At 35.9% G+C, this 69,860-nt stretch overlaps 8 protein-coding genes across 16 annotated transcripts in view; 6 read left to right on the forward strand and 2 right to left on the reverse strand.

Moving 5' to 3' along the window:
- LOC142619451 (nuclear transcription factor Y subunit A-3-like) overlaps positions 1-5,463 on the forward strand; it is a 6,386-nt gene extending 923 nt beyond the window's left edge. For 2 of the 4 annotated variants that reach the window (XM_075792550.1, XM_075792562.1), the window contains exons 2-6: positions 2,505-2,888; positions 3,504-3,616; positions 3,692-3,763; positions 4,138-4,293; positions 4,767-5,463. In XM_075792550.1, the coding sequence (XP_075648665.1) occupies positions 2,639-2,888; positions 3,504-3,616; positions 3,692-3,763; positions 4,138-4,293; positions 4,767-5,129 (954 nt within the window). In that variant the 5' untranslated portion in view covers positions 2,505-2,638 and the 3' untranslated portion in view covers positions 5,130-5,463. Of the gene's footprint in view, positions 2,889-3,503; positions 3,617-3,691; positions 3,764-4,137; positions 4,294-4,766 lie in introns of all 4 variants that reach the window. The other 2 variants (XM_075792566.1, XM_075792557.1) reach the window with 2 other exon arrangements.
- Positions 5,464-12,625: 7,162 nt separating this feature from the next.
- Positions 12,626-18,269, forward strand: LOC142624001 (alpha/beta hydrolase domain-containing protein WAV2). 2 transcript variants are annotated; one of them, XM_075797504.1, is made up of 8 exons: positions 12,626-13,056; positions 14,914-14,949; positions 15,107-15,185; positions 15,283-15,337; positions 15,457-15,573; positions 16,182-16,343; positions 16,863-17,106; positions 17,834-18,269. In XM_075797504.1, exons 1-8 carry the CDS (start codon positions 12,819-12,821, stop codon positions 17,848-17,850), a joined length of 948 nt encoding a protein of 315 aa, XP_075653619.1. In that variant the 5' UTR covers positions 12,626-12,818; the 3' UTR covers positions 17,851-18,269. The 2 variants fall into 2 exon arrangements, with proteins under 2 accessions (XP_075653619.1, XP_075653611.1); XM_075797496.1 differs by having other exon boundaries at positions 12,628-13,056; positions 17,931-18,269.
- Positions 18,270-20,401: 2,132 nt separating this feature from the next.
- On the forward strand, positions 20,402-26,284 carry LOC142624015 (PHD finger protein ALFIN-LIKE 4-like). 2 transcript variants are annotated; one of them, XM_075797524.1, is made up of 5 exons: positions 20,402-20,941; positions 21,050-21,082; positions 22,502-22,730; positions 23,459-23,594; positions 25,724-26,284. In XM_075797524.1, exons 1-5 carry the CDS (start codon positions 20,845-20,847, stop codon positions 25,979-25,981), a joined length of 753 nt encoding a protein of 250 aa, XP_075653639.1. In that variant the 5' UTR covers positions 20,402-20,844; the 3' UTR covers positions 25,982-26,284. The 2 variants fall into 2 exon arrangements, with proteins under 2 accessions (XP_075653639.1, XP_075653630.1); XM_075797515.1 differs by having other exon boundaries at positions 20,487-20,941; positions 25,721-26,284.
- Positions 26,285-27,885: 1,601 nt separating this feature from the next.
- LOC142618976 (phenylalanine ammonia-lyase 2-like) lies at positions 27,886-30,397 on the forward strand. The gene has a single exon (XM_075792051.1). It carries the CDS (start codon positions 27,977-27,979, stop codon positions 30,257-30,259), a length of 2,283 nt encoding a protein of 760 aa, XP_075648166.1. The 5' UTR covers positions 27,886-27,976; the 3' UTR covers positions 30,260-30,397.
- A 3,643-nt stretch (positions 30,398-34,040) lies between these two features.
- On the forward strand, positions 34,041-36,638 carry LOC142642885 (ankyrin repeat-containing protein BDA1-like). The gene is made up of 2 exons (XM_075817327.1): positions 34,041-34,823; positions 35,543-36,638. Exons 1-2 carry the CDS (start codon positions 34,254-34,256, stop codon positions 36,389-36,391), a joined length of 1,419 nt encoding a protein of 472 aa, XP_075673442.1. The 5' UTR covers positions 34,041-34,253; the 3' UTR covers positions 36,392-36,638.
- Positions 36,639-42,931: 6,293 nt separating this feature from the next.
- On the forward strand, positions 42,932-45,739 carry LOC142642263 (ankyrin repeat-containing protein BDA1-like). The gene is made up of 2 exons (XM_075816601.1): positions 42,932-43,709; positions 44,431-45,739. The coding sequence occupies exons 1-2, from the start codon at positions 43,140-43,142 to the stop codon at positions 45,277-45,279; spliced, it is 1,419 nt and encodes a 472-aa protein (XP_075672716.1). The 5' UTR covers positions 42,932-43,139; the 3' UTR covers positions 45,280-45,739.
- A 2,957-nt stretch (positions 45,740-48,696) lies between these two features.
- LOC142613780 (protein PLASTID MOVEMENT IMPAIRED 1-RELATED 1) lies at positions 48,697-53,493 on the reverse strand. Of its 4 annotated transcripts, none has more exons than XM_075786302.1 (4): positions 53,375-53,493; positions 53,173-53,285; positions 50,478-52,747; positions 48,697-50,392 (listed from the first exon to the last, which is right to left on the reverse strand). In XM_075786302.1, exons 3-4 carry the CDS (start codon positions 52,745-52,747, stop codon positions 49,234-49,236), a joined length of 3,429 nt encoding a protein of 1,142 aa, XP_075642417.1. In that variant the 5' UTR covers positions 53,173-53,285; positions 53,375-53,493; the 3' UTR covers positions 48,697-49,233. The 4 variants fall into 4 exon arrangements, with proteins under 4 accessions (XP_075642417.1, XP_075642402.1, XP_075642394.1 ...); XM_075786287.1 differs by having other exon boundaries at positions 53,173-53,271; positions 53,375-53,474; XM_075786279.1 differs by lacking the exon at positions 53,173-53,285 and having other exon boundaries at positions 53,375-53,485.
- A 9,240-nt stretch (positions 53,494-62,733) lies between these two features.
- Positions 62,734-63,469, reverse strand: LOC142630010 (uncharacterized). Its single transcript, XM_075804069.1, has 3 exons — positions 63,318-63,469; positions 63,036-63,228; positions 62,734-62,916 (listed from the first exon to the last, which is right to left on the reverse strand). Exons 1-3 carry the CDS (start codon positions 63,467-63,469, stop codon positions 62,734-62,736), a joined length of 528 nt encoding a protein of 175 aa, XP_075660184.1.
- Between the last annotated feature and the right edge of the window lie 6,391 nt (positions 63,470-69,860).

Genomic DNA, 69,860 nt, shown 5'->3' on the forward strand with positions numbered 1-69,860 from the left:
TCTTTTAATTGTTTTCCCATTTTTAGTAATGGGTTTTTGTGTATGTCCCTTTTGATGTTTGATCTATTAAGGTTAGGCAAGCCATGAATCTGTCTCTCTCTCTCTCTTGTTTCTTGAATGACTGAGCTCCAAGGACTCTGAAGGAGTTATATATTGATCTAGGTGTCTCATGTATTACTGTGATTCATGTGATGAATTTGTGTGATTGAACTTGCTTTTGCGTTTTGTTGTGTGTCTGATTGTTTGGTTTCTACTTTATAGAAATTAAAACCTCTCCAGTCTTCAGGGATCTATGCCTCAAAGGTTTTTATTTTAATTATTTTGCATACTTGCATGTAGACCTCGTTAGTCGTTTCTAGTATTTGACTGAATGTAACTCTTGACGGCATTTCTCTCAAGGTCTTCCAAAGCTAGGGTTTTTTTTGTTCTTGAAACATAAAACAACCAAGGTAACTTTGTCACCATGACCTTTTTATGGCATTTCATGGATTTTGAGTTACAGTATGGAATTTTGTAGTGTTAATTTGTAGCCTGTGACCAAGTTCTTACTTGAATATTAAATGATGCATGTATGGGATCATCGGTGATCTTTGACTAATTAACTTGGTGAGCACATCCAATTGTAATTACATGTTGTCTGATAGATGTTTTCAATGACTGTTATGATTACGGCTTGACATTCTCTTTCCACTGTAGAGAACTTCTATTAAGTAACAAAAGTGGCTTGGTTCTTTCTAATTGCATTAGATATTAAGAAGAGATGTTAATGAGCTTCAGCTCAAATGGCACTTCCACCTCCCTTAATAATGGGATGGAGGGTAAGGTTGTTGGTTCAAGAGGCATAGTGTGTGTCAGTAACTTACCAATCAAATAATGATATTAAGAATAGACGTTGATGTATATTGGAAAAACGTAGATTTGTAAAAGGCAAATATTCTCTTTTTTCTCATGATGTGGTAGTGAATGCTGAGGTTTGTGTTCTCTTCTCCGTTGGGACTTTGTCAGATTATGTGCTTGCTTGCATTTCTACAACTGTTGGTATAATGCTAGGGTCAGCATAGTAATAAATCCCCTATCAAATTTATTTATTTTTTATAGATAAGAATATGAATTAACCAATGATTTAGTGTAAATTTTGACATTGAATTGTGGTTGCATTAAAGGAGAAGAGGTGGTTGAAATTGAATGAATTTATGATGCTTTAAATAAGATAGCTGATGTGGTGTTTCTTCTTGAAGTGTGTGTGTGCTGGTCCTTCTGGAATTGTGGGTAAAGCAATAGTTTCTCTATGTGATAATTTAGACATGACTTAATACAGAAAAAGCCAAAGAGGGTGTCACACAGTTCCAATTTTCACAGAATGTGGCATATGGAATTCATGACTTAATACAGAAACTTGTAATTGTTGTTATATCTGATTTAGGTGAAATAGTAGGTGCTTTGAAGATAAGGAGAGATCAATATCAGACTTGAAGCTGTTTTTCTTTAGAACTTTAATGGATTGGTTGGCTGCATTGCGGAACCAATCATTTTTATCTTTTTTTGATTTCCTAGATTCTTGTAATTTTTGTTCTTGATTGTTTGACCCCTTGTACACTCCCTGTGTACTAGGGTGCTTCCCCTTTTTTGATATCAATAAACTTATTACTTATAAAAAAAAAAAAAAAAGGGAGAGATAAGAGTGAATAGCATTTGGGCTGTAATGGGTTTTTTCCTTATAGGATTTCTGTGTGGTCATCATCATTTTTCAGAGAGCTCAAATGGGTTAGTTAAATACCCACCAAAATTCTTATGTTCAATTCTGTTCCTACAAATTAGGATATGAACGTTAAACATTCCCATTCAATCCACAAAATGTTATTCATTCATGATACGTTGGGGTTAATTGATAAAAGTGGTACAATTGGAAAGAAAAAGATCATATATGGATAATGGGAAAAATGGGTTAGTTAAAGACCCACCAAAATTCTAACGTTCAATTCTGTTCCTACAAATTAGGATATGAACGTTAAACATTCCCATTCAATCCACAAAATGTTATTCATTCATGATACGTTGGGGTTAATTGATAAAAGTAGTACAATTGGAAAGAAAAAGATCATATATGGATAATGAGAAAAATGGCTAACAGTGGCGAACCTTGATAACAAATTCTTTGTTATTAAATGAGGATCTTACTGCTTTGGGAGTTTGGAGATTCTAATTTATAGGATTGTTTTCCTTACCAAGGAATCATTTTATGTGTAGTCAAACATTAGGTATGGCTTAGGTTACTGTAGTAGAATACAAGTGGTGCTCACTTTCAAAATTATGGGTACTAAATCCGTAAAGAAGAAATAAATTAATGCATCCAATCCTCTTCTTGAGTGCTTGGAGGCTTTATGTTGATGTGTTCTTGAGTCCATCTTTTCTATTTTTGAATGATTGCAAACATGTCATTAAATGCATGTATTTACATGATTTTATGAAAATTACTCATTGACTTTTGTGTTTTTCATGATTAGCTAATCTCAAATTGAGCCAAAGTGACCTGCTCACAGTTAAGAATCTTTTGGCTTTGGCATCAAATTCAGAAAAAAAAATTGACAGACATCTAAACTTTCCCAAGAAAAATTCTTGACAAAAACCTGTTCATGCAATGCCTCATCTCACTGTTAAATGCTCATCGTGGTGGAATTCAAATGAACAGAAAATTCCATCATCTTCATCCAAGACTGCAAGCTTGAAAATGGATTCTCCACGACAACAAAGTCATGAAGCAAAACATTTAGGTCTTCAACTACCAGACCAGGAATCATCCACAATTCAATTTACTGGTCAGTCTCACCATGAAGTGGGTGCTGTGGGAGGGACCAATTCTCAAGGTCAATGCATTTCATCAGAATCAGGTATTTATTCAGTTGATTCTGTGATTCTGTTCCACATTTTTTGTATAACCCTTGTGAGGTGCAGACTTTTACAGTGATCTTAAGGTGAGGCAGAAAATAAGAATTCAATTATATTTGCTAGGTGCAATTTTTCAACAAGTTAGGTATTCTGGAGACTAAGAACTACATATACAAAAGATGTCTTTAAACTTGCTTTAATGTGTGTATTGTATATTATTTCTTTTATTTTTTTCCCTGTACTTTCTGTTCATTGTGAAAGTTGGCTAGCAAGCGTCTTCTGAAGATTTGGTTAGGAATGTTTATTTGAAGCAAATTAAATAAAATATAGATCTCTGTTACTAGAGATTTAAGCCATGATAGGTTTACACATGGTTCCATAGAAAATTTGGCTTGGAAAGTTCAATTGAAGTAAATTAAATGAAATAGGGATCTACAGCAGAACAAGTGTTGAAGGCAGTACCTCCTTTTATCCTAATCTATATGGTCATTCCTTGCATATGTCATGTTAATGTTCTATGTTTTTATTTAGATCTGGGGTCATAAGGGTTTCCTTTTTGCACTAGTCTTTTGCTAGGTTAGCCTAACATGTGATGAATTGTTTATATATGTATCCAGATCAAGATGAAGGTTGTGGCAAAGATGCCAAAGGTCAAATGAAGGCAGGTTTTTTGCTGAATAATTCAGATTTTATGTTCAATCCCTCACAAGTTGCTCATAGCTATTCAATGGTAGGTTGAGTTGTAGATCATGGAACCTTGTTTGTAGGCTATGCTGTAAAACTCATGCTTCTTCTCCCATTTCAGGCTCGTGTTCCATATCCTTATGCTGAGCCATGCTTTGGTGGGTTGTTGACTTCTTATGGACCACAAGCAATTGTAAGTTCCACTAAGTTCAATGTTTGAGGATGCCTTTGATCTATGCATACCAATCTTCTGCCTTGTTAATTTTATCTTGTGGAGAATACATAAATTGGGAATCTGTATACTCTAATTTGTTAGATAGTGTTGGAATACATGAATTAGCACAAAGCTATTATTATTTTGCCATTTTCAATGTTGAGGCCAACTCTGACTATATTTTTTTTTTGGACCAGTACAATTGCAACTTTGACTAGGGACAATGGAGCTTTATCTACTTTATTATTAATCTGGCCTTTGTCTTCAACTGTTTTTTCCTTTCACGTATTTGTTGCAATTTATACTTCTTGATATGATACGTATGATTGAAAATTAACCGGTTTTGGCCGCAGATGATGGGGATGGCACCTGCACGAGTCCCACTTCCACTTGATTTTACGGATTATGGACCCATTTATGTCAATCCAAAACAGTACCACGGAATCCTCAGAAGGAGACAGTCACGTGCAAAGCTTGAGGCTCAAAACAAACTTGTCAAAGCTCGAAAGGTATGTATGTCCTTTTGCTGCATTTGGTTCCTTGTGGAAGTGTATGTTCTAGTTTTGGGAAAATCTGTATGATCTTTGCTTCAAATCTTTAATGAATTGATAATTTGCTTGGGGAAAAAAGAACAGATAAAGATTACACCTACTTCCCTTGAGGTTTCACAAAATGAAACTGTGCAAAATGACATCTTTCTTAGGGTTTGTATAAATACAACAAAAAAGTATGCCCTCCCACAGTGGCTTCCTGAGGGATATTCAAATTTTTTTTAATAATAAATATTCCTACTTATTTACAAACGTCAAGGGGAAATGGGGAATGTCATTTCATCTATAACCTCAACGGGTGGGGGGTGTCATCTCCTATATAGTTTGGTGTCATGCATTGATTCATCTGTTGTATTTATACAAACCTGAAGGGTGGGGGAGAGTATCGTTTTGTCTATATACTGATCTGCATCCCTTTCAATTAAATGCAGCCATATCTTCATGAGTCTCGGCATCGTCATGCATTAAATAGGACTAGGGGAACTGGTGGACGCTTTCTCAGCACAAAAAAGGGGCAAAATCCTGATCCAACCGCCACTAGTAGCAACCATTATGTCTCAGACACTGAAAATATGTCAGACTTCGATAGTAGTCAATTTGGAACCGGTCAACATGTTGGTTCCATTACAGCCTGCTCTGACATCACTAGTGTCTCCAATAGAAATGGTAACAATACCTATCAGCAGCCGGGTCACAGGTTCTCAGGCCTGTCTCCCAACTTGGGCGGAGCCATGCAATGCAATGGGAGCCTTGTGTCTGGTGGCACCCAACACTGTGCTTCAGTCGTCCGGTGAGGATATTGGGAAGTATACGATATCCATTTCACTGGTCTGGCAATTCATCCTTGGCTTTGTCACTTAACTTTCTATATGCTTTTATAATATGCATGATTTCAAATTGCGTAAGAGATGCCACCGTGTACTAGGTTTATCTATCTGCTTCCTGCTTCTTGCATTGCATGTATTGCGAGAATAATCACATGGCTGTAAGGAGAGGCTGTGCTTGTAATCCTACTTTGCTAATACGTCACTTTGGTGGTTACGATGTAACTCTTTGCATAAATGGGAGATCATCAAACACAATATATATATGATGCTTCCAGCTATAGTCTCCTAGAAATTTGGTCTATTTTTTGCGTTGTCATACTATGTATGTTTTAGGGTGTCCATAGTATATTATCCTCTTTATGTATGCTACAAATGAATTATGTGAGACGTACATGGGACGAAGTCAGGACTTAAAGTTAGGGGCGGCTTTGACTGTTGGCTTTGCTGCTACTTATTTACTAAGTTTTTTTTTTTTTTTTTTTTTGGATGTGTTTCTTTTTTGCTAGGTAAAGACAAAATTATTTAGTTTAAAACTTTTTAAAGGGCTGGTTGTTTGTTTTGAGTAAAATTTGTTAATTAGGCTTAATTATTTTTAACTTCACTATTTATTTTGTTATTACGCTAATTTTTTTAGGCTTGTATATTTTGTTTTAGATTTTAGATCTATAAATTTTTTTAATGGCCTTCAAATGAGGAAAATGTTACAGCTACAATTTTTTTTACAAATTCTTAATATGGTGAGTGGTTATTAGCTAGTAAAAAAGTGATGTAAGTGGTGGGCTTAAATGTGAACCAATAAGACTTTGTACCTCAACAATTTGTAAAAAATTTTAGATAAGTTTGTGCCGGTAATTTTACTCTAAAAAAATTAATGATATTGTTAAGGGAGACAAAATATAATTTTATTAAGGGGTCGCCTCCGTCTGTGTACATGTGAATTAATCTCCTCATCATCGTATAACGATTTGTATAAATGTTTTTTTAGCCTTAAGAGTATTAGGTAAAGGAAGAAAAATTGTAATTGCATATATGATAAGTTTCCGATGATTAAACAAATGTGTTTAGTTTGGGTTATTTGTGAAGTTTATATAATTTAATTGTTTATACACAGTTTTTTAGGGATAATTATAAGTTCTTTTTAAGCAACAAATTAACAAGTAAGCAAATCCAAACCAAACCAACACTTGTGTGCTAAATGTTTATATAACGGAGTCGTAATTCTCATGAAGAAATTGTCCGGTTTGCAAAGATCTGCCATGTAGGGAATTATTAAAAGTTATAAGATTAAGACCAAAAATTAATTGACAAAGAAGAATGTAAGAAAAAAGGGAATCTTATCTTACGACAGAGAATTATCCAGGACAGGTCATAAAGGGTTGCATCAATCCTTATAGGAAAAAAGAAAGAGAAGAAGGAGAAGAAGAAGAAGAAGAAGAAGTTGGATTAAAGGTTACATCACTTTTAATGGCCTACGGCTCCCTCCCTAAGAAAAGTCCCCCAACCCAATATGTGGGGGCAATAAGTGAGCTCTTTTTTATTAAATATATATTTCTTTTGAGATATTTTTTAAAAAAAAATGTTAGTTGTACATTTTTTTTCTCCACTTTTAAAAAATCCCAAAAAAATTGAAAGAATCAATTAGCACATCCATCACTTTATGTTTTACAAGAATATAAGAGTTGATATCCTAATTAACAAAATAAAATTTTATTCAATGATATATATTAATATATGGACCCAAGGCTGAGTCATAATTAATTGGACACTCATGTATCATGGGTTTTATAATTGCCTCTCTCTCTCTCTCTCTCTCTCTCTCTCTCTCCATATTGTTAGTTAGAGGTTAGAAGTTAGAACTATGAAGCGTGAACTTCACTCAAGGAGGAGTTACATAATCAATTTATTACTAACTAATTAAAAACGAGATCCTCTTTTGTTGTGTGTGTATGTTTTAAAATACTTAATATTAAAAAAAAAAAAAGACAATTTCACGCATGTAGACTCAATAAACACTCTTATTTAGCTGACTTTATGGGGAAAAAAACAAAAAATAAACATTTGGACCGCATCATCTTTATGGAAAAAAACAAAAAACAAACATTTGGACCACACAATCATCCATTATTAAAATTAGTAATTAATATTTTATAAAAACTTACCTAGATAAGTACACAAATTCTCGAATAAGGTCTTGCATATTGCATGAATAATTATTATAATATTATTGAAACTTACCTTTACAAAGTCTGTTGCTACACGGCATTTCTAAAGCTCGTTGCTACACGGCATCTTTACAAAACTCGTTGCTACACCACACATTTATAAAGCCCGTTGTTACACGGCATTCTTACTAAGTCCGTTGCTACACGGCAATATTTTTACAAAATCTCAAACTATTTTAGAAAGCCCAAAAACTATTGCCGTAAATGCACTTTTAGTCCCTACATTTTGACCCGATTTCTATTTTAGTCCATACATTTTATTTTTACCACTTTTAGTTCCTAAACCAATTAACGCGTGACATTCAAATCCTTACCATCACCCAACTAACAGAAAATGCTGATATGGTTGACAACACAGTAAAATAATAATAAAAAAATCTATTTTGGCATTAAAAAATTGCCACATCATAATCTAAATTTTAAAAAAAAAAATTTATTAATTTATTAATTTTAACTAAATGAAAAAAATTAAAAACAAAAAATCAAGCCCAGTTCATGTTCTTCCTCTCTTCCCCATAATGGTTCATCTTCTTCCTCAAATAACTTGTTGCCCAAAAAATTATAAAAATCAATATTTTGGTTTCTATTCTTGCATTTTCTTAGCAACCAAACATGCAAAACACTCAACAATCTTCAAATGAGATCAAAACCCAACAATCACAAAAATACCAAAACACATCTCAACCAAAACACTAAAACATCTCTACTGAACCCAAATAAAGAGAGTGAGATGAGAAAGATAAGCACTTGTTGTGGGAGCAGATTTCATCAGAGACAAGCCTCTGGAACCTCACCAAGGAAGACAACTAGACAAGACCTACGATATCCCTCGCCATAGGCTAACGGGCCACTCCCACTTCGTCGAAGACGTGGTTCTCTCCTCCGACGGCCAGTTCCCTCTCTCTGGCTCCTGGGACGGCGAGCTCCGCCTCTGGGACCTCCAGGCCAGCGTCTCCGCCCGCCGCTTCGTTGGCCATACCAAAGACATCATCTCCGTCGCTTTCTCAATCGACAACTGTCAGATCGTCTTGGATTCCTGTGACCAGACGATCAAGCTCTAGAACACCCTCGGAGAATGCAAGTTCACTATCTCTGACCTCGAGGCGCACCAAGACTGGGTCTCGTGCGTTCATTTCAGCCCCAACAAACCAGATCTAAATTCCATTCTTTTTTGTTTTTAATTATTTTTTATAATCTTTTTTTATTTTTAAATTGATAAATTTAATTTTTTAAATTAGACGCTGACGTGGATGTTGAAGTAGCATTTTTTAATATTATTTTAATAGACACGTTAGCATTTACTGTGTAAACAGTGCACTCCATTCGCCACGTCAGCATTTTCTGTTAGTTGGGTGACGGTAAGGACTTAAATGTCACGCATTAATTGGTTTAGGGACTAAAAGTGGTAAAAATAAAATGTAGGGACCAAAATAGAAATCGAGTCAAAATGTAGGGACTAAAAGTGCATTTACGCCAAAACTATTTTGGCACCTATTTTACAAAACCCAAAAACTATTTTGGTACTTATTTTAGAAAGCCCAAAAACTATTTTGACACCTATTTTACAAAGTCCAAAAACTATTTTGACGCTTATTTTACAAAACCCAAATAGTAATTTGACACCTATTTTACAAAGCCCAAATACTAATTTGACACCTATTTTAAAAAGCCCAATATCATTTTGGCAACTATTTCATAAAGGCCAAATACTTACAAAATCCAATATTACTTTGGCACTTACTTGCAAAAACCCAATATTATTTTGGCACATATTTACAAAGCCCAAAAACCATTTTGGCAAAAATAATCACCTTATGCTTAAAGATCAAGATTATTCTTTGGCAAAAACATATTTTCATATGCAAAATCCCTAACTCATGGGAAATACAATTGCTCATTCTCAAAAACACTTCTCTCATAAAGTTTATGAAAGCCCATGTGCATTACCCATGGCAAAACTCTTCATTTTGTAGGAATAACCAGGCTCAAAGAAGCTCAATTACGAAGCCAAGCTGACCCGGCCTAGCTCACAACAAATCCTAGCAGCTGAAGCTCACGTGAGCTGACCAGCCAAAATTCAGTACAACTTAATAGTTGGAGCCCATTGCCATCAAGTTCCAACTTGTCCAATCAAACCAAAAGAGGACATGTGTCCATTAGGGGTTAAACCTTTCCTTCACAAGCTGAAATTCCATCAATTCTCATGTGACATAAAGTTGAAAGTGACGTGACAGAAAGCTGGGAAGCTTCAGCTAGCTGTCCCTTCTTTCTTCTTTAGCCCATTCGGTCAAGAATCAAGAGCAGCCATGACCAAGCCATTAAAGCTCCTTAAATAACTTAATATCAGTTCATTTTCATACTAAAAACGTGTATTCTCTGATTCATGGACCAAGCACATGAACCTCAGATGGGAAAACTTAGGAAAATGTGATTTGGAGGGCACCAAGGGGATCCCAGCAGAGTTCCTAGCAAGGGCTCCAAGATTGACACCTGGCTTGGGGTGATACAATCTGCCCTAGAGAGCTCTAATTCTAGCAGCAGCATAACCAAGATCATTAGCCTAATGCATGCTTTAATCCCATCAGCCAAGGCCAATCAATATTCAATGTTAAGTCAGAATCCCAGCTGTTATTACCCAAAACAGCAAGAATCTCCTAAAAGTTGAGCTTACTACTCTTAGCTAAAATCCTAGGAACGATTCTCTAAGGATTTTATGAAGATTGAGAAAGATTTAGTAGAGATTATTTGCTAATTATCCCCTAAAACCCAACTATAAATGGAACTTTCTATTAATGCTTCACCAATATACTAAGAAATACACTCATAGAGAAGAACTCTTCCTTAACTCCTCTATTTAGCCTTCTCTAAACTCCAGCACAGTTCTAAGTCACTAAGCTCTCAGCTTCAAGCATAGAACCGAGTTCTCCAGCTTCTAGCTCAAAAACACCCCTCATACTTCCACTTAAAAACACTCAGCTACTCCCAGCAAAAGTCCCAGCAGTCTTACTATACACTCTCACTCATTACTTATACTACTCACAAATTACTCTCTCTCCTTACTAGATATGCTATATCCATGAGCATGCCTTGGAACCATAATGATCTTGTTGCACTAGCTGAAATCTCTCTTTCTCCCTTCATCTCACACTAAGTTCTTCTCATTATTTGTTATAATGGAACCCATGATATTTACTTATTCATTTACTATTGAAGGTTATGATGTAACTGTTATTATAGAGTTTTTCCTCGTATTACTGTATTAGAAGACTTTTCCAGAGCTAACAAATGATGAGTTTGAAAATGTGGATACTTTCCTTAACCTATGAAATAGTATCTAACAGCTGGACGTTTATTTTTTTTCGTCTTACTTTACTGCTGGGACATTTCGCCGTTGGGTTACTTTTATGCAAAAACACTTTACCACTGGGCTATTTTTTGTAGAACCATTTTACTACTGGGTTATTTTTTGCAATATGCTTTCTAATCACGCTGACGTGTTTGCTGTAGGAATTGTTTATGGGCCATTCTTGTCAGTCTCAATTTAGGCCCAAGGCATAAATACAGTGAATTTTTTGGATCTTCACCAATAGCCTTTGGGCCGTGCATCGAGCGATTCGTTGAGTTTCGGTTTAGGCCTCTGACCTAACATAAATCTCATTTGTCGGAAATAAAACTTTTTCACCCCCAATAAAGGTCTTGCATATTGCATGAATAATTATTATAATATTATTGAAATAGTTTAAAGATAATTTGATAATTTTCTATCCCCAAATTTGAACTTTTAGGTTAAATTATTATTTTGGTTGCTATATATGCATCACAATTTCATATATATAGTATACATTAAATTTTGTTAATTTGTTCCTCTAACTCTCAAACCAAGGCTCTTTAATTATTTGTTATGTCAAGTTCGTTGCTTAGCTTTCAAGATCTTGTCAATTTCGTACATATTTTTAAGCAAGCAAAATTTTTAATGAAAATTACATAAAATATAGAAAGTTTATATCATGCTTTAAATTATGTCCCATATTTATAATTTTATCAATTACAATCTCAACTTATGAAATTGTTTTAATTTGAAACCTTTGTCCATTTTCGTTATTCATTTATATTATTTCAGGAATAATAGAATGGAGAAAAATGGGAAACTGTTGATAAAATTTTGTGTTTCACCTAGATAAATTAACTTCAATTTATGACAAAAGATTCATTTTCATTTCCTTACTCTAAAAACTCTCTCTCTCTCTCTCTCTCTCTCTCTCTCTCTCTCTCTCTCTCTCTCTCTCTCTCTCTCTCTCTCTCTCTCATAATAGCTTTGTATACCTATCTTCTATAGTCAATGGGCCAAATTGATTTGAAACATACAATTTAATCAATGGCTTCTTGCTTTTCTTTGCTTCATTTTTGTTTAGGATAACAAAAATATTTATTTATATTTTTTTAGAATTAAGAACATAATTCTTGAAACCCCCTCTACCGCAGGGCCTTTGAATTTTGATTTGCCTCAACTCTCTACCTAAACATCATAGGTGATTTTTTATTTTTGGGTAACCAAAGATGGTAAATTATGAGTGACATAGCTTTCATCTAGTATTTCAGTACATTAAACAAGACATAATGCATATATATGATCAATTTTAAACGCACATTCAAATCGTTTTGAGTTCGATGAATTGAAGCCAAATCAAACTCAATTGCCCCTGTATTAACCTATTGATTAGGCTCTATTCAAGCACTATCCTCTCTAGTTTTTTTTTTTTTTTTTTGAGACAAGCACTTTCCTCTCTAGTTAACTTCAATTAGAGTACCAAAAATGTAAAGTTGAAGAAAAATTTATAATATCATTTTCAAAAAAGGTATAAAAGTTGGAACTTATTAGTTAGACCTAACCTACCTCGTATTTATAACAAGATTAGGTAACCTAATATTTCTATTAAAAATTATATATAGTAGTATTAGGTAAGAAATTGATTAATGATTATTGAAACTTGGGACCCCAAAACATAGTAAAGATGCAATAAGTCCTACCTTTTAAGGCAGGCAGTCATATAAACATTGGAAATTTGATTTGATGATATATAGTTACAGATAGTTACTACTTACCACTTTCTTTTCAAAAAAAACTTACCACTTTCTCTTCTCTTTTACCATTTTTCTTTTTTCAGCACGAGAATCTTAAAAATAAAAATAAAAATTTTAAAAAAAAATCCAAAAATTTCTAAACATTCTCCCAAAATTCCCATTCCCAACGATAGAATCAAAAGGAAATTCCACTCATTTTTCTCCACTTCCCACTGTGAGAAAGAGACAGAGACAGAGACAGAGACAGAGAGAGTTTGGAAAATAGAAAATTAGAAAAGCGGGGAGGAAGACCAGACCGGAGAGAAAGGAAAGGAAAGGAAAGGAGAGGAGAGAAGAGAAGAGAAGAGAAGAAATGGTGACGTACGTGAATGCGTTGCTGTACGGAGTGGGCGGAATAGTGGTGGCCGGGATGGCATTGCTGGTGGCGTTTCAGGAGAAGCTAGTGTACGTGCCGGTGCTACCTGGTCTCACCAAGTCCTACCAGATCACTCCGGCTCGCCTCCGCCTCTCCTACGAGGACATCTGGCTCCGATCCTCCGACGGCGTCCGCCTCCACGCCTGGTTCATCAAGCTCTTCCCCGACTGCCGAGGTCACCTCTCCCTTTCCTTTTCTTTTGGTGTTTGTTTCACAGTCTTAGGGTTTCGTTGTTGTTGTTGTTGTTGTTGCGATATATCACATATACATACATATAGGGAGTTGCTTCCCTTCGATTCGAGTTCTCCAGCTCGAATAGGAGCATTCGCCTTTAATTTATTTATTTTGGAATTTTTAGGTTAGGTGGAATTTTGAATCTTGAATTTCGAATTTCGTGCAAGTGAGTTTTTCGAATTTGAGATGATTTTTATTTTTTTGGCCTTATTTTCTTTTTGTTTGAAGAGTTGGGTCGCTGTTTCACTGAATTAGGGTTTTGTTGTTGTTAGGTTATAGGAATTTAATAGTGTTTAGAGTCGTTGAATTCGAGTTGGAGTGTGTTAGGTTTTTGTTGTTATAGCTTTTTAGGGTTTGGGTTTAATGGTTGTACCTTTACTTAACTGTGGAAGATGAGAATTGATGAGCGCAAATGGGAACCCCTTTACTTACAAGCTTGTCCTAATTTTTAGACTAGGCAGAATTTTTAATTTTCGCATTTTAAAATTTTTTTTTTGGTTGAGAAGTCTGAATTAGGGTTTTGTTGTTGTTGTTGTTAGGTTATAGAAATTTAGTGTTTAGATTCATTAAATTTGAGTTCTCGAGCTGGGATTGGAGTCTTCAGCTTCTTCTTCTTTTTTTCCCCTTTAATTTTTATGTGTAGTGAATTTTGGATTTTGAAATTTGGTCAAACTGAGACTTTTGAATTTGAAGGAATTCGAGTTGATTTCTTCTTCTCTTAAGAATTAGGTTGTTGGAGTGTGTTAGGGTTTCGTTGTTATAGGTTATAGGAGTTCAGTATTCAGGTTTCATTTCATTGTATTGGATTCGAGTTTTCAAGCTAGAATTGGAATATTCCTATTTTATTTTAATTTTAGTAATTTTTTTATGTTGAATTTTGGATTTCAATATTGTTGAAGAGAAATTTGGAGGAATTTGAGACGTGTTTTTTTGGTTGATGTGGAATTGAAATTTAGAATTCGAATCTGGTTGAAGTGAGAATGTCAAAATTAAGGGAATTTGGACTGAATTTGTGTCCAGATTTTGTGCGGTTAAATGCGGTTGGTTTATAGGATTGGTTGGAATGATTGGATTCTTGTTGTGATAGCTTTAGGGTTAGGGTTCAATGGTTTTACATTTACTTAACTGCAGAAGATGAGAATTGATGAGTGCAAATGGGAAACCCTTTACTTACAAGCTTGTCTTACTTTTTGCTTTTAGAAGTTGATTGAGGCAGAGGGACTTCTGAAATTATGTGTGGATTTGAAGTGTGAAGTTCAGAAGTGATGTTTACTTGAGTTTGAATGAGGTTTTTGTAAAAGGATTTTGCTAATGTGTGCCCTAAGGGCACACAATAATTTTCATTTTAGGAAAATTTTTTCTCGGGAATTGAAAATTATTGACAGCTTTTGCAATTCTTGAGAAAATGTTTCCAAAAATGGATGGTTTGTTGTGTGCCCTAGGGGCACACATTAACTGGACCCTTTGTAAAATTAGCTTGTTTCTATGGTTTTTACATACGGGGAGATGTGTGTTATGCTGTTATTGTTGCACTCTGTGTCAACCTTTTCCTTGTCATTTAAAAATAAAAACTACTAAAAAAGAAAAAAAAGAAAAAGAAAAAGGAAGGAAAAAACACTGGGTACTGGAGGAAACATCCAGAAATGATTGGAACATCAAAATTATGGATTACTGGTGTAGCATATAGTAACCATGACCTGAAATATTGGTGTTAATTGTAGAATCCATTATAGACAGCTGTATTCTATGTTAATTATGCTTTTCAAGGCTTCTGAGTTAGTGCTTTTTTGTTTTTCAGGTCCAACCATTTTATTCTTCCAAGAAAATGCGGGAAGTATCCTAATAGTCATAATCATGGCTACTAAAATTTTGGGAGATTTACATCGGATTGCATATGTTATTTTGTATCTCTCAATTGGTAGTTTGTCCTGGTTTTATTTTATTTTTGACTAGGTTCAGTTACTTTTAATGTTCCTTGACTATCGCCTCAGATATTGCCCATCGTCTCGAAATGGTCCGCATAATGTTACAGAGGTTGAATTGTAACGTTTTTATGCTTTCATACCGAGGGTATGTGCTGTGTTATTTTATCAGTAGCTGAAACTGGAATAGTGTCTGGGCCGTTTGTTTGACTGAATTAACACTAATGCTTCATTTATCAACACAGTTATGGAGCTAGTGATGGATATCCTTCCCAGCATGGAATCACAAGGGATGCTCAGGTTTGATTTTTGGTCAAGATATCTTCTTCTTCTTCTTCTTCTCTTTTTTAACTTCCAAATTCACCCGCTTAGATTTTATCATTGTTCTCAAATGGCATGGCTTTCCTTCATTTGGTTAGGCTGCATTGGATCATCTTTCTCAGAGGACCGACATTGACACATCTAGAATTATTGTTTTTGGGAGGTCACTTGGGGGTGCAGTTGGAGCTGTGCTTACCAAAAACAATCCTGACAAGGTATTTTTGCAGTGAAATGGTGAACCAGGAATCATGTTGCTAGCTCCAAATAGGCAAATATTATAACATAATGTCTTTGTTGTGTCTAATAAGTTGATGCCATATTACCTATCGTATATATAAAAAAAAGAATATTGTCGGTGATATATTTCTATAGTTAGCATGAGTTCAATCATTGTAGAACATATGGATATAATTGCCAATCTGGTTGCTTATTTCTATTGGGATTTCCAAACTTTATTTTATGCTCACTCTTATGTTATTCTAAATTTCCTTTGCCTTTTGGTTGCTCAAGTAGCTTTATTATGTCTCTTGTCTGTGGATATAGTAAACTTGATGATCTTCTCAAACTGGTGTGCGTGAGAAGGGATCTACACAAATCAGTCTCTTTACTGTGATTTTTTTGGCTATCACCTTCTTAATGTATATCATCACATTAATATAAGATATTTTCTCACTAAATTCTCGATCCCTGATTACTTTTTCCACTTCCTTGTGATATTTGCAGCTTGTTGCAATAAAATTTCTGTTCCAATTGCCACATCTCCTTTTCTCTTTTGTGGACTTTTTTGGGCACATTATTTTTCTGGCCTGACTCTGTGTTTCAGGTTGCTGCAATAATACTGGAGAACACTTTTACGTCTATTCTTGACATGGCTGGAGTTCTATTGCCCTTCCTGAAGTGGTTCATTGGAAAAAATTCAAAAGGTCCTAAAATTCTTAATTTTCTCGTACGATCTCCATGGAGTACAATTGACGTTGTTGGCCAGGTAAGGATATGTCTTGGTAGAATCTCTGCTTTGCATAGCTAACTTTTATGGAATTGCACATACATAAAGGACCAGAATAGTATGTCATTGATTTGGCTGTTCCCTACGTAAGTTTTTTGTTTTTTTGTTTTACGCTTATGAATGTGAACTATCATGATATATGTCTGAGCATGCACAGTACTTGATCCTAAGCAAAGTTTATCCTTGATTGCTTTTTTACTCTAAGCAGGCATCATTTGAAGATTGAATAATGCAGTTCAAATATTTCAGGACATTTTTAAATATTTTCAACGCATGCACCAATGAAAATTTCTTCAAATTGCCCTATCTGAAATTTAATGCCTGTTAGATTCTGGCATCATGAAATATTTCCAAATTTCATGCACAACATCTGGAAAAACAACTATGTTCTGTGCTGCTCTTTGTGCCCTTCTTTCCCTCTATCCTTGCCCTAGTTTTTCTTCTCTTTCTGGTCTACAGTTTATGTGTCAGTCTATAATTCACCTTTCGTAACTGTAGATTAAGCAGCCAATCCTTTTTCTTTCTGGATTGCAAGATGAGATGGTTCCCCCAGTCCACATGCAGATACTGTATGCTAAAGCAGCTGCTCATAACAGACGATGCCTCTTTGTGGATTTTCCTAGCGGAATGCATATGGATACTTGGCTAGCTGGTGGTGATCATTACTGGAGAACAATTCAGCAATTCATTGATCAATCTGTTCCAGAGAAAAAGGAAAATGGATCATCTGGCAATAACAATGGTAAAGTTTATGCCATAAGTTCTCCTGAATTTCTACTATTTTGAACCTTGCCTCTTCCCTTCCATAAAATAAGAGAGAGAGAGAGAGAGAGAGAGAGAGGGAGAGAGAGGAGCAAAGAGGGAAAATCAGAGAATTGCATGTTATTTGATTAACTGTTTGTGGCCTCTGATTTAGATTCTTCTTGCAAGCTCTGTTAAGTGCGTTGCATGACCTGGGATATATCATGTATTTTGTCCAGTAGGCTGGTGTAATACAGTTCAGTTGAGTTCTGAAACTCTTAATGGTTTGACCACACACAAGCTAGCATATTTGTTTGGTTGTTTTCTTTATTTGCACAAGCTTTATAACATGGTGCATGGCATATGTTGATGGCCAATTTAACGGTTTGCTATCTTGTTGACACCTGAGCATTTTCATCATGTCTAACCAGTGTTCCACTCGATATAGTTAAACCTTAAGAGTGGATATTCTTGTTGTCTTAAAACTTAGACCACATTTTGTAGTAATTTATTCTCCTGGATTTCTGTTGTAATAAACTGCTCAGTTTCGTTTTATCTATATCCTACTTTATAAGTTTTTGATGTCTTATAATTGAGAAATCATTAAGCCCCTCCAACCTGTATTTTGATTACTTTTTGTGATCATTGAATTGGCCACAAACACCAACACTTAAACTCGCACTTAGTCCTTTTTGCACTTCTTCATAGTTGTTTTATTCTGCTTCCAGATTCTAAGGCGAGGTGATTGGTTGGCATGCTGACTTTTGAGATGTTATCAATTGGTTCACCCAAGGATTCAAAATATTTCTACATTTTTTTTTGAAGTTGCAGCAATCGATAGCTCTCTGTGAGGACTTTCTGCTGCCAAGACCTGCTGCAACCCACCCAGGTGTTCCTCGTGGAGATTTTTTGTAGGTTTTAAGAACTTAAGAAGAGGTAGAAGAAATGTGAATGCCCTTTGGTATACTGTGCGACTTTGACATAAACATTAAATACCTAATTAGTACTGACTGATTCTCATTGTATGAGAAATAAGAAGTTGCTGTCAGTGCAAATATATATCCCGAGTTGATGTGCTAGACTGTTGTATTCTAGACTGTTATATCTCTTGTTCTGTGATATACTCATATTGCTCTTACAATTGTCAGTTTGACTTGCGGAGTCCTTAGAAGTGTTTCATGATCATCTATAATAATTACCTTCATTGCTAAATGCACTTAATTCTTTAGTCCTGCTAGTGATGTTAGCCAGGAAGTTGACATAGAGGTCCCATGTCTCTACGAGCAGTCTTCCTTCAAGACTTTGAGCTTCAATTATGAGATGGGCCTATTGTGCCTATAATCATACCATAACAAGATTCTTTGTTGGAAGTGCTGATCCCTGAGATTGCACTTGACTGGAAGAGTGAAGGTACAGCACCTTCATCTACTGCTATGCTGAACACAGTTATTATTAGCTAGAGAGGAAATTTTAGATCTGAGTAGCTCTCTCTCTCTCTCTCTCTCTCTCGCTTTATTAAGTGGTTTATGACTGGTGGATAAATTTGGGAATTTCATTAATGAGAAAAAGAAGAGGCTGACGTTGCATAGACACGCATTGTTAACGAAAGCAATGAAAGAAGGCTTTGTGGCCATTCAATTATATTGGACCATGAAAAAAGTGTTTAGTCACTTTGTGGCGCCTCCATTTCATCATATGGTATCTGCTGGGACCGACTTCCCTTCACGTACACTCAATTCTGGGCTTCCGAGCTCCTCAACCGATGCATCATTAATAAAAAAATGACGTTGTTTCTCTTCCATGTGACGATGCTATAGAGATGAGCTAGCTCATGGGTAAAAAACCTTTCACATTTCATCTTAAATTTTTTTATGTAACTAATTGTGATTGTAACATGAATAAAGTGGTTGAATTTATGTAAAAGTATTGTTATTCTATTTATAACTTTGGAAGAGGCTTCTGTCAAGTGGATAGTTTTACTGTACACGTTAGAATACAGACGTGTGTTTGCATCTCAATGTGTCTAGTGGAACTGGCCACTGGACAAAAGCCCTATCCTATAAATTTGTATCTCCAATTGAGATAGAATTAAATTAATTCATATGCCATGAGTTTTTATTGGTGGTAGTGGTTTTTTTTTTTTTTGGATGAATATAATGTTGGTTAGATAATTATCTTGGGGAGCTTTCTTGAATAATTAATATAGTATATAAAGACACTTTAACTCAAAAGGCCTAAACCTAATGAGTATGTGCTCAATTATATTATATTAATTATTCATTCTTCCACATAAAAAAAAACAAAAAACAAAAACTACTAATTCTTCTCATTATTATTCAATGTAGGACTTCACTCATATGTGCATACTCAACAATCTCTTTTTCATGCCTAAGTCCAAGGGGTATGTTCTCAATTATGTTATATCAACTACTCTTTCTTCTTCTTATTATTTAATATGAGATTTCATTCATACTTGTATGTCCAACATAGAACACTTGTATGCCCAACATAGAAATACTTACTTATTAAATACGATTTCCTCGGTAGATTGAATTCACACCTTTTCCCATGCTCCCTTAGGACTTGGGAGAGACGGTTATACGCCTAGCCTAATTCCTATGGAGCATGGCTCTCACAGGCTTTCAAGTCCCAACAGAATCATTTTTCCACTTGCCCAAATGGTGCAGTCACTAGTATATAGTTCTTACTAATAGTGGGCCAAATGTGTAAAAGTCCATTCGGCAAGTCTCATCTTGAAGGCTATATATATATATATATATATGTATGTATTTATGTGCGAGTGACGCTGTCCTCCTCCTCGATGCTCCATGCCCACCTCTTGGATCGATCGATGTTCTCCAAAACCAAAAACAAGCGGTGGTGCTCGCTCCGGGTCCGGTGCTCCAAAACAAAGGTTGGATCACAGAATGCTAAATACAACTACTACCGGATTGTTTCTGTTCGGGTTTCAACGACATGTCAGCACACGTGTCCGCTACGGATCTGGACCCCACGACTTCCCACCCCAACGACCCACAAGGCGACCTATTAATAGCCGTCCGATCCAACAAACGCTCCCTTGGATCGCACTCAAATCTAATTGATGGAGACACGACCCAAAGTACGTAGTACCACCACCTGCCGTTTTCAAAAGCTAAACCAACACCTGCATCGCACGTTAGCATTACCTACGTCCCACAATCTCTGTCTTCCTCTCCACCCGACCGGACCTCTCTCTTCACGCAAAATCCAATTTCAAATTTCCATTTAAATCCGCTTCTCATTCTCATAAATATATACTATTATATAAATTAAAAAATACCCACACACAATTATCCGGCTATAAACAAACGCCACGTCAGACTAAGCTAATACTCCTACAATATAGACAAAATATGTACTCTGTGGTTTTTTTTTTCCCTCCTCCCTTTAAAGACTTCCTAAATTCCCAATCTGTCTTTTCCTTCTCATCAATTTCTAAGAAAGAAAAATATGTTTAGTTTGTTTTTTGTTTCTCAAACTCAAAAGCCTTGATTCTCAAAAGAAAAAAAAAAAAAAAAAAACTCAAAAGCCTTCCTATCGTATCGTATCTCTCCATAAATACCCCTTGAAAACTCTCCTATTTCCCATTCTGTCCCTTTGCTTCTTCTTCTCCTTCTCCTTCAATCTTTGCTTTTTTTTGAATATATATATTTTAAAGATTTCTAGTTTGGAAAGCGAGCTCTGGAAGAGTACGGAAATGGACGGTGGAGGACAGTACAACCCTCGCACAGTGGAAGAGGTTTTCAGAGACTTCAAAGGCCGTAGAGCTGGCATGGTCAAAGCCCTCACTACAGGTCTCTCTCTCTTTTTTCTTTTTTCAATTTTTTTTTAATTATTATTTTTTGAGATTTTAGTTTTTAATGGCTCTGATTTTTTTTTTTGGTTGGGTGTGATTTTCGCAGACGTTGAAGAATTTTATCAGCAGTGTGATCCCGGTTAGGGTTTCTATCTTCGCTTTGTTATGATTTCTTCTTTTGTAATGATTCTTACATTCTGTTGCTTCAGATTTGTATTTGCAAACTGTATGTGTATGTGTGCGTGTTTAAAACCGATAGTAAATTAGTGATTTCCCTTTACTGGTTAGTAAAAGTGTTTTAAAGTTAGTTTTACTGATGGGGTAGAAAGTTGTGTCTATTTTAGCTTTGAGTTAATTAATAATTACTATTTTTTTTTTTAAATTAAAAAAAAAAATTTACTTATTAAAAAAAAATTTACAATTACTGTTTTATTTTCTTTTTCTTTCCTTTATTGATATATATTGCTTTACAGTGTGAATAGTTTGTTCACCTATGCACTCGCTGAGCCTGAGCGTGTGATTAACATCATTTGCCAGATTTGTTAAGTTTAATGTTTTTGTTTTAGAAATGAATTGTACCAAAGATGCAATTTTTATTTAATGAATTCTGGTAAATGCTGGGGTTATTTTATATGTATGGTGTGTTTCAAGTTCATGCTGATTCTCAAAAAAAAAAAAAAAAAGGTTCATACTATTGGGAATTGTTTATTGTTTGTTTACTTTGATTATTCACTTAATTTGTTTTACGATTAAGAGTTTGAACTTCTTGTAATGTAAGGGTGCGATTCATTGGCGAACTTCTTGTAAGAGTTTGACATGCTTATTTATCAATCAAAAAAAGAATTTGACTCAATTGGTTTGATATTTTTGATTTCAATACTGTTGTGGGTTTTGCATTTTCATTAATATTAAAAAGTATGAGTTTTTCGTTTTCTTTCTTGTAGTAATTCCATGGAGAGATGATTACCCCTTTTTTTTTTCTTTATTATTTATATGATGTTTGGATATTTGAGGATCCTTAATGGCAGATTCAATTGCTTTGGCGAAGAAATTGTTCAATGTAAAAAGGAGTTCTTGGACAAAACTAGCTTTGGACTTCAAATGTGTATATTATTAAGCATTTCTTTTATCTTCCAATTAAATTAAGATAAATGTACTTGTTTTTTGGACTTGGTGTCTTAGTATTGAACAGCCTGAATAAATAGTAACTGTGTATTGATTCTCTGGGTGACTATGTTGGCAAAACATGGTGGTCAGCAGCTACAATTCTTTCAGTTATTTAGCTAGGTTGACCATTTTTAGGACATTGAGTGAGCACCATAGCATTTACTGTATCTTAAATTATATGGTAGTTGAATCCTGTAATCCCACTTAACATTTCTTATGGAAATTTCATGTTTTGGACACATATGGTATATATTAGATTTGGTTATGGTTTTGTATTGTAAGTGATATGTAGGATATGCTAATTAAAAAGATGACCTTTTCATTTACTTGCTGTGGCTACCTAGTGACTGTTACTGATGCCTATTGTATTTGACTGACTGGTGCCTGTCAGAGAAGGAGAATCTTTGCCTTTATGGATTCCCTAATGAACAGTGGGAAGTTAATTTACCTGCTGAAGAAGTGCCTCCGGAGCTCCCAGAGCCTGCATTAGGAATCAACTTTGCCAGAGATGGCATGCAAGAAAAGGACTGGCTGTCTCTGGTTGCTGTTCACAGCGATGCATGGTTACTTTCAGTGGCATTTTATTTTGGTGCTAGATTTGGTTTTGATAAAGCTGACAGGTATATCCAGAAGCTCTAGAAATTTTATATATGTAGTAATTGTGATGATCAATGAAATTCAATACAGCTGTTTATAAATCTTCTTCCTCTATTAAACTATGCCTTTTACAACTTCTGATGTTATATTTTATTTTTGTAGTCCTTATCAAATAGTTTTTCCCTTCCAATGTGATTCTGCCTTGTTCGACTTGAAAATTATGGTGTAAAGAATATCAAATAAAACAAATTTATCATTAACATAAAGGCCTCATCAGCCTCCATGATAAGGATTTCTATTGTGTTTGCAAGCTTCCTATACATGTTTGTACTTTTGGATTTTAATTTTTCAGTTTCTCATTTATGATCTATGTGCAAGTGCTAGTGTGTCTTTGTGGGTGTGTAGATTTCACATTCCTTGTGGTTGAGCTTTGTGTTTGTTAAATCAGTGCATGCAGCATGCGTGTCTTTTTAGAGCCTAAATCCTGTGGGACTTGGTAACAATAGACAATGGCGCTTGATTGTTGACATTTGACATAGATTGTTGGTTTCTACTCTTTGCGGGGAAAAATTGGAATGAACTCAGACAAAAAAGCAAATTAATTAATAAGTTGAAGAAGTTAGAAGCCACAATTAACTTGTATGCGTTGTCATTGAAAGGAATCCTCAAACATTGAGTAATGTTTGGCATGACTTTTTAGGTTGTGCTTAATATTTTCTTATTTACCAATTAAAATGCATTTCTGATGCAGGAAACGTCTCTTCACTATGATAAATGATTTGCCAACAATATTTGAAGTTGTAACTGGAACTGCAAAGAAACAGTCGAAGGAGAAGTCATCAGTTTCAAATCACAGCAGCAACAAACCCAAGTCAGGCTCAAAAGGGGTAAAATAAAGATATACTTTCTCCTCATTTTTTATCTGTCACTTCTATGATTTTATCCTTCACTATGTCTAACAAAGAAAAGCTGTTGTATGCATCAAGGCTAATGTGAGCTCACATATTCTTTTTGTATGTTTCTTAGTATTTCTAATGTTAATTTTGAATGTAGAAAATGCTTGACTGTTGATAGGTGTTAATGGCATGGAGCATTCACATCAAGGATCTCAAAAAATATAGCATTTAGCAACTCAAAAAACCTACTTTATCAATTTTAACAACTCACTTTACAATTCATACCACATCAAAGTTTCTATTTTTTTACCATTTCATTTATAATAATATAAACAACTCATTAAATAATAAAAAACAATCACCACAAAAACCAACCACCACAACCAACCACCACAAAATCATTAAAAAATAATAGCAAGTTGATACAGTGAGCTCTCATTTATGAGAGTTCACTGTAGCAGGATGTCAAATTTTTTTAGATATGGTATCTTTGATGGAGCATGATTTTTGTGGTTTAAGATGCTAAAAATAGCTTTTGAGTGGGTTTGACACCCTTCTTGTGAATGCTACTTCCCCCTGTTTGGGGAGGCCTTGTCTGGTAAAAGGAAATTTAATAATGATGAGAACCTGTTCAGAAGTTATGCGTAATTGAGACCTGTCATTGCTCATGCTGAACTCTGTTTGTGCATATATTGATGCTTAAAATGCAGATCCTAGGTTAGTTGCCTTTTGTTGTTTGTGACTTTGTTCCACGAGGGGTTGGATGTAGTGAACTGGATCCTTGGCTGGATGATGAATTGTAATGTTAAAGCAATTTAGTGATAAAAAGAGACTTTTAATTTGTGCCTGTATGCACTTCAAATTTTGCATAAAGTGTCTTTGTGCAATTAATGAAGACATTCATTGAATTAGTGTCATAGACCCTTGTGATTTGCAATTTTTGTGACCGGAGATAGGAGTGGCAAAATTTGACACGACCCGCGAACCCGACACGACACGAAATTAGCAGGTTATGGGTTGAGGCTTAACGGGTTTGTGTCATATTCGGGTTGACACGGCTAACCCGTTTAATAAATGGGTTGGGTTAGTGTTGAACACATAGAACCCGTTTGACCCGTCTAACCCGTTTAATTAAATGACATTTTACCAATATACCCTTCAAACTCTAGGTATATAAACTTATTAGTTGTTGTGATTTATTTTCTTTGACATATTGTGATTGATTATTTGTGATATTGGGATATGCTTTAGTTTTGAATGATTATTTTTGATGCAGTTACTCATTAGTTTTGAATTTTATATTAAAAATATTTATTTGTTTGTTTTTTCATTAATTTTTAATTTTAATTTTAATAAAATCTGATAAACAGGTCGACACGACTGACCCGTTTACTAAATGGGTCGTTTAATAAACATGTCGGGTTAGTGTTGACCTATGCAGTCGAATACTCATGACTTGACACGACACGAATCTGACACGCGAACACGAATTGCCACCCCTAACTGGAGACATGCCTCTTCCTCATTGTTCCAAAACATGCTTTTAAGTGATTTGTTTCCACTTTTGGCTTTGATTTTGACCTCTGTCATATAATAAGGTTTAGTGTCTGTTTAGCTAGCTTATTTTTTCCAATTTATTTTACTATTCAGTTTATTTTTGCTACATTTATGGGTCTCACTGCACTTTTTGGTACTATTCATGGGTCTTATTGTATTATGTTAACTAACATTTACCTTTATTTACAGTACTTTCAACAAAAAGTTTTCTTTCAGCAAAATAAGTGGATCCCAAACAGACCCTTAGTTGAATTAAGTTGATTTTTAAAATGAACTGTAGTTAATCTAAATGTATTGACTAATTCTCAATAATATTTCCAATAAGTGGTGCTACTTAATATAAGTTCTCTCATGTTGTTCCTGCTGAACTGTGATGCCTGTTTGCATTGATATAATTTTTATGTTAATTTCTTGTTAAGTTATTTTCTGTGGCTTAGTAATTAATTTGTTTTTCTTTTTTGATAGTTGATATCGTCTCAAAAGCTTTCTTTATTTTTATAATTGATATATCATTTTTATGTCTCTGCTTCTTTGCCATTTGCTTTAATTGGCCGTAAAAGCAGCGAGGATCCGAATCAGTCAAGTTTCCAAAGCCAACAAAGGATGAGGATGAGGTAGTGGATGAAGAAGATGATGATGAGCATGGGGAGACGTTGTGCGGTGCTTGTGGAGAGAACTATGCTGCAGATGAGTTCTGGATATGCTGTGACATATGTGAGAAATGGTTCCATGGCAAATGTGTGAAGATCACCCCTGCAAGGGCTGAGCACATCAAGCAATACAAGTGCCCATCATGCAGCAACAAGAGAGCGCGTCCTTGATATTAAAGGGAGGTGGGTTAATTCTCACCCCTTGTTACTCATCAAAATTAAAAATTCTCACCCCTTGTAATTTTCTTATGTTGAACTCAGCTAACTATTTAGTTGGTCAGGTTTTGTGTTGTGCCATTTTAGCACAGCATATGTATTCAGTACTTTGGTCTTGGGAATCTTGTCATTTAAACATGTTAAATATTTGGTAGTTTGCAGGTTTTGAACATTGTCCTCTATTTATTCTGAAGTGGGATGCATATCTCCACTGTGTAAGAAAGCATTTTCCCAGTTTAAGTTCAGTAGGTTTTAATTTATCCTTGCCTTATTTCGTATCTAATTTTTTACTAGTATTATTTCGGTCGCATGTGACAGCATAGAACGTGCTTTGTAGCTTTCTGTGATACAAAGGGTTTAACTTTATTGGTGCTGTGCCAATTTTCGTTGGAACTCCCAAACGCTCTTATGAATGCTTTTGTGACTTGGAAATCGTATTAATAATAAGTTTAAACTAATTTAAAAGGTCCTTCAATTGCACTAAGTAGGGCAAGAATAATTCTTCTTTAGCACACACTTTTTCATAATTATTATATGTGGCAGACTGTGACTAGATGTTTGTCACTTTTACATGGACTCACTACTTTTTATCTACCACTTATAGCTTACCACATGAGAGTTGTGGCACAAAAGGGTGTAATTTTAGATTTTGTTTGGTAGGGCAATGTGATGAAGCTAGTTTTTCTTAACTATACTTTCAATATTGGTTGGGGTTTATGTTAGCCAAGGTATACGTGTGCTGATTCCACGAGAGATTTAAATGATCAATGTTCCATTTTTTAAGTACACAGACAGTGGATTTGGATCCGGTTTGTAATTCCTCTAAATCACTCACACAAGAAATTCAAAATTTTAATTTTTTATACTTTTTACTTTTTTCAAAAGGCACACATCCCTTGATGGTTCTTGAATCCAAAATTTCACCTTCCACCTTATTGTTATATATCACTTGAATTATAATTTATTGGCAATTTCTTTACTCTTATTTTCATTTTATCACGAGGGAACTTAGATTTTCCTTATTCCTATATACATAATTGTTTTTACGCACAGGAAGTTGGCTTTTAGAATATAGCGTGTATCAGATTTGAGATTTTGATCAGTTGTTGAGTCTCATAGGATTCACTTGGATGAAGCGTATCTAAGTTTTAACGATAGCGTGGGAAACGTGAAATGTGGCTAAAAGTTTCGAATATTTGTTTGTTTGAGAAGGAAAAAAAAAAAAAAAAAAACAAAGAATCTCAAGTAGTGTGAGATTTCCAAGAACTTCCCCCCCAGTCTTTGTTAATTAATTGGTCAAGGAAGCATATGGTGTGTCAGAAAAACGTGATTCATAAATTCACCATAATATCTCAAGGAAAAAGACATCCGAGGGTTGGTTGAGATTAACAGTAGACGAGTTATTGGCTAAGTAAAAGTTAAAAATAAAAAGAAAGAAAGAAAAGACAACCAAGTGTTGGTTGAGATGAACTGAACCATTTCAGCTTAGACCGAGAATTACACGTCCTTTGGGTTGGTGCACATTATAATAGAGAGGATAAGGTTGCTCAGGACTATGTCTATGTGGGTGGTATCTCCACCAAGGTCATTTAGTCTTCTTTGGAGTACATTGTAGAAAGCCACATGTAGAAAGCCGCATTTGAATAACATTTTTTCCTGGCTAGAGGAAGTAGACTTAAAACTAAAACTTTTGACTTTTGAGTATGCTTCCATGCAAGTTCTGTCTACTGACTCTACACCAACCCACCCTTTCTCAACAACAACATAGTCTTGACCATTGACGCAGCCCCCTTTCCCACTCTGGCTACCACCCACTCACTTGGTCACTACTATAAATAGATAACACTAGTACCCTCTAATACTCAAAAACAAACTACACTGCATAATAAATAACTTTACAGCTCCCATTTTTTTCTCCTTCACCTTTGAAATCTTTGCTCAATTCCAGCAATGGCAACCAATGGATTTGGCCGCCCAATTGAGCATTTCCGTCCTTCAGCTCTCCCTCTCCCAAAAGACACTGCAAACCCCATTTGTGTATCGGAAAAATCTCACATATCAACCCCATTACACTGGAAGAAAGCTGCAGAGGCCCTCCAATGCAACCACTTTGATGAAGTCTCTCGCATGGTGTCGCAATTTTCAGGGGTGCAAACCGTTGACATCCAAGGTACAGCACTCACTGTTGCTCAGGTGACTGCCGTTGCACGCCGTGGCGAAGTGAAGGTTAACCTTGATGAAGCTGTGGCTCGTGATCGTGTGGCCAGAAGTGCTAACTGGGTTGCTGACAATATCTCCCGTGGAACAGACACATACGGTGTTACCACTGGCTTTGGAGCCACATCACACCGGCGCACCAACAAAACTACCGACCTTCAAACTGAGCTTATTCGGTTTCTTAATGCCGGAGTGATTGGGAGAGAGTATCTTCCGTCAAGTTATTCGAAGGTAGCTATGCTTGTTCGCGCAAACACACTCATGCAAGGTTATTCTGGTATCCGGTGGGAGATACTAGAAGCTATGACCAAGCTTATGAACAAGAACTTGATCCCTAAACTTCCTCTAAGGGGTACTATCACTGCTTCGGGTGATCTTGTACCATTATCTTATATTGCTGGGTTACTAACTGGCCGGCATAATTCCAAAGTGGTCACCTCTGAAGGTGAAGAAATTACAGCCATAGAAGCTCTGACAAGAGCTGGAATTTCAGGTCCATTTGATCTTCAAGCTAAGGAAGGTTTAGCTCTTGTAAATGGAACAGCTGTTGGCTCAGCTGTTGCTGCAACAGTTTGTTTTGATGCCAACATTTTGGCTCTACTTTCAGAGGTTCTCTCTGGTTTGTTCTGTGAAGTTATGCTTGGTAAGCCCGAGTTCACAGACCCTCTAACACATGAGCTCAAGCACCACCCTGGCCAGATTGAATCGGCTGCTATCATGGAGTTCCTTCTGGATGAAAGTGACTTCATGAAAGGTGCAAAAATTCGTAATGAGAAAGACCCACTTACAAAGCCAAAACAGGACAGATATGCACTCAGAACCTCTCCTCAATGGCTTGGTCCCCAGATTGAAGTTATTCGAATGGCAACACACTCCATTGAAAGGGAAATCAACTCTGTGAATGACAACCCATTGATCGATGTTGCTCGAGATATTGCTCTCCATGGAGGGAATTTCCAAGGTACACCAATTGGTGTCTCCATGGACAATCTCAGAATTGCCGTTGCAGCAATTGGGAAGCTCATGTTTGCTCAATTTTCTGAATTGGTATGCGACTACTACAACAATGGCTTGCCATCCAATTTAAGTGGTGGGCCTAATCCAAGCTTGGACTACGGGTTCAAAGGTGCAGAGATAGCCATGGCTGCATATTGCTCTGAGCTTCAGTACCTCGCAAACCCTGTGACTACACATGTACATAGTGCTGAACAACACAATCAAGATGTGAATTCTCTGGGTTTGATTTCAGCCAGAAAAAGTGCAGAAGCCATTGAGATTCTAAGGCTTATGTCTGCCACTTACATGGTAGCACTTTGTCAGGCAATTGATCTTAGACATTTGGAGGAAAACATGAGGGAAGTTGTGAAACTTGTTGTTCTCCAAGCTGTGAGGAAGACCCTTTACACTACTGAAGATGGATCACTACTTGAATCTCGTTTCTGTGAGAAAGAACTCTTGCAAGTTATTGAGCACCAGCCAGTTTTCTCTTATCTTGACGACCCCACTAATCCCTCTTATGCTCTCTTGCCTAAACTGCGAGAAGTACTTGTAGAAAGAGCACTTAAAGATCCTAAAGCTGATTCTGAAAATGACAAGGGCTACTCAATTTTCAAGAGGATACCAATATTCCTAGAGGAATTGAAGACAAAGCTTGGAGAAGAGGTAGTGAAAGCTCGGGAGAGATTTGAGAATGGAGATTTTCCAATAGCTAACAGGATCAAGAAATGTAGGACTTTTCCAATCTACAGGTTTGTGAGGACCGAAGTGGGGACTGAGGTTCTTACTGGTGCAAAGAAGGTGAGTCCAGGGGAGCATATAGAGAAGGTTTATGAGGCCATCAATGAAGGGAAACTAGGAAATGTCTTGATGAATTGCTTGACAAATTGGAAAGGGTCTGCTGGTCCATTTACTCCAAGGCCAATTGCGGTGTCCTCTCCAGCACCTTGTAATCCTGAGTATTGGGGTTGGTTTGAGAATGTGAGGTCTCCTTCTGTGGCAAATGGGGGAGCCTTTTGAAAGCTCTGTTCTAAGTGTTGCTTTCTTTTCTTAATAAGAATTGTATGAGGATGTAAGGAAACATTGAATCCTAAATGATTCATTTTTTTGTGTAATAACTAATAAGATTAAGAATGTATAAAGATTTGAATTTCTCTCTCTCTCTAGTATTTGGTCCTTTCTCTTTAGATAATTTATTCCCCCAATCCTAGAACTGGTTTTGCTTGAATCCCAATACCACAAATAAACGTCATTTTTTTTTTTGGTAAAGAGGAAATTGCATTAACAAAAACTAAAGAGAAGCAGCAAGATCAGGGATAGCCCTGTTACAATACATTCCATCCTTGTCCGAGGCAATAAGCTCCAAAAGATCCCCAGGAGGATCTTGATACAAAATAAAACTACAATCTTGAAGAGCATACCACAAATAAACGTCACATGTTTGACTTTCAGGCCAATCCCCTAAAATTAAATCTAGAAAAGATTGGCCAGGATAAACATAAATATCTGTCACATGGTCAAAATTGGCCTCCCATGGAACATGTGGATTTAGCATATTGGACATCAACTTGTATTGTCTTTTTCTTAATGTCTATTCTGATCCCTGCGTTGGTTGATGTTCAGGGTCCACCGTCCAGGTTTATTTAAACAGGGCAATAAGTAATAAATAAACCGTTAAAATGATTCATTTCATGTGCGAGAAATGTCATGTATTTTTATCATGTTATTACTATTACCAGGTCAAATAGTGCATTCACACTCTTAAGTCTTAACCGTAAAATAGTGATTAATACACACCGAGACTAAAGGCGCATTAACTGATTCGCACATTACTCGTTAGCTTGTGTATAATTTCTCTCTAAAAATGAAGTGCATAATTTATGTACATAACCGAATGCAGGCACAGCTTCTAAATTAGAACATGACAGTCACTTATATACAACTACCCCTTATTTATATTACTTTCAACAAGAAGTTAGATAAATTGTTTTTAAACAACAATAAACACATATGTTTAAGTTAGATAACATGTTTCTAAACGGACACTAAACATATATGCTTAACTTAAATAAATTTTTTTCAAGCAGACACTAATTATTAACTGCAAATATTCCAAAGAGAATCTTGTTTGAGATTTTCTAAAGCCCTTAGCCATGATCTACCAAATGCGTAAGAATTAATCACCAAAAAGTGGTAAAAAAATTAAACACTTTGATCATTTTAATCATTTAGCCTACAATCTTGATTGTGGAAAATGAAAATTTGTGTAAGTTAGAACTCCTATATTGTTTGATTTTATTATAGACTAGTCACAGACTCACGCAATGCATAGGAATAGATAATTATTTTTTAATTGTGGTATAATATACAATTTGTTCTCTAAAATTTGTTAAAGATAATTTGTTCTCCCTAAAATTTATATAATTTTTAAAATTATTTTTTATCTTTCCATCTCTATCAATATATCAATTTATTATTTTAGGTTTGTTCAATTGATATTATTCTTTTATGAGTTGGTCCATATTCTTTGAAATTATGTTATAGTGCTCTATAATTTTCTATTATTTTTTTCTTACAACTATACTTTTTAAGTTTTAAATAAATTATTCAAATTATTCATTCTCTTAAAGGAGATTATTATGATAATCAAAACTCATAACAAAATTACACTTAATATTACTCAAATAATTGATAGGCATATTCAAATGTGTAAGGACCAAAAAATCCAACCAAAATTAAAGCCCACTTAAAACTGGAAGTGGATCCAATCACCCAAGGCCTAAAACAAAGAATTTGTAGAAAGGGAACACAACAACAACGGACAGATATGTCCTGAGAACATCAATTAACATAAAAGGAATAGAAAATACCCTCCCACAAGCTTGCCCGAGGAGGAATCTATCACCTTCAACTATCACTCTTCTCTCAATTCTCAGAGTTCTTTTACTTCTTCTTCCCCCCCCCCCCCCTCCTCTAGCCTCTTCCATCCTTATTTATACTCCTTCATCCTTGCATCTCTAACGTCAATCTCCCCTTAACCCCTTTCTCATGTTAACACTAGTCCGATTACTTGTAGAAGGTGGTGGAAAGGAACTGACTAGTTGTGATTCGCACTGTTCAGGTCACCTTCACATCAATGCAGCTGATAAAGTTGTTGTTCCTTATTTAATGCGGCCAAGAAACTAAGTACAGAGCATTCAATGCGGAGTCCACAGGTTGTCTACCCCAAAACCAGATATTTTCTTTCTCTCCCTTATATCACCAGTCTACCCTTTGTACTTTTCCATGCAACCTTGTCCTTGAGTCCTCAGCCCTCATCCTTAATTAAGATCTCCTTCGTCCCTTGATCTTCATCCTCGGTCCTCGACCCCCCACAAAATGCATAGCCAAGATTGATTTTTGATATAATTTCAAATTCTTACTTCCAAAATAACTAAGTATCAATTCAAATGATTATAGATGAAAAGGTATTAATTAAAATAAAAAAATCAATCAAACCAGGGATCTAAGAGGGAGATACACTACTTTTGATGGGGAACTCAAAATATAAGGCCAAAACATATTAACCCAAAATCGAGTTATAAAAAAAAAATACCAGAGAGAGAGAGAGAGAGAGAGAGAGAGAGAGAGAGAATAATCACTTTTTCAGGAGATAATGTGTGAGAATATAACAAATTTATAGAAAATACAATGAGAAGAAAAAAGTTAAAATAAAAAAAAAATATATATATATATATATATATATTAATAAAAACCAAATTATTCGAGTTATGTTATGTAATGAAATATCATTATATTCTTATATAATATTTTTATATATAACATCTATGAAATTAAAGAAAAGAAAAAAAGATAACAATTTTAAAACACAAATAAATCACATCAACCCAAATTAGCATTCGAAAAAACACAAAAATTCATCAATCTAAAGCAGAGATGCAAGAACATTTTTGTAAAAAAAAATCTACCAAAAAATGAAAAAAATTAAGAGAGAGAGAGAGAGAGAGAAAACTTTTTGTGTGGAAAAAACTATGCATAGAATGGGAGAGACAATTGTAAATTTATAGTAAGAGAATGAGAATAAAAAGAGTAAAAAATAAAGGAAGATAAAAGGATATAGAAAGAGTATATTAAAGTAGAAGATGAAATTGTAAAAAAGGGAGGTGTAGGAAAGAGCGTAACAATAAATTGAAAAATTAATAACAAAAAAAAAAAAAAAACCTAAAAATAAGAGAGATGGTTGGAAATAAGTGGATGAGAATGCGATTGAACAAAAACACTACAATAATAAAGGCTACACTTTAACTTTTAGATATATAGATATAGACTATATAGAAAATTGTGAATTTTTTTAGAATTTGGAAGAAAAAATGAGAATGTCTAAATGACTTAAAAAGTAAAACTAGAATGAGTCATTTGGATTATAATTAGGAGTAGAAACCAAGTATCTAGCATTCAGATTAAAGGTTTTAAAACATTTAGTATTTTATTTATTTTAACATCAAATACTCTATATTTTTACTATTTCATTTAAATATTATTTCTTTATTTTTTTAGTTTTTTTTTATCAGCCAAGTCTCTCTCTCATTTTAATTTAAATAATATTTTTTGTATTTACCGTTAAAAAATTTAACTTTTGGCACTAGTGAGTTTTTATAGGGATCTGACTACTAAAATAGCTGCGGAGTGTGAATGCTCTAAAGAAAATCAAATAATGTTAAGAAACTTCTTCGGGTCCCGCTTCTATTTTATTTTTCTTTGGTCACAAACTTCCAATTCCAAACCTTTGAACTCAAGCATTCAACATTTCCCCAACCTCAATGTTTGCTCTCCAACTTTCCAGTCAAGTCTCTCGGCTGCTGTCTTCTTTCCTTGGCTTCCACCAACAACACCCCAATAGCCAACACAGCTCACATTCACAAATCAAATAACCTCAAAAGTCCCAGAACTTAAGAAATCTCAGACTGACACAAAAAGCTAAAAACTTTCCACAAAGAGAGAGAGAGAGAGAGAGATGGAGAAAAGGCTTTCAGAGGCAGCAATGGAAGGAAACATTGCGACCCTCAAAGAGTTACTCTTAGAAGACCCTCTCCTTCTTGACAGAACCATTGTTTCTTGCGTATCAGAGACTCCTCTCCACATATCTTCCATGTTGGGCCACTTGGGTTTCGTCAAAGAGTTACTGAGTCTTAAGCCCGAGTTGGCCTCCGAGTTCGACTCACATGGGTCCTCCCCTTTGCACCTTGCATCAGCAAAAGGGTACCTGGAGATTGTCAAAGAGCTGTTGTTGGTGGATCCTGAGCTTTGCATGGTGAGAAACCAAGATGGGAGGACCCCACTCCACGTGGCAACTGTCAAGGGCCGAGTTAAGGTGGTGAGTGAGTTGGTACGAGTCAAGGCTGACTCCACCCGGGTGCTCACGGACCGAGCTGAAATGGTGCTGCACTTGTGTGTGGGGCATAATAGGTTGGAGGTATTGAAAGTCTTGGTTGAGACAATTGGGAAAGATGATGAGTTGGTGAATTGGAAGGATTGTGATGGGAATACTACTCTGCATATTGCTGTGTCCAAAAAGCAGATTGAGGTATGTTTTCTATACTTAATTTGCTAATGATTATTTGATGTAATTGGATTGATTGGGGTATGCTTTCTCTGCTAAAGTTTGTATGCATAATTGCATGGATATAAAAAGATTGGTCAATTGATGTAATTTGATTTTGATTATATAATTTTGGACTATAAATTTCAGGCTTAATCTTTGTCTAGGAGTGAGGATATGGAATGTGGGATTAAGGGAATGCAACATGTATTAATGTGTGACCAAATTTTCAGCAATAGGGTAGCTAATGTTGAGTAAAATAATGAAAAGAATGTTTTTGGGTTAAGGAAATGTTTAGAGAATAATTAATTGTAGTTAATCTGTTGTATGTGGAATTTCCCATTTTTTTACCTTTACAATGTTAAACTTAGCAGCTTTTTGCACCCACCATTTTTAATCACAAAAGTAAGAAAGAAAAGAACTTAGCAGCTTTAACTACCGCTCATTTTCACAAGATTAAAAATCTCACCTTATTGAAATTATTGGATTTCTGGCATTTTCAAACTACTGTTAATTTAACATATGTCAGAAATCATACTATTTTATTTTTCTTTAATTGTGTAATTGTAAATAGGCAGTCCTGCCTCTATCTTTTTAGGCTGAAGAATTGAGTATGCTTTAGTCTTATCTTATGGAAGTAATGAATTTAATTAGTATGGTTAATTGCATTTCATTTACAAAAAGGGTATGGATGAATTTTGCAGACCATAAAATTTTTGCTTGCCAAGACTAGTGTTGATGTGAATGCACTGAATACAAATGGCTCTACAGCTTTTGACATTCTAATACAGAGTCCCAGAGATTTGAGGGACATGGACATTGAGGAATTTCTTCGAGGTGCTGGGGCTTTAAGTGCAAAAGATATACGTCCGATCGTGCAAGAATGGACTCCAACAATAGTTCCTCGAATAACTAAATCTCTAACCTCAACACTAACCACGAAAGAGAGTGGTTCAGAGAGGCCAGTAGTGAAGCATCAACATACTGATTGGCTTGGTAGGAAGAGAAGTGCATTGATGGTGGTGGCATCTCTTATTGCAACTGTGGCCTTTCAAGCTGGAATAACCCCACCAGGAGGTGTGTGGCAAGATGACCTCACAGTTGATGCTAATGGGAACCCTGTGAAAAACCCTCACGTTGCTGGAACAGCAGTCATGGCATACACTGATTCACTTGAGTATGGTCAGTTCATGATTTTCAACACAATTGCTTTCCTCGCATCTCTGAGCATAATTCTTCTACTTGTCAGTGGCTTACCAATAAAACGCCGGAGATGGATGTGGATTCAAATGGTAATTTTGTGGATTGCCATCACTGCACAAGTGGTAACTTATTTTATCTCTCTACGTCACATGTCCCCAGATAAAGTGCAAGGCATGTTGCGTGACGTTACTGAGATATCAGTCTTAACCTGGTTGGCACTAATTTGTGTCGTGTTCATAGGCAATATTATTCGTATGAATTTATGGGTACTCAGAAAGTATGGTTATATTAAGGAGAAAGAGTTAGCAGTACCTAATGCTGAAATTGATGATGACCAAGAAGACGTGTGAGGTGAAGATTGTAATAAAAGGAAATCCTCCCAATTTTTATACTGATAGCCAACTCTGCTCTTCTTGTTTTAGTGTTGATGATAACCCAGATTGTTAGTCATCAGTGGAATGCTATTTGTAGTATGGGTGAGGAAGTAGTCTTTAGGCAAGTTTTGTTGCTGTAAAGCCAAGACCTTTCCTGGTAATTGCTTGAAGTAAGTCATTTTTTTATCTGGATTGTTTTAGTTGAGATGGGCTAAATACACCATTTTTGTGATCTCTCTTGATTGATTGTACTATTTGTTGGGTTATAAATTGACCCAGTTAATTAATTCAATTACCCCACTTGATTAATTAGATCAAATTCCATGCAAATAACCTGTAAGCACAAATAAATAATCAAATAATCTAAAATGTAGCAGAAAGTAAATTTGACACGGTAATTAGTTATCAAATGGGGAAAACTTTCACAAGACAAAAACATTTACCAAGTGAATTTTAGGTCACCACTCTCAAGAATCCGCTAATAAAAAACAAGGAGGTACAAGTATAAGAAATTTTAACACTATTCGACTTATCCCAAAATATCAACCTACAGTTGAACCTTATTCAAATCCTCAATTAAACTTGATCTTGCAAAATACTTCTTCCATTGTACGGATCCTAGTATGTGACTACTACTTTTACAAGAATCCACTAACTCCAGAAACTGAAGAGTTGTTGTTGGGTACATAATTCATTAATCGACACTTGTCAATTTGAAAGCGGCTTAGTACAAAACCCTAAGACGCATAAGAGTCACAGCAACTTCACAGGAGTGTGTAGTACAGTGTATGTCTATGTGCTAGTCTTCTCTTTTGATGACAGCTATAAAATATGTCTTTTATGTCTCTCGAAACCTTAGGCACAAAACCCTAGAAGGCTTTGGTCATAATGGGCTAAAAACAAATTTGAACAGTTGAAATTTGTATGGCTCGATACGTCGAAAGATATCAATGCAAGTATCGCGATTCATTAAATCTTTAGAGATCAAGAGATGTTAGCTAGGTATCGAGATCTTCTATTCTGCCTTTTTAGCACTGTAACTTGAGTACTCTTCATGTCTTCAAAATACCACTTGATAATTCAACCTTGAAACCATTTAGATACTACCTAATTACAAGCAGAGTGCATTTTGTTGGAGGATATGCCAATTACATGAAAATATGACCCTTACACTATTGGTGTTTATGTCAAGTCTTTGTAGATCCAGTCTTGTCCCTTTCAAGTGTAAGATACCACATACACTATGTATTTCTTAGTTTTTAGAGATAGTTTTGGTTGAAAATATTATTTGGGATGGGCCATATACGCCAATCTTGTAATCTATCTCTGTTGATTGTAAATGCATCTCTTTGAAGGCATCCTTAAATCGAAATGACCGGGTAAATTTTTTTATTTTTTATTTCTTTTGTTTGTCTTCTGCTTAAAATTTAATCTCTGGATTTTCTATTTAAACTGTGCATGTTCCAATTGTTTCAACTTATGGTATCCATTCCTGATAATGACTATTTATCATCAGATCAAGGCATCGATTAGTTTTTAGTGTAGGCAGAGATTGAACTCTAGATCTCTTATACAACTATCAGAGACTTTATTAGTTGAGTTAACTAGAACCCACATTTTTCATATATTTAATACCAAGCATATGGAATGGAAATGTTCGAGCTTCTATCAAAATACATTTCGCCTCATACTTTGTCGAATAGTGTGGTCCACTCTAACTACCATAAACTAAGCATGTAAGAGTCAATTTCTCTTCAAACTCCACCATGCCTTGCAGAACCTTTGTCAGACGAGTCACCAAGATCCCATCTCACCTCTTCCAATGCACACAAAGACTACTACCATTGAAATCTAAGGGCAACCCTTCAACTAAATGGACTAGGAGAGAAAAGCAACAGTTAGACCTAAAGTTTCAGATATGGGAAAAAGGTTAGACATGGCAAAACGGGTTAGAATTTTCTGACCTGACCCGAAAAATACCTGGCTCCAACCTGATTTTTTTGACCCGAAGCAAAAATGAGTTGACCCGTGACCCCGACCCGATCCAAATAACTCGTGACCCAACCTGTTTAAAAAAATTTTCTTAAAAAATATTTAAGCTTAGTTTGGATACAAATTATTGTTGCCACGTTTTCAGATTCTACGTTTTGTAGCTTTTTTTTTTTTTTTTTTTTTCAACGTGCATGAACAGTAACCGGTATTGTTCATGCACGTTATTTCACTGTGCAGGAGACCAATTTTACTATTCACGCACTGTAGCTGCACTGTTCATGGGACCCACAAGCACTTTATTCAGAAAAAAATATTAAAAATGGGTCCCACAGCACTATTCACACATTTAAAAATTATTTTGCTACAGTATTTTCAGTTTTCAGCAATAAGCTCTATCCAAACAGACCCTTAGACTACGTCCTGATACTAGGTGCATAAAGCACAAAGCACCATAACTAATAGTCAATAAATTATAGATATAAATAACAGACAAAACAAGACAATAGCTTCACATTCAATTTGACTATTTGAGCTTCACAGCCAATGAAGCTTCATAGACATGAGAGAATGAGACAAGATAACACAAGACAACCATTAAAAAAAAAATCTCATTCAATTTGACTAGTTGACTAGCTGTACTCCAAAGCCAAAGGCACAAATGTGAAACGTGACAAACCACAAAGGCCAAAGCTTCCTCAGTTCCTCTACTCTTATCTCTTGCGCCTCTGCCATTCTTTTTACACTTTCACACATTTCACATTTTTTTAGTTTCACACAAAGCTTGCGCCTTTCCTTGTACCCTTTCAGCTTTTCTCCGCCTCTGCCCTCTACTCTTTTCTCTCTGTGCAACTATGCCTCTACTCTCTTTTATATATTTATTTTTTTAAATCTTCTCTTCTTAGTCCTTTCGGTCCTTAAATCTTCAGACCAATCTTTCTCTTTCTTGGCATATATACTCGGATGCTCCACTTGCTGGCTTACTTGTTTTGTTTGTTTTAAAATCTCTCTTTTTGAAGTTGTAAACTTGTAATTATATGCATTTTGACAGTGGACTATTAACATTGAAGACTTTTTCCATCATGAATTTATGACTATAAATAATTTTTGTCATGCTCAAAATTGTCATAATTGAAAGGATATTAACAAGTGGTATTAAGTGCAATTCATTTCCTGAATTGATTTTATTCATTTTCTCTAAACAGGTTGTCAATGTCATTGATTTGTTTTTTTAATTGAAAAAGTAAAAGCTTATTTGGAAAATCAGGTCAACCCGACCCGAACCCGAACTGACCCGACCTGCCCGTTTTGCCACGTCTAGAAAATGCCTCCAATTCCAAATGGACGACTTCTTCTCCTTGCATGAGAAGTCATCTTCACCTTGTTTAAGCCTCTAATTGGGATCATATAAGTGGGCTTTTCCAATCAATTTGGACGAGTATTGACCTTAGGAATTGAACTCCTACTTGGATTTTTTTTTCTAGCTATAGGGCTTTGCTTATAGCTTCAATCTCATTTAACTTCCTATTACTTGAATCCTCACCAATCTTCTTCCCAGCTTCAAATTTCAACAACATCTTCCTTTCCACACCCAAAATAAATAAAACCCATTACTAAGCTCATCAATAAATGAATAAAACCAACAATAAAGGAAGATAAAATGACAGAGGAAGAATAATATTAAGGTAAATAACAATGGAGAGATGAAAAGATAAAATAGATGTGGAAAGGTTGAAGACTGTGTAACAATAAATTGAAAAATTAAAAAGAAAAAAAAAACTAAAAATAAGAGAGCGTTGAAAATAGGTGGATGCTAATGTGGTTAAACGGAAGTGTAATAATAATAAATGTTACGCGTATGAATTTTAAATAAGTGTGTCCAATCAACTTTTAGATATAGATATAGACTACATAGAAAATTGTAAATTTTTTTTGAATTTTGGAAGAAAAAATAAGTGTGTCTAAATGACTTAAAAGTTTGAACGGTATGAGTCATTTTAATAAGAATTTGGAGTAGAATCCAAGTACCTAGCATTCACATCAATGGTTCTACAAAATTTAGCTTTTAACAATTTAAAAAACTGTTTTATCTATTTTAACATTTCATTTTACAATACACCCATCATCAAATACCCTATGTTTTTACTACTTCATTTAAATATTCTTTTTTTTTTATTCTTTCTTTATCATTTCTTTTACCACTCAAATCTCTCTCTCTAACTTTTATTTAAAGTAATATTAGATGATATCCTGCGTGATGTGTAGATACTTTACAATTTTATTTAAAATAATTTTTATGTATATTAAGACCTACATATAATACTTATTTTGTTGTATTATATTTATATTTGCCCACAATATTGTTAAATATTTTGAAACTTGATTTTCTTCATTCAAAATTTTATTTTTATTTAAATGTATAATACTATAAAATTATAATATTTACTGTTAAAAGTTGACTTTATTTTTCAAACTAATTAAATGATTTTGAAATCTATAAATAAGAATTTAAAGTATGAAATACTTTTATATCATAAAATTATATAAATTTAAGCAACCTCTTAAACACTTACTCAGCTAATCCATTCTCACAACCAAATATGGAGACCCCAATCTTAAACACTCAATTCATTGTCTTAACGAAATTAAGGAAATCATTTGTAAGTATCAACATAAAGAGAACATGATTAAATAAAGAGAAATTGGCTAAAATCATATCTATTTTTCAAGATTTAATTGCCTTTAGTTGGCCTTCCATATCCTTTAAAAAAGGTTAAAAACTTTGAAATCACTATTAAATTTTCTTTTTATCATTATGGCTCATACCGCACAAAATAGCACAAAAATACCTACAAAGAAGCTTACAAATTATGAGTTCTAAAAAAATATAGCAAACTTCATAAATTATCAATTAGAAGGTTTTTTTTTTTTTTTTCTTTAGTTATAAAACAAAATACATTTATGACTTTCCCAAATCAAAATCCTAAACACCCAAAGACTCAAAGCAAATCACAACCTTCACAAAGTTCACAATGTTCGACTTTAACATTAAAACTATAAGCTACTGTCACTAAATAAAAAATGCAAGCCCTCTTCGTTGGTCACCTACTCATACAGGTTAGAATCAAATAGTACGACAATGTTGGAGTTATGTAGGGATCATTGAAAGTTTGAAGGTAAAATGACATAGTTTTTGGTCTTGGTATATTTGAGATGAGATGGCATAAAGGGCTATGAGCATGCATATATAAAGGAGTAGAAGTGAAAAGGGGTGAATGAAATGCAAAGAGATTTGTGTGTGTGCGTGTATGTGAAAGAGGAAAAATCATGGTTTTAAAAACTGAACCAGTCAAAGAATAAAAAAACGGACCAATTCCAAGTTTTTCCTTATTCTTGATCAGTTTTTTTCAGTTTTTTGCTGGACTGATTTTTGGTTGAACTAGTGGGTCCGGTTTTTAAAATAATAGGAAAATCTTGAAACATTAAACCACATAAAACAAATAATAGTCTTAAAAATCTGAATAAAATAAAACAAATATTAGTCTTGAAATATTGAACCAAAAGAAATAAAGAGTCCCTATTTTTAAATTTGTTTTTACCTCTAATGTGGTTTAAGAATTTTTTAATTTTTTTTATAAATAGTGTGCCACATTGCTAAACAGCATCCTATCCCGTATGAAGTGGCCACATGGTAGAATTGTGTGTGTGTCTATGTATATATACTGATTGATTTTTTGTGATTACCATTTCAATACCAAAGATGGCAATTTACTCATTATTGTAGTTTGGTATTAAAAAATGAATAATGCTAGAGATATAAATTTTTTTCCAAAAGAGTAAGACTTATGTACAGTACTTAGGTATTGTTCTTTAGTTTCCTCTTTTAAGATTCTTCCATGTGGATTTTTTCTCATGAATAGAAATGTATTTTTTAGTTAACTAGTTACATGTCTAAATCTTAAGAGGGGAACCTAAGGAACAATATTTTTTTTATATATATAAGATAGAATTTCTACTCTAGCATAATCTAAGTGTATGTGTGTGAAGTTTCCTCCTGGAGATTTGAACTCCGGCCCTTACCCCCCACACTCCACAAGCATTTATACTTGTAAAGTGACCACTGCACCAAGGGGGAGCGGTGGTAGGAACAGTATTTAAAGTATTGTACGTAAGTTTGTCCTTTACAAACAATAAATGTAACGAATAATTATTGATAAATAAAAAAATAATATTAAAAATAGGTCTAAATAAAAACTTATAAGAAATTAGTTACATTAATAATTTTACAAATTATTATAAAATAGTTTATTACTTTATTAATTTAGCTCTACGCAGGACTGATGCAATGAGTTTTTTAGGAGTTTGAGAACTAAAAATCTAAAATAGTCGTGATTCCGTGAATGCTCTAAATAAAGTCAAACAATGTTAGGAAACTTCTTCGGGTCCCACTTCTATTTTAGTTTTCCTAAACATACATGGCCTCACATACTTTAAAAAAAAAATTATTATCATTTGCGGTAAAACCGACAAACTTCCAAACCTTTGAGCTCAAGAACATATCCACCAAGCTTGCTCTCCAACTTTCCATTCAAGTCTCTCGGCTGCTGTCTTCTTTACAACACCCAATCGCCAACACAGCTTACATTCATCAAAGTCCCCGAACTTAAGAAATCTCAGACTGACACAAAAAACTAAAAACTTTCCACATAGAGAGGAAAAAAAGCGGAAGAGAGAGATGGAGAAAAGGCTCTCAGATGCAGCAGTGGAAGGAAACATTGCGACCCTCAAAGAATTACTCTTAGAAGACCCTCTCCTTCTTGACAGAACCATTGTTTCTTGCGTATCAGAGACTCCTCTCCACATATCTTCCATGTTGGGCCACTTGGGTTTCGTCAAGGAGTTACTGAGTCTTAAGCCCGAGTTGGCCTCCGAGTTCGACTCACACGGGTCCTCCCCTTTGCACCTTGCATCAGCAAAAGGGTACCTGGAGATTGTCAAAGAGCTGTTGTTGGTGGATCCTGAGCTTTGCATGGTGAGAAACCAGGAAGGGAGGACCCCACTACACGTGGCAGCTGTCAAGGGCCGAGTTAAGGTGGTGAGTGAGTTGGTACGAGTCAAGACTGAGTCCACTCGGGTGCTCACGGACCGAGCTGAAACGGTGCTGCAGTTGTGTGTGGGGCATAATAGGCTGGAGGGGTTGAAAGTTTTGGTTGATGCAATTGGGAAAGATGATACATTGGTGAATTGGAAGGATTGTGATGGGAATACTATTTTGCATATTGCTGTGTCCAAAAAGCAGATTGAGGTATATGCTTTCTATACTTAAATTGCTAATGATTATTTGATGTAACTGGATTGATTGGGGTATGCTTTCTCTGCTCTATATTTTATGCTTAATTGCATAGATATAAAAAGATTGGTTGATGTAATTTGATTTTGATTATATAATTTTGGACTATATTTCAGGCTTAATCATCTTTGTCTAGGAGTGAGAATATGGTATGTGAGATTTAGGGAATGCAACATGTATTAATGTGTGACCAAATCTTCAGCAATAAGGTAGCTAATGTTGAGTAAAATAATGAAAAGAATGTTTTTGGGTTAAGAAAATGTTAAGACTTAAGAGAATAATTGGTAGTTAATCTATTGTATGTGGAATTTCCGTTTTTTTCCTTTACGATGTTAAACTTAGCAGCTTTTTGCACCTACCATTTTAATCACAAAAGGAAAAAAAGAAAAGAACTTAGCAGCCTTAACTAGATCTCATATCAACAGGATTAAAAATCCCACCTGATTGAAATTCTTGGGTTTCTGGTGTTTTCAAATTACTGTAAATTTAACATATGTCAGAAATCATACTGTTTGTATTTTTGGTTAATTGTGTAATTGTAAATAGGCAGTCCTGCCTCTTTCTTTTTAGGCTGAAGAATTAAGTATGTTTTAGACTTATCTTATGGAAGTAATGATTTTAACTTGTATTGTTGATTGCAATTCATTTACAAAAAGGGTATGCATGAATTTTGCAGACCATAAAATTTTTGCTTGCCAAGACTTGTGTGGATGTGAATGCACTGAATACAAATGGCTCTTCAGCTTTAGACATTCTGATTCAGAGTCCCAGAGATTTGAGGGATATGGAGATTGAGGAATTACTTCGAGGTGCTGGGGCTTTAAGTGCAAAAGATACACATCCAATTGTGCATGAATGGGCTCCAAAAAAAGTTCCCCGGATAACCAAGTCTCTAACCTCAACACTAACAATGAAAGAGAGTGGTTCAGAGAGGCCAGCAGTGAAGCATCAACATACTGATTGGCTTGGTAGGAAGCGAAGTGCATTGATGGTGGTGGCATCTCTTATTGCAACTGTGGCCTTTCAAGCTGGATTAACCCCACCAGGAGGTGTGTGGCAAGATGACCTCACTGTTGATGATAATGGGAACCCTGTGAAAGACCCTCATATTGCTGGAACAGCAGTCATGGCATACACCGATACAATTGAGTATGGTCAGTTCATGATTTTCAACACAATTGCTTTCCTTGCATCTCTAAGCATAATTCTTCTACTTGTCAGTGGTTTACCTATAAAACGTCGGAGATGGATGTGGATTCAAATGGTAATTTTGTGGACTGCCATCACTGCACAAGTGGTAACTTATTTTATCTCTCTTCGTCACATGTCCCCAAGTAAAGTGCAAGGCACGCTGCGTGAAGTTACTTCGATATCAATCTTAACCTGGTTGGTGCTAATTAGTGTTGTGTTCATAGGCAATGCTATTCGTATGAATTTATGGGTTCTCAGAAAGTATGGTTATATTAAGGAGAAAGAGGTAGCAGTACCTAATGCTGAAATTGATGATGACCAAGAAGAAGTGTGAGGTGAAGATTTTAATAAAAGGAAATCCTCCCAATTTATATACCAATAACCAACTCTGCTCTTCTTGTTTTGGCGTTGCTGATAGTCTTTAGGCAAGTTTTGTTGCAGATAAAGCCCAGTCCTTTTACTGGTAAATAGCTGAAGGAAGTCATTTTTTATCCGGATTGTTTTAGTTGAGATGGGCTAAATACACCATTTTTGTGATCTCTCTTGGTTAGTTGTACTATTTATGTCAAGTCTTTGATCAAGTTCTGTGTAGATCCAGTCTTGTCCCTTTCAAGTGTAAAAAGGCACCATGTGTATTTTATTTTTTTGTTTCTAGAGTAAGTTTTGGTTGAAAATATCATCTGGCATGGGCTATATACGCCAATCTTGTAATCTATCTATGTTGATTGTACATGTATCTTTTTGAAGGCGTCCTTAAACTGAAATGATAGGGTAAATTTTTTATTTTTTATTTCTTTTGCTTGTCTTCTGCTTAAAATTTACTCTGGATTTTCTGTTTAATCTGTGCATGTACCAATTGAGCTAGTCTTTCATGTATTCAATTCCAAGTACATGGAGTGGAAATGTTGGTGCTTCTATCAAAATCTTGTAACCGCTGTATCTGGAAACAAAAATCATGGGTGTTAAGATTTGTATACAAAGAATACTTCTATCAATTGTCATCTTATTAATTCCCAGTGAGGAGGGTGGTGAGTTGAGGTACGACTGCCAAGGACTAGGATTAAATCCATTTCACTTGAAATGAAGAGGATCCTTGTCCATAACTTTGCTCTGGCATTTCAGCCAACATGCTAGTAGTATTTAGAGCCTTCTTTCTCTCTTCGTCCACCAGATGCTTCACTGTTTTATTAATGATTTCATGCCAATTATTAGAATTTTTAATCTTTAAATGTGAGAAAATTAGATTGCTTAATCTAAATAAGCTGAAAATGATTTACTAATCTTTCTTCGGGTGAAGTGCCAAACTGACTGGACATTTTTCTATCAGCAGGGAGATGGAGCACTGTAGACATAAACACTGCAAGCTATACAACTTCACACACACACACACACATTGAGGAGTATTTTTAAAAATTAGCACCACTTTGTTAATATTCATATATTTACTAGCCGCAATTCTTAGCTAGAATATAAGCTGCTTCTGTAACATTCCTTGGAACAGTAAAAACACATTCTCATCCGTTCATGCTCTGTAGCTCTTTTGACCTCCAATGCAGTTGCACACTATCACATGGCAGACACTCTACTATTAACTAGCCTCCTCTCAATTTCCTTTGGAGTGATTAACAAAATCAACTTTTGCAAACCCATCTTTCTTGTTTGAATGATAGCTTCCCTTGTAGCAAGCAACTTAATATTTTCCTTACCATTAGTATTGCAGCCAATGCTGCCACCAAAGATTATTTAGCCTTGTCTAGAATAATCAATACTTGCCAATTTTTCATTGCTTTGCCTTTTGTTTCCTATGTCCAGTGTTATGACCATTATCTATGTTGGTCCGTTGGATTTGATTCTCTATGAATGCTTCTTTGTACCTGCCAATCAAAGACTGAGGCTATAACAAAATTTCTGAGCTAGAATATTTTTTTGCCTTAATGAAGAACCTGATTATTGTATGAAACCAACCGTAGCATCTACAGGTTAATAAAAAAGTAAAAATAGTCCAACATGATCTTGGCATGTTCAATACATAAACTAAGCATTCACACTTGGGTCGGGGTCGATCTTGAACTTCCGCAATGATACACCTGTTTAAGAACATTCTTAAGCGCTATTTCTTTGGTTTGACTTTGAATCACAATCTCATATGAATAAAATAATCAACCTTAAAACCATTAACTAGGGGGATATTTTCAGAGCAGCAGTGTGAGGAAGAAGCATATCGTAAGTTATGATGGGTTTAAAAGAATGATGCAAACTAGCATCTTGAGTTTCAAAAACTCGATTTCAATCTAAAACTCGAGCCATAAAGACTCGATTCCCACTTGGTGAGTTGGCGGTATAATGCCACATAGATCTCGAGTCTCTAAGACTCGATTTTGTACTTGAAGAACATAAACGATCTGAACAAGAACAAAGGCGATTCGAAGAATAGAGATGGTTCAGAACAGAGACGATTTGAATTTGAAGAGGCATGATCTGATCTAAAGAGGAAGAACGAAGAGAGACGATTTGATCTGAAGAGGAAGAACAAAGAGATGATTTGAAGAGGCACGATCTAGTCTACAGATCTGCCGTTGAAGAACGAAGAAGAAGGAAAAAATAAAACAAAAGGAAGAAGAAGGAGAAGAAACCCAGTAGATGAAGAAACCCAAAGAGAAAGAACAGAGATGAAGAAAGGTAAAACTCGAGTATTTAAAACTCGAGTCTTAAATGCTTCCACGTGGATTTTTCGTCCACATCGGCTCCCACCGCTTGCAAATCGAGACTTATAAACTCGAGTTTTAGAAACTCGAGATGCTATTTTTCATCATTGTTTTAAAACATGACAACTAACTAAATTTTTAATATTTAATGTTATTTGAAAAAAAAATCCATTAACTAGAAACTTTGTGTTTTATTATTATTATTATTATTATTATTTTCAAAATTTGTCAGCTTATCATGCTTGCAAGGTTATTATTATTATCATTATTTTCAAATTTGTCAGCTTATCAAGTTTGCTAGGCTATAGCGCCAAGCCAGTGACTTTGCTCAATGATAAAGAGGCTATTGCACCAAATGCAACTGAGTAAAAGTCATTGACAATCCTTTCAGTTATTGTCAGGAGTCAGGAAGTTGTTAACGTTGGAAAAATGCTGGCATTGATGTCTATCTCTGCTGATTTACAATATGATGTGCTTAAGATGACTATTTAGAAATTGTCTCCAGCAAAGCTGATTGGGCTCCATTCCACCTGCTGCTAGGTTGTTAGCCACTCACTGCTCTTAATAATGAAACATACTCGCCTGAATTAGGAGACCGGGTTCCCAAGATTGAATGGTTGGCAGAGTCATTTGACTATCAAAGCAATGCAGTTATGGTTCAAATCACCGTATACACAACGCTATGCTATTAATGGCACACCGGTGTGTACAGTATATGTGTGCCACGTTAGCTAAAACCGTGAGTTCAAAACACAATTTCAAATTTATAACTAAAATCGTGTTTTGAACATACGGTTTCCAAGTGTTGTGTGTACAGTGTGTGCACTTCATGGTGTGCAACAACAATTTCTCATGCACAAATGGCTATCTTTGCCAACCATGAAAGATAATTTAAGAAGAAAATGCTGCTCACTCCCATTCCAGCGTTTGCTTCCTTCCAGTGCCTTGACTTTTTTCCTTTTTTTCCCCCCTTTATTGAGAAAAAAAGAAATGCAACTTTAGCAAATCATAGTATTTCTTTAATAAAAACTAAGGACACGAGCGCGCTTTGTTAAAATAATGAATACAGGGAAAGAAACTTCATTAAAGTTACTGTGACAAATTCTCTCCATCCTTCAGCACACTAAACAATCCACTGGGTGCTGCTACGAAAACCACAACTGTAACATTATTTTTGCATGCAAATACTGGCTAATGTGGGTGGGCTGAAACTATGCCTTCAATAGTGCATAAATAACAATTCAAGCATGCATAATTACATAAATAACAGATTTACAGAAGAAAAAATATGAAGATATGGCAAAACCAATCATCTTTCATCTCGTGTTGCATGTATAAATATCCGTTGACCATATTTGCAGTAGATACAAGAGAACACCCCACAAGCAGAACTCACCAACCTTGTTCTGTCTCAAGCCATTTAAGGTATGGATTCCATAGCAATCTCATTGCAAGATGGACTAATTAATCTGGCCCGTGATTAACAAATATTTACCAACCTTGACTAGCAAATACAATGAGATCAACCATTTTTTGTTGAAGGGTGAAACCCATCACAATCCAGATCATATTGCATGCACCACTCAGCGCAGCCTGATAGTTTCATTTGGTAAAATAACGTTAGGGTTCCGTATATGTGGATTTAATGCTGCCAATTCCTTCCATTTAGCTCCGGTACCATGAACACGAGATGAGATGCTCCACAAGGTATCACCAGGTTGCACTTTTGTTGTTGTCGGGGCAGCAGACTTAGAAACAGCCTTTGACTTCATAAATGGATGTTTGTTGCTCTTTCCCATTCCATTAGCTAGCAACCAGCGGGAACCAGATTGCTGCTGGGTTGAGGTACCCCAAAGCTTCTTTTTTCCAGGCTCAGTTTTCAAACCTGCAACATGGACTTCAGTGATTCTAAACTGAGGAACGCCTTCCTCTTCAGAAGGTTTATCTTCTTTTGTTTCCTCCTTTGTCTCCTTTACTGCTGACTCAGACTCATCCTCCTCCTCATTACTGCTCCTTACCTGTGAAACCGTGCTGTATATTTTGGGCTTTGGAGGGACAAATACCCTCTCTACTTGAATAAGAGAAAGCATTGGTGCACCAACAGGCTCATAATTCCGTAGAGGATCACGAAGTTGCACCATAAGTGCTACTGTGAAGTTGTTCCCCAGTAAACCACACTTTCTGCTAGAGCCTTTGCCCCGTCTTTTCTCACCCTTTGAACCTCCACGGATCATTTCCAAAGAGTTAGCATGATGTGCTGCAAGAATTTTAGAAGTACGTTCACTGATACAATCTTCATCATCAATATCACCAGAATCCAGCCTCATCCATTCATCAAGAGATAATGAGAGGCCCATTAACCCATCAACATCATCGCCACTGTCTTTCATGTCCAACAATTGCAATCCTGCAGCTCCCTCCAAACCTAGGGACCCACTGATGTTAATCCCCTTGCCCTTGAGAGCTGAAATTTCCCCAATAGACTGTGCACTAATGTTTGCAGGTGCATCCTCATCTGACATCCCTGATTGTATTCTCAACCCTTCCATTGAAAGCGCTTCAATCTTATCCATAGCCAAAGGAGCAAGATCTTCAAGGGAGACATATTCTGAGCCCATTTCATTGCCTACAGAGCCAGGACCCAAGTTATTAGACCTGGGTCTGGCTGACCTCCCTTTAATTATCTTTTGCCCATCAAACATGTCTTGATCAACGACTGATTCATGCTGCAACAAAGATAGGCTGTGCCAGGAAGAGATAATATACAATCAAGATAACATTTACCTAAAGACATAAAACAGAAAGAAAGATTAAGCTTGTAACAAACCTCTCAAGTCCCTCCAAAGTGGGTGCAGCTTCCCATGCTACTTGCTGCATTGTCTTTCCAGTGATATTTTCCAAAGGCATCAACTTATTTGCCTGCATAGAAAGCTTTTCAATTCCCGCTGAAGCCAAACACTGCAATATTTCCATTATCCCAGAACCCATTTCTGCAGGTACCACAACTGGACTTGAAACCTGCATGATCAAGCTCCCATTATTTTTAGCATTCTTGAAAAGGGTAGGATTCATAGAGCGGACAAATCCTCCATTTTTTGTTTGAAGAAAAGGGCCTAACCCTTCTCCAAGAGGAGGCAATTCGGATGGATCTTCAGGAGGTATATCAATTGGACTCCCAAAACCACCAGAGCTTTTTGGTGGAGAATGTTGAAAAGCATTCTCATTCAAGCCCCACTCACGCATTAAGGATTCTGTCTCCAGGTCTTCCAACATTTTGGCCCTTGTTTTGCTCCTTTCTGCCTGAGATGCTATCTGATGCTCCTCCTCGGCAGCCTGAATCACTGATGAGAGTTCAGAATCCACAGACAAGTTCCCCCACCCAGAGTCACTTGGACCATTGTAGCCACATTCTACTTGGTCACCACTGCCTTCATTAAAATCAAATAAAGAACAGCCCCCAGCAAGGGCCTCCTTCTCAAATTGTCTTAACAGTCGCTCTCTTGGGGATTCAGGCTCACTCTCAGAACTCAAGCCAAACGGACTATGTTCTATTCCCAGCATGTTTAAGAACTCGCTCGCAATGGTTTCAGTATCATCATCCAAGCTAATTGACTTCCCCTTACTAGTTGTTTTATAATCCGATTCAAAGTCCAAATAGTTCTCATGGTCTTCTGGAGACTCTGATGCCGCTGTCTCCAATTCTGACACATTATTTAAAGCTGACTCTAATTCTTTCATGAGTGCTTCTTTGGTGCATGTGACATCGTCTTTGGAAGAGTCACATCGACCCATTTCGTCATCCTGGGTTTCAAGCTTAGTGCCATCCTCAAAAGCTACCTGTACACCAGTGTCAATTTCAATGTCAGGACTTTCTACTGGAGCAGCATCAGCAACCTCTATAATTGATTCCTCTGAATTCACAGGCTCCTTTGATGGCATTTCTATGCCCTGTTCAATTACAGAAAACTCATTATCTTCACACTCAGTTTCAACATTTTCTTTACCAGATTCAGTTAAAGGATCAGAATATGGTTTGATGGGGTCAAGATGTTCAGTAAAGGCATTAAGTTCAGGCTTATCAACTGGATAATCCATCTTATCTTCGTCCAATTTCTGATACAGAATATCTACTGAACTGGCAAGTTCTGACCTTGAAATAGGCAAAACCTCATGAAGATCTTTTATGTTCTCCACAGACCGTGATGTAACACCAGACAGTTGGTTTGTTATGCTAGGAAGACTTCCGACACGCTGAACTCTGCTCCAGCCATCACCTTGACCAAATTTCATCTCTGCTTTAACGATACTCCGACTGTTCTGCCTTGTATTTAACACCTCAGGGTTTCCAGGAGCAGCGGGATTATCACCAATCACTAAATATCCAAAACTAACATTCATCAATGCACCTTTAGCTTTTCCCGATAATTTAAAACTCGTCGACCACTTCCCTGGGCTCTTTTCCTCCTCTAATTCCTCCAAAGTCAGAGGCAGCAACCTTGTGAGATCAATCCGATGCTTCCCCAAATCAAGTTCTGGTGCACCATACACAGAAGCATAGAGCAAAAAATGTTTCGCCTCATACTTTGCCGAATGGTGTGGTCCACTCCGACTACCATAAACTGAGCATGTAAGAGTCAATTTCTCTTCAAACTCCACCATGCCTTGCAAAACCTTTGCCGGACGAGTCACCAAGATCCCATCTCGCCTCTTCCAATGCACACAAAGACTACAATTATTGAAATCCGAGGGCAGCCCTTCAACTGAATGGACTAGGAGAGAAAAACAACAGTTAAACCTACGGTTTCGGATATGGGAAAAGGCCTTCAAAGGCCTCCAATTCCAAATGGACGACTTCTTCTCCTTCTCCTTCTCCTTGTGCGACGAGTCATCTTCACCATGTTTAAGCTTCAAATTGGGATCGGATAAGTGGGCTTTTCCAGCCGATTTGGACCGAGTATTGACCTTAGGAATTGAACTCCTAGCTGGATTTTTGTCTAGGTATAGGGCTTTGCTTATAGCTTCAATCTCATTTAACAACCTCCTATTACTTGAATCCTCACCAGGCTTCTTCCCAGCTTCAACTTTCGACAACATCATCTTTTTCCACACCCAAAAAAACCCATTACTAAGCTCATCAATAAACAAATAAATATAACGAACAATAAATCTAAATCTACGCCACTCAAAATCTAATGGGTAAGTCTTTGTTGGATTTGAGAAAGCAAATTACTGTAACATTTTCTATGTATATGCAACAATATTAATTGTATTCAAAACACACACATAGTCACATACACACAGCTCAAACAAAAACCCCACTACTCTAAACTCAACAAAAATTCAAAAAAAAAAAAAAGTAAATATAAAAACAAATCTAAACCACTCAAAATTTATCGGGTAGTTCTCTTTTGCAATTGAAAATGAAAATTACTGTAACATTTTCCATGTCTAAAATGCAACAATATTAATTGTATTGAAAAATAAATAAATAAACACAGAAACAAACTAGTAAAATGAATTACCTAAATGGAGCTAGCTGGGAACAAAAATCTCCGATGAATCTCAGAATCCTTAAAAACCCTAATCAACTACCCGATCAAAGTCATAGGTTGCTTCTCCTTCTGAAAATTCAAAACTTTAAAAAATTTCAAACTTTTATGAAATAACGTAGAAGTGGGAAAAGGCGAAATCTTTAAATCTCAGTGAAATATGGGTTACACTTACATTACATACGGTGTCTGAGGCGCGTTTGTCTCCCTCTCTCTCCCACCAATTTCTCTTGTCTTTATCTGGGAATTGCCGCTGCCACTTCAAAACCATCAAAGTATAAGAGAATATTTTTAATGTTAGGTGCCTTGTATTTGGGTATATATTTTTGTTCCCTAAATTATACTTTTTTCCTTTTATGTTTGTTGCTCTACTTTTGCAATTTCTTTCCAAATACACCCAAGTAGGAGTAGGATAGCAAAAAATTAAACAAATTTCTCACCTTGCCTACTTCACATGAGTTTTCCCCATCCCAATGAGAGAACAAGGCAAGAATGGATTTTGCAAAGCTTGTCTCATGTGTGTGTATATATATAAAATAATAATTTGAGGTTATAATGCAAATTGTAATCTTTAATTTTACTCTCCTTTAATCGAATTCTCTAAATTTCAAATTTATTCAATTCAGGTTTTTCATCCAATTCTGTTGAAAAAAATTCCATTAAGTATGCAATTAACTAATAAAAAATATTTTTTGAAAAAAAAAATCTCAAAAAAAAAATTTATATAAGAAAAAAAAATTTTAATAATAATTTTTCAATGAAATTTGACGAAATGTCTTAATTGAATAAATTTGAAACTTAAATAGAGCAATTTGCATTTTAGCCATAATTTAATAGTTCTTTATGTATTATGTTAAGTAATTTAATTTTTTTTTATACATATGCTATTTATAATTTAATATTTTTATACATATTCTATTTATCTTCTCCTAAACACGGTCATTTTTTTCTCTTTCATCACCCACATTATCACCCCTCCCCTTTTTTCCTCATCTCTATCTCATTAATGGCTAGGCTACCTAATTAGGATAGCAAAATGTCTTCACCCATGCACTGCATTGACATAATCTGCTCTTGCCACAAGCTGGTTTTTGGTTTTTTTACTCCCCGAAAGGGAATAGGAGTCAGGACATTTATAATCCCACTCCACCCTATCATGTTACCATCCGTTCATGGTGGAGTACTAATAAATTTTTTGGTTGTTGGTTTACAAAATCCCAATGTTTTATCTTGACATGACATGTTAGATGTGTGAAAAAAATTAAACCTTTTTTATATACTTATCTTTTTTCTTTGCTAAGTTTAAAAAGAATGTGAAAATATAAGTAATTATTTTTATTTATTGTTCTCCAACAATAAACTGAGTATATGCTGGAACAAAGACTTTATTTGTTTTAGCTAATAGTGTTTTATGAAAAATGATTTATTTTATAATAAAAAAAACTATATCTTTTTTTAGTGTATGGTTACAGTTGTGTGCCATAAATCATTTTTGTGATTTGATTCCCATGAAAAATCATAATATCTAGTGTAATTCTAATTATATGATTAAAAAAACTTAGTTCACACAAATATACCCCAAAAAGAGAGAGGGGGGAAAAACCAATATTCAGAATCTACACAAAAATTTAAGTGGGAAAATGATTTATTTAAGTAAAAAAATGTCATTTCGAAAAAGTAGACATTCAAGTCAACGCGAATCAACAATTAGTTTATGGAGTGAGATTAGTGCAAAAAGGGAGTTTTAAGGTCGATTTAAGATCCGTTTATTTTGCTGAAATTGAAATTTTTTTAATAATAGTACTATAAATAAATATAAAAATTAGCTGAAATAATACAGTGAGACCCATAAATAGTACCAAAAGATACAGTAAGATGTATAAATAGTAAAATAGTTGGCAAAAGTAATTTTTGCTAAATGAACCTTGATATCTAGAGAATTTGTCTGGTGTAGAGTTTGTTCGTGGTTATTTGTGATAGGTAACCTTTCAAAATATATTTTTATAATCTTTTGATCATGTTTTTTATTGTCTATTCACCACATGAAACATTTTTTTGGTAATTTATGTTTTCCATGGTACCACCGAACACCCACGAACGTTCAAGAAGGAAAAAAATGATTAATGAAGGCTGAAAAATCTAATCTAAATTCTTGTTGAGTCTCACCTATTTTTATCCATTGTAATTAAAATCATTCAACTGCCTAATTATGTTTGTGTGTGAATAAAATATGAAGAAACTTTAAGGCACAAAGAATAGTACGACCAAATATGTGGAACCAATTGTGATTAAAGCTAAATAATTCTTTTGTCTTTTGTTCAAGAAGATTGTTAGTTGTTACTTAGAATCACAGGCTTAGCTGTCCCCGTATGGTCTCTGCAAATACTTTACTTGCATGTAACATGCTTTGGCCAGCTACTTTAATTTTATTACATACATAATGGACGCACCTTTAAACATGTATATGACCGAATTATTTATATAATTAGAACATTCAAGTGCAAAAAAATTCATTTATTTTAACATCAATTTTTTTCCTATGTCACATACTCGCTTTTCAAAACATCTCATATCAAATTATCTATTTTATACTATATTACATTTATATTTTTTTTCTTAATTTTTTAAATTATTTCTTTCTTCACACAAAATAACCACCATTCACTATTTTTCTTCAACCTTGGGATACATAAAAGAGGAATAAAAAATTGTATGCTAAGTAAATAGTGTTAGTGTAAATTTATATATAGTTACTGTAACAGTTTTGCAAATTTGCACATTTTTAACTTGACTGATATAAGTGATTTTGGAAGTTGAATGCATAAAAGGGATACATTTCTCTATTTTGCATTATTTGATGCAAATGCTCTTATTTCATCATCTTTTTTCATTTTTGTTTTGTGAATTTCCGACATCATTTAGATGGAAGTGATGAATTAAGTCAGCTTAAGATCATACTTAATATAATTTTGAGGTGGTTAAAAGGCCAACTATAGGCCTAGGCCACTCAAACCATGACTTAGGGCCCCCTACTGGAGAAAAGAGTTTTTTTTTCCCCCTTTTTTCTTTTAGAAAAAAGTGGTTTTTAACTTCTTTCTTTTTTTAATTTATCCACTGTTAAGAAAGTCCAAAAATTTTATTAACGCCAAAAATACTATAAATTTTATTTAATAGGTCTTATAGATTTTTGTGTTAGCAATCATAAGAAGTAATTTAAATACCCATTTTAATTGTTGAAGTGCTACCAATCACATTCTTTGTCACATCAATTTGTAAACTTTTAGTACCATCATTTGTAATAGTTTTATCATCCCCCTCTAAAAAAAAGATTAACAAATTGATGTGGCAAGAATATGACTTGTGCCACTTAAACAACATAATAACAATAATGTTTAGTCAATTTTACTATCTGGGGACAAGTCAATTTGTTATTAAAACATTAATATTAAAATCATAAAATAAATTTTAAGTAAACAAAGTCATAAAATAAAACATTAATTAAATCAATTGTTATTAAAAAAAATATTATTTAAATACACAAAGGCCCATTCTCTCATTGTAACTTGTACTATTGAATCATCAAAGGTCCATATAAAGTCTTCACCTTAGAGAATTTGCATAAGACAAAGCAAAATAGAGAAATAGCTTAATTTTACACATAAGAATTTGCTCAGTAAGTGCAAAAGTTATTGTCTATTTTAGTATAAAAACCGATTTTTTGTATTTTACATATTAACTTTTTAAACACTTTACGTTAAATTAATTATTTTATGTTATGTTTCATTAAAATATCAATTTTTTAAATTATTTATCTTTCTTCACACATAACAATCATTATTAACTCTTTTCATTCATTCTTGAGATATGTAAAAAAAAAATAAAAAACTAATTGCAAAATAAATACCGTCCCTATAAATTTACATGGTTATTGTAACAATTATTTATTTTTACACAACTGTGGGGAGTAAAAAGATCCTGATGGGAATGTGGGCCTTTTAGGCCGTGCTAAGGAAGGCCGACCTGCTCTTGGGTTTGGAATCTGTTAGTACTACGGGTCGGCCCATACACCGAGGATCCGAGGATCCAGCCGAGGGTGAACTTCCCCTCGGACGGACACCGGAGAACCCGGGACTTCATGGTAAAGGTTAGGGAATGACACGGTCAAGACCAATGGTTAAAAGGGGTGAACCCTTGAATGTCCTGGAAGCACCGATGTTAGAGAAATACCAAAGATAAAGGCTGTCACCTCCACATTAAAGACCCTGCACCTACCACCCTGGCCGCATTAATGGGGAAGTGACACCTGAACAGTGGAAGGGAAACTTCTGGTTACTATTCAAAGGCACTGAGAAAAGAAATATCTAGGCTAAGGGGGAGTTGGGGCAACACGTGTACAAAGTATCAAAGAGAGGAGTATTTAAGGAGCAACCTAGAACAGGAATAGGGATCCCTTTTTTGTAATCTAAAGGAAAAAGAAAAAAAGAGAAAGAGATAATATAAGAACAGTTCTCGGCTTGCGTCCGAGCAGGTTGATTTACAATATTCCTTGTTGTTTTCAAGTGTTAGCAATCTTTGACTTGTCATTTAATCCTTAGACACTTCTAACCTGGGTTTCAAGCCCACACTCTACAAATTCATATTGTTTAAGGCTCATTGGGCCTGAGCTCGTAACTGTTTTTGGGGTCAGGTGCAATTGTGCACTTACAACAACATTGCATAACCTGATGTGATTGATTTTTTAAATTAATTGACTAAAATGTGGTCTTTTTTTATTGGGTCATATTAATAGATGTTGTACAGGCGTCTCCCTCCAAGCCCACTTAGAAGCCCAAGGTTGTGATAACACGTATGAGAGGCTCTCACCGATCACGTTTAAAGACATTTACAGGGTGACCGGCAGGCACAAAGACGCGCCCCCTCCGACAAATACGCCATCTGAGTAAGTTGAGCTCGGAATGCGCGACATCGGTTAGGGGATGCCCTGTCGAGCGTAGAGTCTACTGGCGAAGTGGGTTCTGAGGCCACCGCCACCTTCTCCCACCCATCACCAAATATCCACTTAAATGAAATGGTATTGGACCTCCACTCTGTTGCCTGGGGAGTGCCCCTATCAAGTTTCAGGTTCAGCGATGGAACTAGTTCCAATGCCACTGCCTACCACTCATAATTGAGACTCCACTTAGGAGACACGATATTGGACCTCTCTTTCCACCTACCAGGAGAATGATCATGACCATCCCACTAACTTTGGCAATAAATAGGCAAGGAAGCTCCAGTGAAGGGGGTTGGACAATTGGAAAAGGGGGAGATTGGAGTAAGAGATCATCCTGGGAGAAGAGGGAGAGCGATTGGGATAACAAGGGAAACAGGGGGCGCCGTGTATGCCGAGCATTGCATCACCAGTGGTAGGAAATCCAAAAGTCCACCGTACAAATAGATTGTGAGCCCAAATACCCCTCAAGCCCAACAGACGTATCCGGGCACGCACAGATGCGCTTAGGACAACTGTTAATAAACTAAAATAGAAAAGTTTTGACACTATTTTTATATAAAAAAAAAAAAAAATTTGTCAATAACATTTACTATTTTATCACTTTTTCAATAAAATATTTATAAAAATAGTTTATAAACTAATGCATAAGACATTGGTTAACATTTCCTTTTTCTATATATAAAAAATGCCAATGTCAAATAAATAGTGGATTTGGTTTATTCAATTCGCACTCTTTTCACTTTCACTCACTTTTTTTTTTTGGGTGGCAAAATGCCCTATTGAACACATTTTTTAGTTTTTATTCTTTTATATACATATGAGCTACTCTAAAAAAATGAAATATTAACATAACAAATTGCTATAATATTTTCATAATTGTTGAGGTGTTAATTCCTTATAGGTCAAAATAAAATAATAAAATAATAAAATATCATACTGGAACTAACCACAACTAAAAATATAGGTATAAAAAGTGTCAATGCCAAAGAAATAGTGCATTTGGTTTATTCAATTCACATTATTTCTGCTTACACTTGCTTTTTTTTTTTTTGGGTGGCAAAATGGCCTATTGAACACACTTTTTATTTTTAATTCTTTAATAAATATATGAGCTACTATAAAAAAAAAATATATATATATATATATATATTAACATAACAAATTGCTATAATATTTTCACAATTGTTGAGATGTTAATTCTTTATAGGACAAAATAAAATAATAAAATATCATATTAGTACCAACCACAACAAAAAATAAAGGTATATAAAGTGTCAATGCCAAAGAAACAATGCATTTGGTTTATTCAATTTGCATTATTTCGGCTTTCACTTGCTCTTTTTTTTTGGGTGGCAAAATGGCCTATTGAACATGCTTTTTTATTTTTTATTCTTTTAAATACATATGAGCAACTATAAAAAAAAAGTATATTAACACAACAAATTGCTACAATATTTTCACAATTATTGAGGTGTTAATTCCTTATAGGCCAAAATAAAATAATAAAATATCATATTGGAACCAACCACAACTAAAAATAAAAAGATATTGTGAAATGCAACATCTATAATATTTTTTACAACACTTTCATAACAAATCATAAAAGGTAAATTGTTATTAGTTCTAATTTAAACTTACCAATGAAATTACTTTTTTTTTCCCACCAATAACAACCCATAACAACATGCTACTTACGATTTGTTGTGAAATTGTTATGGATGTATCATTTCTCTTGTAAAAATAGTAAGACAATTTGTTGTCGTTGTAATATTTTTGCAACTATTAAAGTATCAATTCTTTACGAATCAAAATAAAATATAACAATATTATGGTATTAGTAAAATGTTGTACTATTATGTTGTGTTTTTAGAAAAAAAAAATTTGGTTTTAGTCAACTTTGTTTAGCCAAAATTCACTATTTCATGTACAATTTTCTTAAATTGACTTTTTGTATTTTTTTTAGGACAAAGTTTAGTTACAAAATTTGTTACAGCCTTAATATTTTTTATTAGAGGTGAATTTTGACAAATCCACCATTGGATTACATCTTATTCTTATATCTTCCATACTTGCAAAATTTTGAAAAAAATTAAAGATCAATAGATATGTCATCAATAAATTTTTAAATTGCAAGTTTTTGTAATTTAAAACTATGCATAAAATATAAGCTTATAGATCATATAGTAAATAATATCCGATTGACACAAAATATGACATGTGTATTAAAAGTGTAAAGAACGTGTAATTCAACGGTTAGATTTTCAAAATATGTAGTAATATATATTTTAATGAGTAAAGTTGTAACCTAATGGTAAAACTCAACTCCAATAAAAAGATATCTAGTAAAGTTTTAGATTAAGGCTACAATTAATTTTATTGGTAAACTTTATACTTCTTTTGATTGTATTTTTTTTTTTTCATGTGTGAGTAAAGTGTGTCTTTTGTTGTTAAGGACAAAATTACTTTGTTTAAATTTTTTTAAAGGGCTAAGTTGTTTGTTTTTGGTAAAATTGGTTGATTAGTCTCAAAGTTTTTTTTTTAGCTTTGCTATTGCCTATCAATACTTTTTGTTGTTGGGTTAATATTTTGGGCTTGTGTGTGTGTGTGTATATATATATATATTAGATCTATAAATTTTTTTATGGACTTTAAAAGGAGGAAAATACAAGATCTACAAATTTTTGTTGTGATTAGTGGTTATTAGTAAGTAAAAAAATGATATAAGTAGTAGACCCAAATGCAAACTAGTAAGAATTTGCTACCTCAATAGTCTGTAAAAATGTTGTAAAAAGTTTGTAGCTGTAGCATTTCTCTTATAATGATCAATAAGGGGGACAAAATGTAATTTTATTGAACGAAATTGCTAAAATTAGTACATACATATATAGTTATATAATTATATTATTTAAAAAAAATTAGGGGGGGCCATTGCCCTTCCTAGTCCATGAATGGCTCCGTCCATACTCACAATGATGATTCCGAGCTACCACTGCCAGGGCAGACTTCGAGGAGCTTAAAGCCGCATCCACATTCAATTTAATATGATCTGGATGCGGAGGAGTCCAGGACGCTGCTCCAGACCTTGTAGTGTGTTGGGTGATTGGGGAGAAAACCTTAGAGATTTCCTGGTACCTTGCTTGCACATTTAGCTTGGCCTTTGTCAAGTTGGCTTGGTCATGTTTAAATAGCTTGAGGTGTCTTGCTTTCCAAATCTTATCGATAATGAGGGCCATGTTCAAAGATATAGTCCAGTGCTCATGTGTTGGTATAGGGGCGCTTGGGGGTTAATAATCAGTTTCAGGATGTCCTCCCCAGATGTAAATGTTGTAGAGTCAATCCTTAGAGCCCATCCTGCAGTAGCCCAAAGACCTCTTCAAAGTGACAGTCAAGGAAGAGGTGTATGCAGCTCTCAACATCTTCATTACAAAGGATGCAAGACGGGTTAATATACTGGATTTTTCTATGGAGGTTTTCCCTTGTAGGGATAGCATTGAGTCCAATCCTCCATAATAGCATTTTCAGCCTTTCCGGAAGTCTTACTTTCCATAGATTTTTCCAATGGGAGTTATCTTGAGTACCATCTCCGGGTTGGGTGAAGCCACTCGATGCACAAACCTTACAAAGAAGGATCCTTTGGAATCAGGTAGCCAGATGAGTTTATCTTGTGTGGGGATATTTGGAATTGGGATGGTTAGGATGGCTTGTGCAGCTTCTCTTAAGAAGATTTTTGTCACCATATCTTCATCCCATGCTTTTGATGTGTAACCTAAGAGATGATGTATCGTGATTGGGAGTTGAAGATAGTCATCAATCTTAGGTTTCAGCTTAAAACCTTCAATCCAAGGCACCTAAGGATTATCCCAGACCTTGATAGATTTTCCATCTCCCAAAAGGAAACAAGCACCTTTTACAATTAGTTTCTTGGCTTCTTCAATTGCTCTCCATGTGGGCAAGGTAGATTTCCTAGGTTTAGCTCTAAGCCAATCCTCTTTGACATAGTATTTCGATCGCAACACGTCCATACAAAGGCTTTGTTTATCAAAAACTACCATCCAGGCTAGTTTAGCTAGTAGGGCAGCATTTACTTCTTTCGTTTTTTTGAAGCCGAGACCTCCAACACATTTTGGTCAGCAAAGGTTATCCCATGTTTTCCATGCAATGAACCTCCCTTCTTTCTCTTTAGGTTTCCACCAAAACCTTCGAGAGGTTGAATCCAATTTGTCACAAATTTTGGCAGGTATGTTGAAAGAAGATAGAGTGTATGTAGGTATGGCTTGAGATACAGAGTTTACGAGTGTACACCTACCTACCTAAGAGAGGCATCTGCTTCTCCAACCCGATAGTTTGGCTTCTACTTTGTCTTGAAGGAACTTAAAATCTTTTGAAGGCGATCTGGACATAAACATAGGTGCTCCAAGATACACAGCATCTTTACTAAGCCTTTTCATCTGGAGGTGCTGCTTTATGGCTCGTCTACTACTGGGGCCTATATGCTTTGAAAAGAAAATCCCAGATTTGCCCCTGTTAATGTTTTGCCCTGACTAATCACAGTACTTTCCTAGGCAATCAGATAGCCTTTTTGCATCATTCCTTGTTGCTTTTGAGAAGAGAATAATGTCGTTTGTATACATAACGTATGTAATTACAGGCCCTTTTGCACTTGGTTTAGCACCACTAATGTTTCCAGCTCTAAGTTCATTATCCAACATCCTTAATAAGACTTCCTGGCCAAGTATAAAAAGATATGGTGATAGTGGGTCGCCTTGCCTTAGTCCTCTAGTTGGCTTGAGCTGATCTGACTTGCCTCCATTAACCAAGACTTCGAAAGAAACCAAAGATATACAGATTCGAATCTAATTGGTGAAACAGAATTAAACTCGAGGTTAGTAAGCACAGCCTGTATGAATTTCCAGTTGCATCTGTCATAAGCTTTCTGGAGATCAAGTTTAACGGCCATAAAGCCAGATTTAACTCTCCTTGTTTTAAAGCTGTGGAGGAGTTCATGGACAACTACCTGATTTTCGCAATCCATTTGCCTGGAATAAAAGCCAACTGACAAGGGGAGATGATCTTATGAAGTAGAGGTCTTAGCTTTGCAACAAGCAACTTAGTTATGATCTTGTACACGACATTGTAAAGGCTTATAGGGCGGAAGCTATTTACTGATGTTGGGTTGGTGGTTTTTGGGATAAGAACAATTAGTGAGTTGTTTGCTTCTCCAGGCAAGCTTCCGTGAGTGAAGAAGGATATGACAACATTTGTTATTGCCTCCCCCATCGTGGGCTAGAATTCTTTATAGAATAATGTAAGGAAGCCATTGGGGCTAGGGGCTTTTAAGTCTTGCATCTAAAACAAGGTTTCTTTGATCTCTTCTCGGGTTGGAATTTTCTCCAAAACAACATTCTCCTCCTCAGTAATACAACTTGTCATAAGGATGTCAAGGTTTTCCAGAAAGGACACATTTTCCTCAGTGAACAAATTCTTAAAAGATGAGAAAAAAGCTGCCTTATTTGGTTCGAACTAGTAACCCATCTGCCCTCCTCTGTTTTCTTTGCATCAATATTGTTCCGCCGCTTTCTTAAGATGGTGGAGAGGTGGAAAAATTTCGTATTTTGTATTTCTGTCTCCCTCTTTCAACCATAACTCTAGGGACTTTTGCTTCCATAGAATTTCACTTCTAAGGAGCCATTCTGATAGTTCCAATTGTAGTTCTTGCTCAATTCTACCATTATCCTCAAATGGAAGCCTCTTTTGAACTTCAGTAATCCTATCCATTAGAAGGTTGATCCTAACTTGGCAGTGCCCAAACACTTCTTTATTCCATTTTCGGAGAGCATCCATTGTTTTAGCTTGCTTTTTGTAAAGCTTTATGAACGCTGGACCACTAGCTTCCTCATTCCAAGCCTTCTCCACAACAAAGTTGCAACCATTATCTCTGATCCAAGCGGCTTCAAACCAGAATGATCTGTGGGCAAAGCTATCCTCTAGGTTGGTATCTAATAGAATTGGGGCGTGATCTGACTTAAGAGCGCCCAGATGGGATACTACCGCCTTTGGGAATGCTAGGCGCCATGAAATACTAGCAATTGCTCTGTCCAATCTTCTCCTGATGGTGGAGCTTCCCTATCTTCCTCTAGCCCACGTGAAAGTGTTACCAGAAAAACCCAGATCAATTACTCCGAACTCAAAAATCAGTTCTTTCAAAAAATTTATGCCCAATGATTTCCCACATCTATTCCCTCCAAGGGTTTCTTTCTCATTAGTGGTGAAGTTAAAATCACCAATGCATACCTAAGGGCTTTGACAAGAGTTTAGAAGGGCCATTAGATTCTCTTAGGCTTTTTGTTTCTTGGCTGGGTAGGGAGGGCCATAGAATCCCACCATAAGCCATCCATAGAGAGCATAAGACACTTTGATTGCAATGAGATTTTTATCATACTCCACTTGGTGGATTGATAGCCCTGTTTTCTACATGACACAAATACCACCCGCAACACCTTTTGCCTCAACAACACACATATTAGAAAATTTTATTGATCTCAACACTTCCTTCATTCTATTTACAGACGCTTTAGTTTCACTAAGAAAAATAATATCTGGGCTATTCCCTTTTATATGAGCCTTAAGGGCTTTGACTGTTGCAGCATTGCATATGCCGCGACAGTTCCAGCCTAGGATTTTCATGGGGAGGTTGGGGGCTTGATAAGGCCCGCCTCCTCAGCCATAACAGTAGGAACAGAGTATGAGGTAGTAACAGAGCATGATTTGATTTTGAGGGGAGTAGCAGAAAATGCAATATTAGATTCGATGAACTCACCTTGGGGAGCTAGGTTGCACTGACCTGAAGGGTTGGGCTCATCTATCAACCTTCCTTCTAGAGTAAACAGTTCTACTATTGATTTGGGGGTGAAGGTGTCTGTCTTGGGATTGCAATATACCTCTTCAAGGTCGTGGTCATTGATGGGACTAACGAAATCAACTACCGACGAGACTAAGGCATCTGACGGGACTGACGAAATCAACTACCGATGAGACTAAGGGATCTGATGGGACTGACGAGATAAACTACCGATGAAACTAAAGCATTTGATGGGACTGACGAGACCGCTTTTTGAGACGAGCCTAAGCAAGTATCCACGTCATCGACGAGGATATCAGGATCATTTAATGCCACCAATAATACCCCGGACGGTTACAGAACCAGCTAGATAAACCGTTGAAGGCATATTAAAATCCCATTACTCAACAAGAAGCGTTACTAAAAGAGGCATTAAAGTCACAATAATTGCCACAACGGCTAGAATCTAGAACAACATATATAAAGGCCACGCATTGCCAACAGAAGGTACGAACATAGTTACAAAATATCCCTAATCATTCTTATAGTCTATTATTATAAACTCCCTTGTACTAATTTTGGCATCAGAGGCGTTGTGGCAAGCACCACACCGGTGACCATTCCGAAGAATTTCTTCTTCCGTCGCGACACAAGCAGACCTCTAGTCCCATCTAGACGACCTCACTACAACTGACGAACCCGTGATTCATCAGTCTGGTCCCGTCTGGACGACCTCACTACAACTGACGAACTTGTGTTTCATCAGTTTGGCGCCGTCTGTGGGAACGACATTTTCGTACTAACGGTTCAAAAGCGTAGTTTCTACCAATTCAATACTCAGATGGAGTCCAACCAGGATTCAATAGCCTTAGCCCAGCAAGTCAAAGCTCTTACGGCCACTGTTGAAGAGCTCACCAGGCATAATCAGGAGATGAGACAACAGCTTCAACATAAGGAGAGTCGGTCCAGAGTTGTCCAGGAGGATGAAGGAGACAGTCATGGGAGAAGCGACCGACGAAGGACCACTACTCTAGACAAACAAAATTCTGATCTTCTTCAAGAGATGAGGAAAGAGATGGACGAACTGAGAAATGCTATTAAGGAGAAGACAGATCAGAGCCTGGACAGAATGGTCAGGGCAACAGATTCTCCTTTCACCGTGGCAGTCTTGGAACGACCAGTGCCGGCGAAGTTTTGGTTGCCTCAGCTTGAGCATTTTGACGGGCTTAAGGACCCCCAGGATCACCTTAATACCTTCAAGACGACATTAGGCCTCCAATAGCCCCCTGATGAAATAATGTGTCGTTCCTTCCCTACCACACTTAAGGGAGCTGCAAGAGAGTGGTTCATAAAGTTGCCAACCTCATCCATTGATAGCTTCGAACAGTTGAGTAGCGCCTTTCTGTGCCATTTCGTCGGAGGGCAACGTCCTAAGAGACCAGTAGACCACTTACTCACTATTAAGCAATGGGAGAAAGAAACCTTGCGGTCATATGTGAAATGCTTTACTCGAGAAACCCTAAAAGTGGACGACGCTGATGACAAAGTACAGTTGACGACCTTTAAAGCAGGGCTGAAGTCTAGAGAGTTTGTAGTTTTGCTGGCAAAAAATCCACCTAAGACGATGGCAGAAATGCTCTTAAAGGCGCAAAAGTACGTGAATGCTGAGGATGCGCTAGCTGCCATTAAAGATATGGAGAAAATAGAAGAAAGGGGAAAGAGAAAGGACGAACGTAAAGGACGAAAGAGGGAAAGTCCAGATCGTCGGCTTACTGACGAAGCCAAAAGATCATCGAAAATGGCTAGATAATAAGATTCCGCCTTGACAGATGTACATTACTGACGAAGCCAAAAGATCATTGAAAATGGCTAGGTAATAAGATTCCGCCTTGACGGATGTACATTACCGACGAAGTAAGTAATAAGATTCCGCCTTGACGAATGTACATTACTAACGAAACCAAAAGATCATCGAAAATGGTTAGGTAATAAGATTCCGCTTGACGGATGTACATTACTGACGAAGCCAAAAGATCATCAAAAATGGCTAGGTAATAAGATTCCGCCTTGACGGATGTGCATTACCGACGAAGTAGGTAATAAGATTCTGCCTTGACGGATGTACATTACCGATGAAGTAAGTAATAAGATTCCGCCTAGACGGATGTACATTACTGATGAAGCTCCGTGATAAGATTTCGCCTAGACGAATGTACACTACTAACGTAGCCAAAAGATTATTTAAAAAAACTAATAATAATAAAAAAAACCTTTCATCTTCTATGGTTGTCATGGCACATCATGACGACCACAGAATCCGAGGGCATCTGATGGGACTGACGAAATCAACTACTGACGAGACTAAGGCATCTGATGGGACTGACGAGATAAACTACCAACGAGACTAAAGCATCTGATGGGACTGACGAGACCGCTTTTTGAGACGAGCCTAAGCAAGTATCCACGTCATCGACGAGGATATCAGGATCATTCAGTGCCACCAATAATACCCTAGACGGTTACAGAACCAGTTGGATAAACCGTTGAAGGCATATTAAAATCTCATTACTCAGCAAGAAGCGTTACTAAAAGAGGCATTAAAGTCACAATAATTGCCACAACGGCTAGAATCTAGAACAACATATATAAAGGCCTCGCATTGCCAACAGAAGGTACGAACATAGTTACAAGATATCCTTAATTATTCTTATAGTCTATTATTATAAACTCCCTTGTACTAACTTTGGCATCGGAGGCGTTGTGGTAGGCACCACACCAGTGACCATTCCGAAGAATTTCTTCTTCCGTCGCGACACAAGCAGACCTCTAGTCCCGTCTAGACGATCTCACTACAACTGACGAACCCGTGATTCATTAGTCTGGTCCCGTCTGGACGACCTCACTACAACTGACGAACTTGTGTTTCATCAGTCATCACACCTGATTCTTTTGGCAAAACTTTCAAGCTCCTACCGTGACACCTTTTTTTTATGTGTGGGATTTGGGTTAGAGCTTTCAGCTTGAGGTTGTATAGGCAGAGGGGATTTGGGTAGGTGAGTGATATCTAGGTTCTCTGAGTGCTTTTGTGGTGAAATTATGTGGGATGGTTCTATTTGGGAAGAAAGGGTGTTGTCTTAGGTTAAATCGGATTTCTTTTCGGGTTGTATTTCAGTTTTCTTTTTAAGTTGTATTTTTGTGTGGGTTGGATGGCTTTGGTTTGGGCTAAGAAGTGTTGGGCCGAAACCTGGGGGGAAAGGTGGGCTTGGGTCGTTTGACTGAGTGGGGAGGGTTAGTGGTTTTTGGGCTTTTGGTTCTGTGACTGGGTCGGTGTGGATCTTGCTACGATCATGGATAGGCTCAGAGGGGATAAGGGAAGGTGTGGGTGGACATGCCAGCTGTTGCGTACTGGTCCCCTCAGCTGTACCTTTATGAGGGTTGTTAGTCTGGTACAACTCTGCCTCACTATTGCTACCCACCTGTTGTACACTGTCCTTGCTCACTGATGTGGCTTGGTGAGCTGGCAAATCCGTTTGAGGTTCAGCTATGTCACAGCTAGCTCTGTTGGATGATGCAGGTTGAGCGTGATAGCTGGGTCGAAGGAATAACCTAAAAATCGCTAACATGTTTAGCAAGCTTATAAGCAATGGTATTACCATGTCTACGGATATGTGAAAATTGAAAAGAAGAAAAAGAAGCCGAATAGAATTTGGCCTCGACAATAAGGTGATTGTAGGAAGAGAAAGATTTATCTTCGTTGTAAAGAGCCTTGATAATGATCTCTGAGTCACCCTCAATAATAACTGATGTAAGGCTAAGGTCTAGAGCAAAATTGACAGCTCGCACAACAGTCATGGCTTCTACATTAGAAATCAAATGTGTTAATAATTAATTTGTTAATTTAGACTGATTAGTTTTTCAAACTCAATTGAAATAATATAATATAATAAATTTTAAAAACTTTAAGAATTTCACTTTAAGTTAATTAGAGTCTTAATTTTGATGAAACAGTTGGAACTTTGAAATCCATATTGTTTTAGGCTTAGCAATATTTTTTCTTTCTATGCAAGCAGGGGAAAAAAAACCTCTTTTTTATTTTTAATTTTTATTTATTTTAAGGGTAGATAAACACACACATAGGGATAGAAGACACAGAATTTTTGAAAGACTTACAATACGGTACACGCTAAAAGGGGACTTAAAAAAAATCCTCTTTGTTTGTTTTAGAGCATCCACAGCAGTAGAGCTAAATAGCTATATTGCTATTTTAGCTCCACTCAAACCCCAAAAACCCTCCTGCAGCAGTGGAGGCAAAGCTAAAAAATTTTAGCTTTACGCTACAGTGCTCATGTATTGATACATGAGCACTGGCTGAGAGTTATAAAAAAAAAAGAATTTTTTATTCGGGTATGGGATTAAAAAATAATAGAACTCTCAGGTCTCTCCATTTCACGCTCCCCTCTCTCTTTCTCTTCACAGTCACTCCGAAACTCTCAAGTCTCTCCATTTCACTCTCTCAAGCTCACCGCCGCCGACGCTGTCTTCAACGTCAGCTGAGACCCACGCCGATCAACCCTCTCAAAGCTCTCAACTCTCAACTCTCTCAAGCTCACCGCCGATCAACCCTCAGCCCACGCCGATCAACCCTCTCAAAGCTCTCAACTCTCTCAAGCTCACCGTCGATCAACCCTCAGCCCACGCCGTCCAAGCTCTCAACTCTCTCAAGCTCGCCGCCGCCGGACCTTACCGTCTTCAACATCACTGTTCCACCTGGTAAGACCCACCGCCGATCAACTGAGACCCACGCCGACCCACGCCGATCAACCCTCTCGG

This window comes from Castanea sativa, chromosome 1 (genome assembly GCF_040712315.1).
Source record: "Castanea sativa cultivar Marrone di Chiusa Pesio chromosome 1, ASM4071231v1".
NCBI classification, from domain to species: Eukaryota; Viridiplantae; Streptophyta; class Magnoliopsida; order Fagales; family Fagaceae; genus Castanea; species Castanea sativa.

Excerpts from the sequence above, each read along its gene's own strand:
- LOC142624001 (XM_075797496.1), top strand. The coding sequence starts at position 12,819 with ATGGTGACGTACGTGAATGCGTTGCTGTACGGAGTGGGCGGAATAGTG. Across the intron at positions 16,344-16,862 it reads CAATTGACGTTGTTGGCCAG|ATTAAGCAGCCAATCCTTTT; the intron begins GTAAGGATATGT and ends TCGTAACTGTAG. Across the intron at positions 17,107-17,930 it reads ATCATCTGGCAATAACAATG|TTGCAGCAATCGATAGCTCT; the intron begins GTAAAGTTTATG and ends TTTTTTTTGAAG.
- LOC142630010 (XM_075804069.1), bottom strand. The coding sequence starts at position 63,469 with ATGGGGGAGGCAATAACAAATGTTGTCATATCCTTCTTCACTCACGGA. Across the intron at positions 63,229-63,317 it reads ATAAGCCTTTACAATGTCGT|GCAAATGGATTGCGAAAATC; the intron begins GTACAAGATCAT and ends CTTTTATTCCAG. Across the intron at positions 62,917-63,035 it reads CACCAATTAGATTCGAATCT|GAAGTCTTATTAAGGATGTT; the intron begins GTATATCTTTGG and ends ATACTTGGCCAG.
- LOC142642885 (XM_075817327.1), top strand. The coding sequence starts at position 34,254 with ATGGAGAAAAGGCTTTCAGAGGCAGCAATGGAAGGAAACATTGCGACC. Across the intron at positions 34,824-35,542 it reads TGTCCAAAAAGCAGATTGAG|ACCATAAAATTTTTGCTTGC; the intron begins GTATGTTTTCTA and ends TGAATTTTGCAG.
- LOC142624015 (XM_075797515.1), top strand. The coding sequence starts at position 20,845 with ATGGACGGTGGAGGACAGTACAACCCTCGCACAGTGGAAGAGGTTTTC. Across the intron at positions 20,942-21,049 it reads GGTCAAAGCCCTCACTACAG|ACGTTGAAGAATTTTATCAG; the intron begins GTCTCTCTCTCT and ends TGATTTTCGCAG. Across the intron at positions 22,731-23,458 it reads GGTTTTGATAAAGCTGACAG|GAAACGTCTCTTCACTATGA; the intron begins GTATATCCAGAA and ends TTTCTGATGCAG.
- LOC142618976 (XM_075792051.1), top strand. The coding sequence starts at position 27,977 with ATGGCAACCAATGGATTTGGCCGCCCAATTGAGCATTTCCGTCCTTCA.
- LOC142613780 (XM_075786279.1), bottom strand. The coding sequence starts at position 53,470 with ATGGTTTTGAAGTGGCAGCGGCAATTCCCAGATAAAGACAAGAGAAAT. Across the intron at positions 52,748-53,374 it reads CCTCAGACACCGTATGTAAT|ATGATGTTGTCGAAAGTTGA; the intron begins GTAAGTGTAACC and ends GTGTGGAAAAAG. Across the intron at positions 50,393-50,477 it reads ACTTTGGAGGGACTTGAGAG|CCTATCTTTGTTGCAGCATG; the intron begins GTTTGTTACAAG and ends TTCCTGGCACAG.
- LOC142642263 (XM_075816601.1), top strand. The coding sequence starts at position 43,140 with ATGGAGAAAAGGCTCTCAGATGCAGCAGTGGAAGGAAACATTGCGACC. Across the intron at positions 43,710-44,430 it reads TGTCCAAAAAGCAGATTGAG|ACCATAAAATTTTTGCTTGC; the intron begins GTATATGCTTTC and ends TGAATTTTGCAG.